This window comes from Mirounga angustirostris, unplaced genomic scaffold (assembly GCF_029215605.1).
Source record: "Mirounga angustirostris isolate CCGP_5_RB_7025 unplaced genomic scaffold, mMirAng1.0.hap1 SCAF_1, whole genome shotgun sequence".
Classification (NCBI taxonomy): domain Eukaryota; kingdom Metazoa; phylum Chordata; class Mammalia; order Carnivora; family Phocidae; genus Mirounga; species Mirounga angustirostris.
Window position 1 is genome coordinate 42,047,667 of NW_026991709.1, and position 72,089 is coordinate 42,119,755.

The window sequence follows — 72,089 nt, forward strand, 5'->3', positions numbered from 1 at the left end:
GTTGGATTTTAAAATTTACCAGTGTCATAGCTGGCTGAAAGTACATTTGCCATCTGTTGTTAAAATCTCCAATCTTCTGGCTGTCCTTTTCAAATCAAGTAGTGTATGCACGTCTCATCCTTAGTGATGTATGCTGTGCTTTCTATGAGCCACCGATCCATCATCAATCCAGCTTCTCTACTAGCTGTTACCCAGCATCAGTGACAGATTTCAAGCAAAACTCTGCAGACTTGGCCTACAACCAATTCATGCTGCCTGACTTTAATTGCTTCTTAATCCTTTCATTAATCTCTTGTTGATCCTCTAACATAGTCTGCACAAGAGCTATTCCAAACCTTCGCTCACTTCCGATTCAGGGGCCCATCCTTCCTTTTCACCTTGAAGTGGACAACTTCCCTTCTCTGTCAAGAAGTTAGAGACTATCCTATGGGAGCATTTTTTAAAAAATTGCCTCTTCTTTTCTTTTCACGTGTCTTTTTTTCTTTTTTTACAGTCTGAGAGTAAGAAGTGTTTTCCTTTAGAGCTAATGCTTCCACTCGAGTCCCAGGTGTCATGCCTTAATCACCTCTCACTCCAGCATCATTAATCTTCTTTTTTCTTACTTCCACCATGTTGAAATATACATTCCTTAACCCTACACTCAGCATCACCCAACTTTCATTGAACGTCTTTCTTTAATTTCCAAAATTGTTCTATTTATTTATATTCAGTATCCCCAAATGTGCACCATCCATCCCCTCCCCACCTCCTTAAAATCTTTATTTCAAAGCTCCCTAGTCTAGTGACGCTACTCTCTCAAAGGCTCCCGTGCCCATTTTTCATTTTCTTATGAAATATAATGACTTTTTTAATAGTTCATCTTTTTGACATCTCTTAAGTACTTGACTTGGTTTTCAATTCTCTTCATCATGATTTTTTCCCCTCATTTTTCAAGACCTTTTCATGACTCTTCTGGCTCTGCCACTGCTCTTTCCAGCCTCTCTACATTCTTCTGTTACATGATGTTTTGTTTTACAATGAGTCACTGAAATACTTGACAACAAACTTGTATCTCTTCTAAGTTTTAATCATAAGGTATTTAGGTATTCTATTAGTTTTAGTGCTCTAAAATAATTTTTATTCCTCCCATAATTTTTTTTTCTTTTCTTCATGTCTGGAATGATAGAAATAGTACTGCCAGTGCCCCCTTTACCCAAGTTTCTCTTCACCTGAATCCAAGCAATTACCACCTAATTGTATTAGTTTTCTATGCTGCAGAATAAATTACCACACATTTAGCAGCTTACCGTAATATACATTTATTATCTTGCATTTTCTCTGGATCAGGATTCTAGGCATGGCTTAGCTGGGTCCTCTGCTGAGGGTCTTATAAGACTACAGTAAAGATCCTGGCTGAGAATGAGGTCTCATCTGAAGTCTCAACTGGGAAATGATCCACTTCTAAGTGCCCACAAACTGTTGGTAGAATTATTTTCCTTTTTTTTTTTTTTTGGTGGGAAGGATGTATATAGCTTTAGAACTAATGGTGTCTTGCTTCTTCAGTGCCATTGTGAGACTAAAATTGATAGGAGATCTATTGCATCTATCTATGTGAAACAAAGTGGTATCCAATCACTCTTACCATGTTTTGTTTTGTTTGGCTAGAGGCAAGTCATAGGTCTTGCCTACACTCAAAGGATACGGATTATACAAGGTAGAACACCAAGGGGCTGTCTTAGAATTTTGCCTACCACGCTGTTCTTTCTACAGGACTCAAGCAAGGGAAAGAAGTGCCTTTTGTCCATGCTATTGGAACAATTTTGTAGCCAAATTGGATAAGCATACAAAATGCACAAAAGACACTTTAGTTTACTACTGAGATTCTAGGGAAGGAATCAAATTGGGTTTAGAAAACAGATAAGAAGAAAGAGTAGGAGGTGAAAATGGGTCAAAGGGGAGCTGCCATTTTCCTCGAATGGTCTAATTTAGTGCTTAAAGTACCTGTAATAATGGGCTAGGATTTTTATTTGTGTGTTTGTTTATAATACATCAAATCTATTACATCCCAAAATTTTTGTAAAAATAAAAAAGATTTATATTACTGAAAAAAATGAAATAAAAAAAGAATAACATACAAAATATGAGCTCAATTTTTTTATCTTAATAAAACAGACATAAAATTACTCTGTTAAATTGCTATATAAGTTTCCAAATGCTTATTTTTAATATCTGTTTTTATCTTAAAGACACATGACAGCTTGAGGACCAGCATTGTCTGAAGTCATACTTTGAGCAGAACTGATTTAATATACTCCCACAGCATAAATTCTCCCAGGTATATATTAATTCCCTTTTCTAGATTCAAGGCTATATCTCTTTTCCAAGATTTTTTGTTTATTTATTCACAAATGAATTATTGAGGACTTATTGTTGGTCAGGTACCATGCAGAACTAGACAACATGCTAGATAAATTGATGGCTTCTCTTTGCACATCTTTTTATTTTTTTATTTTTAAAGATTTTATTTATTTGACAGAGAGAGACACAGCGAGAGAGGGAACACAAGCAGGGGGAGTGGGCGAGGGAGAAGCAGGCTTCCCGCGGAGCAAGGAGTCTGATGTGGGGCTCAATCCCAGGACCCTGGGATCATGACCTGAGCCGAAGGCAGATGCTTAATGACTGAGCCACCCAGGCACCCCTCTCTTTGCACATCTTTACTTTAGGATTCAAATGATCTCAAACACAGGGTGCATGAACTTCAAAGAGTGAACTTACAGTCTTCCTGCTTGCCTGCTATCCCTACTATGTCTTCTCATTTCATGCTTGCCCCTTCCATCCACAAGTTGCAAAAGTCAGAATTTTACTTATCCACTCTCTACTCCCTCATATTTTCTTTCCAAAATATCAAATCTACCTACTTGCATACATCTCCAGTGCTAAACTACATTTGCTCAGGCACCCAGCCTTCCCCATTGGGACTGCTGTAGCTGTTTGCTGAATGTTCTCTTTGATATTATTCTTGCTCCTCTCCATTCAACTGCCACAGTACATTCAAGAGGATCTTCCTAAACTCTAAGCCTCATTATGTCATTGCTTTGCTGAAGACCCCTCAGATGTTCCTCATTGCTTACCAATAAACCTGAACATTTATCAAGGTCTAATTTTTTTTTTTTATGGACTCATTCCTGATTACTTCTTCTCTTGCCTCACTTATTCTCTGAAGCTTTACTCCAACCACACTGAATTATTTGCAATTCCTAGGATTTACCATGCTCTCTCTTTCCTTGGTTCTTTGTGTTTGCTGAATTTCCTCCCTGACACATCTTTCCACTTGATCCTTTAATTGGGTACTTCTTTTGGCCTCAGCATTGGATTACCTTTTTTTCCAGGAAAACTTCTGTACTGCATCTCCAGTCCCTGTCTACCTTTATGGTAGCACTGTCAAATTTGGTTGTAATACAGAAAGGAGATGGCTGGAATATTTCCATCATTAGACTGTGAATACTTGAATTTAGAAATTTTATCACAGTTTCATTGATATTTTGAAATGGATATATGAAAGGATTCTAGACAATAGGTTGTTACACACATTTTGGAGGCAAGCTCAGCCCATTTAATGGGGCCAAAGTGATCTATTCTTCCTCCGTTCTTGCTCTCACCAACCCAGTTTAAGATCTCATCATAGCATATCTGGAGTGTCACTACAGCCTTCTAGTTTCCTGATCTCTACTCACTTTCTTGAAATCCATTTAAATGCCTTTTCTCAGGCTTTAATTCTGAATTCAGAGATAATCAAATAAATATTTGGTTAAATGCATTTAGTTTTTCAACCAAAAATTTTTTTTGAGCACCTACTCTATTCTAGTCACTCTATCAGTGAATAAAATGGAAACAAAACAAAACATAGTCTTGGGAACTTGTGTTTCTTTCATTGCATTTTTGTTGAAATCATTTCATTTATTTTATTTAAATACTGAAATGTATATACAGTTTAAATTATATAGATGTAGTTGCATACTACAAATAGAGAAAACCATGGCTCCTTATGCATTTACAAATGGTATATCCATTACCCTGTATTGGTTATGTAATCCCATAACAATATATTATTACTGTGCAATAAGCCATCTCCATCTCAGTGGCTCAAAAGAAGTGTTTGTATTACTTCTCATGAATCTATGAGTCAGTTTGACAGTTCTGCTGATCTGGATCAGGCTCAGCCAATCTCAGCTAGGTTAGCTCACACATCGGTGGAAATCTGGCAGATGAGCTAGAGGCTGCCTCATCTAAAATAGCCTTACTCATGTGTGCTGGTTGCTGGTTGGGGTGATGGAAGTAACCAGGCCAGATGTCTCACCAGATATGTCTCACTATCTAACCATCTAGCTTGGGCTTGTTCACAGTCTGGTGACAAGGTTCCAGGAGAGAGAGTATAAGAGATCAAGCCTCTTAGAACCTTAGCTCAGAACTGGCACATGGACTCTTCTGGCACCATCTGTTGGCCAAAGCAAGTTATAAGGCTAGTCCAGGTTCAAGGAGTAGGAAAATGGATTCCGCCTTTTGATGGGAGCAGATGGTCACATTGCAAAGGGCATGAAGAAGGGGTGGGGAATTGAGGACATTTTGGCAATCAACCTACCACAGTTTCCTTCTTTGCAGATTGAGTATCTGATGGAATGCTTATACAGAGGTTTTTGCTTGCCAGTCATTGTACCCAATTATCTTATTTCTGTATATGTTTCATAACTTACTGTGATACATAAAACTAAAATGTAAACCGCTAAGTTTTTGTGAGCTTCTTGAGGACAAGGAACATTCCTAATTCATCTTCTCATCTTCCATGGGACATAGCACAGCACATTGCACAGAACAAACTCTCAAAATACTGACTGAATCAATTATTCACTAAATCAATTATATGAATCTGCAATAAAGAGCAGGGGCGTGTCAAAATGAGATGTCCTTTCACATCTACTTGACTTAAAAGGAATGTGAAAACACTAACTTAAAGTGCTTTCCTATTTGATGGGGGAAAGAGCTGAAATCCATTAAATTTGACTCACTAACAGTCATCTGGTGTTTCTAAGAAGAGATAAGGATTGATTTCTTCAGATAGTTAAAATGCTGGCTATAGAACAGCAACAAAACAACCAGGAAGGGAAGCAGAGGGACCAGAGGTCCTGCCGTATGTCACAGTGAAGTTAATGTAGGTAGAGCTAAGGCGTGTGTTCGGGGGAAATAGGAAACTGCGGTAAAAAATATCTATCGGACACTTGCTTTAGTTGAGCCAGGCTGATGAGGTTAATAAAGAGTGAAACAAGCCTTCCAGGGAAAGCATTTAAATTACTCCCAGGAGACCCTAACTATTTGGAGATGAGGTCCAGGTAAAAAGATAAAATACAGGTAAATTGTAAAGGCAAGCTATCTTCATTTATAGAGTTTGAGAGACATGTTACTGCTAGAAAACTCTGATATTAATAACACAGGTTTTTTTTTTCATTTTTCCCCAAGGATGTTTTATATAAATATATGCTGAGAGACGATGGGGGAAAGAAAAAGAGGAAAGTTCCTTAGCTTTAAGAATTTACTTTTTGCATTTGTAAATGTAATTCTATCAACTTTCAAGAGTTGGAAGGAAATGAGGTAGATATATGTTTTAAAAAAATCTGACTTTAGGAAAATTGGAAAGAGGAGTAATTTTTATTCAGGTTTTTGTTTATTAAAGAATATTCTGGGGCGCCTGGGTGGCTCAGTTGGTTAAGCGACTGCCTTCGGCTCAGGTCATGATCCTGGAGTCCTGGGATCGAGTCCCACGTCGGGCTCCCTGCTCGGCAGGGAGTCTGCTTCTCCCTCTGACCCTCCCCCCTCTCATGCTCTCTATCTCAGTCTCTCTCTCAAATAAATAAATAAAATCTTAAAAAAAAAATAAAGAATATTCTGTTGTCTTTAGGATAGACTGTATTTTTCAAATGCTATTTACTTTACAAAAGAAGATTGGAATTGCTTGCATTAAATTTGATTTTTAAGACTTTGTTTTAAATGAAACTAACAATCAAGGTATAGTCAAAAAGGAGAATAGAATCTCTGTTAAGGGTCATATAGTATAACTACTACAGAGTAATAATTTAATCACAATAACCTGTAACATAAATGGAATAAAGTGATAATATTGATGTAAACTGTTACATTAAGAGAAAGTTCATCTTCTTTTTTGACTAACATGGGCCATCAGGTTTAAGTCTTACAATCCCAAGTTTGTATTTTGCTTAAGCAATCCAGATCTTATTACATTAGGCAAACACTATTTGGGAGAACAGTGGATCATGTAAATACCTTTAACATTATTCATGAATTTTATTTCCACAGTAGGTTGGAAATAGGCTACAGATATTCTCTTATGAATGACCTTATTTAACTTCTGATATTGCATTTCTAAATTTTTTCAATTTAAAGAGGCTCTGATTTACCTCCCTGCTACAGATTTAGTGTTCCTTTGTCTCTACATTTTGCTCCAGTTTTTTTTCACTGTTTCTCATCTTTATTTACCTTGCTACTTTTATTTTTCTTCACTCTTACAGGCCTCTTGGCACCAGTTCATATCAACAGTCAGCATTGCAGGTCTAAGTTAATAAGTTTAGCTTTAGACAACACCCAGATGGTGTGTGTGTGTGTGTGTGTGTGTGTGTGAATCAGCCTGGAATTTATGAGCACCTCACAGAGATGAGACTACTGTATACTTGTGCTACAAGGCAGCTTTGATAAGCACGGCTGCTCCCATCACATGATATCTTGTGGGCATATTGTGATCTCAGAAGAATGAAGAATATACAACATTAAAAACTAGACAACTTTTGTACTTCATATATTAGCATATTTCTTAATCTCTATAAATAATTTTTCCACTTTAATAAAAGAATACTGAGTTAAGCTGAGTATCCTTAGGAAATGGGGTCAGGAATAGGGGTAAAGACCAAAAAAAAAAAAAGAAATTTATTTTTTTATTGTGAAATTACCCATAATCACATTAACTCATGCCATTTATTCATTCAGTTATTCAATAAGTATTTATTGAGCAGGTACTGATAGAGCAGTGAACAAAACAAATGTTTTGAACTCTTGGAGTTTGTTTTTAGTTGGGAGAGACAGGAAAGAAATAGATAGAAAGTTGACCGGGTGCTAATAAATGCTAGGACGTAAAGTAAACCAGGAGAAAGGTACCCAGTGACAGGTGTAATTTTAGGTTGATGATGTCAGTTGCATAATCACTGTCAGGTGATTTTTGATCAGAGCCCTACATGAAATAAACAAATGAATAGTGTGAATCTCTGAAGGGAAGAGTGTTTGCTTCAACAATGGTGTGGGCTTGGTGTGTTAAAGACAAGGGGAGGGGACCAGTTTGGCTGCAGAGAATGAGTGAGGGGAAAGTGGGGGATGAGGTCGGGCAAGTGGGTGTGGGGGTTAGCACAGACACTGTAGAGAGTAGTGGGGGTCCAATCATGCTTAGTCCTCTGGGCCAAGGAAAAGGTTCAGGATTTTGCTGAATAACATGTGAAGTCTTGGGAAGATTTTCTGAAGAGAAAAATAAGCTCTACCATGTTTAAAAAAAAATACCACTTCTAAATGTATAGTTCAGTAGTGTTAACTATATTCATATCGTTGTATAACAGATCTCTAGCTGTTTCTCATCTTGCAAAATTGAAACTTTATACCCATTGAACAACAACTCCCCATTTTCTCCTCCCCCCAGCCCTTGGCAACCACTGTTCTTCTATGAGTTTGACTATTTTATTTTATTTTATTTATTTATTTATTTATTTATTTTTAAAGATTTTATTTATTTATTTGAGAGAGAGAATGAGAGACAGAGAGCATGAGAGGAGGGAGGGTCAGAAGGAGAAGCAGACTCCCTGCTGAGCAGGGAGCCCAATGCGGGACTCGATCCAGGGACTCCAGGATCATGACCTGAGCTGAAGGCAGTCGCTTAACCAACTGAGCCACTCAGGTGCCCCTGAGTTTGACTATTTTAGATACCTCATCTAAATGGAATCATCCAGTATTTGTCATTTTGTGACTGACTGATTTCACTTTGACATGACTTTTATATTTTTGACTTATTATGTTATCTTTATGTTATAACTTTTTTTTTTAAAGATTTTTATTTATTTATTTGACAGAGAGATAGCGAGAGCAGGAGCACAAGCAGGGGGAGTGGGAGAGGGAGAAGCAGGGCGAGTGGGAGAGGGAGAAGCAGGCTTCCTACCGAGCAGGGAGCCCGATGCGGGGCTCGATCCCGGGATCCTGGGATCATGACCTGAGCTGAAGGCAGATGCCCAATGACTGAGCCACCCAGGCGCCTCTATGTCACAACTCCTATGTAGAGAAAATATAGACTAAGAGAAGGGCAAAGGAGGAAGCAGAGGTACAAGTTTTGAAGCCATTGCAGTACTATAGGCAAGAGATGTTGTACCTTGCACATGGCTGAAAGAGTGGAGGTAGATAGACTCTGGATATATTTTTAAGGTAATGCTAGTGAGATTTGCTGATATTTTGGACATGTTATGTGATAGAGGAGAAGGATATGAGTTATTGTATAGTGAACAGTCTGAATAATTTAATCATCAGTCCCTTATCCATCACTGAGGGTAATCTTTGTAAAATTTCCTTAAATGCTACTTGTCTTCTATAAAAGTGTGCTGATGCCAGATCAGCCTATTTGATGGCTCAGGGTTATGATTTGAACTTCCGTTTGTATATAGGTGTTTCAAATTCAGATGTGGATGGTATAAAACCTAAGGTGTGTGTATGTCAGGAGAAAAGATATGGGAAATCTGGTTGGGCTGGGCAGCAGCAAACATTTACAGGTAGAGGACAAGAATGTCTGATTTTGACAGTAAGTTGGCTCCATGCCACCAATATTTTGGAACATTATCTAGATGCTATACTGTAAACTGCCATCCTTATGATAAGGTCTACTCAGTGTTATATGAGTGTGGGATGAACAGGTAGCAACTTGAGACCTAGGGAAACTTAAGACCTAGAGAAAATGGGGGAGGCAGAAAGGGAAGAATCATACTTTCTTTTTCATTTTTAGGTTAATATTAGAGACAAAGGGAAAAAGAGAATGCTATAAACAGATTTTTTAAAAGCCAAATATATAGACTAGCCATTGAGGAATATTTCTAAGTGTTTAAAAGTTATTGGTTATCAGCTTAAACTATGCAATGAAAAACCACTTATGGGCAGCTGGAGATTTTTTTAAAAATCTGGTTATTTGTGGCAGGTCACATTTCTTTTTAAAGATTTTATTTATTTATTTATTTGAGAGAGAGGATGAGAGGAGAGAGAGAGCACATGAGAGGGGGGAGGGTCAGAGAGAGAAGCAGACTCCCCACCGAGCAGGGAGCCCGATGCGGGACTCCATCCCGGGACTCCAGGATCGTGACCTGAGCCGAAGGCAGTCGCTTAACCAACTGAGCCACCCAGGCGCCCCGGCAGGTCACATTTCTTATGGGACAATAAAAGAAGTGTAATGAAAGGATGTATGGTCTCCTAGGCTGCGCCTCTCTTCCTAACATTGTGTTCTGTATTTCCTTGATTGACAAGAGGAGATGCTGTGCTGTTGGGGAACTGAATGTTGGCCATGTGTACTTTTTTTGACCATTCTTAAAGCATGTCAGGCAGAATTTTGTAATTAGCTGAAAAGGCACCCAATTCAGTTTCACTTTGCTGAACCCAATCTGTAGGATTGACAGCATGCCTTTAATAGATTCCTTCAGTAGATAATTAGACCAGTTTAACGCAAGCACTGCATGAATTAACATTTGCACTTGGGTATGAATATTCAAGGCTACGGTGCCTTCTGTGGTGTGAGTTGTTTTGCCAGGATTTACAGGAGTGCCTATTAGGTGCTTGTAATGTATTGATTAGTACAAAATAGCCAATTAGAGGGTGTGGATACATCCCTGGAGTCAGAGATGATATGCTTTTTGGTGGTACTTGGGCTTTCTCCTGGTAACTCTAACCCAGACAACAGATTGCCTGCTTTAACTTGTCATGTGCTTCAGTTTTGATATGAATTTTACATTGCTATGCAGTGTTTCCTGGCCTTTCCTGGAATGATGCCATCTGTTTGTTTCTCCACTCTCTATGAGACTTTTCAACTGTAAGATTAACCCGAAAGATCATATGCTCTAGATGTTATAAATAAATAATTGAATAAATAAATAAAAGAATCGTCGGGCCACTGAAACTTGCTTTTTATAGTGATGAAAATTGCTTTGGCACAGCTTGCTAGTTCCTCAAATATTGGTTCAAAACTTTATTTGCATTTATTTGGGAATTCCAAAGAACTTTATGCTATTTACAAAATCATCTCCGAGAAAATAAAAACTTCAATGTGCATACCTTTAGGGTAAACCTAGTCAGGGGACTTGGAGGTGGAGGGAGGGATTGGATAGCTGAGACTAGATCAAGTTAATATCTCTGTATGATGATTTAAAAGGGAAATAAGATTTTCAAAACTTCAAAAATTTTTTTCTGAAAACTGAAAGAGGTTGTATAATGTGGTGGTAAACACAGTGAACTCTGGAGCTAGAATGCCTGGTAGGAATCCAGCTCTACCATTAGTTTACTAGCTGTGTGACCTTGGGTAAATTACCTAAACTTTCAGTTCCCTCACCTATAAATAGTACAGTAACAATAGTCCTCACCTATGTGCTTGCTCTTCATATTTGCTCATTAATATACAGATAGCATAGATACTTTGAAATGGTCTTTTCTAAAGTATATAAAACTGCCGGAGTCCAGCTCCAGCCGGGGTGGGTCTTTCGTAGGAAAGGACGGTGTCGGCGAATGAGGAGACACAGACACAGGATCAGGTTGCAAGCATCTCCTCTTGACAGGCTCGGAGGAACTTTATTTATATGTTAGGATATTTTTGTTTTTCCAAATCTTAGATCATTTTCTGGATTACAGCCATAGCCTTCTTTCATTTTTCCTTTGTAATGATTAACATGACCTTTATTGATTTCTGCTTATTGGCTTTCGCTAAAACTAAAAAACAGTACGCAAAGAGAAAGGTGCTAGACAGAGTGTGACCGTCTTGTTATTTTGTTCTATAGAAACTAATTCTTCGTGGAATTAGTTTCATTATGATTGCTTAGATAGGTGTAACTAAGATGAGTAGTCACTTTATCATGAAACCCCAGAAATATTCCCACAATTATAAAGATTACCATAAACAAAATGAAAGAGAATAGCAGGAGCCCCTGTGGAGTCTCCTGTTTTCAGGATTGTCCCCCATACTTGGACCTTGTCAAGCAGCATGAGTAGCTTGGCTCGCGCCATAAAACATTGAATGTAAACTTTAAAATGTTTCAAATACTTCTTACTTACAAGAGGTGACAACTATTCAGAAAGTGGAGTAAACTTTTCATTGCCTTCCTTTCCTAATCTGCAAGTCCCCAGCCTCCTTCTCTGTTCTTCCCCACCATCCAAGACTTAACATGCATTTTGAAGGTTAATGTCAGGTCTAGATCACAGGTAGTTTTCACAGTCCAGAAAGCAACCAAATGATTTTAAGTATACCCTCTCCGTGATTTTCAGTGTTCCAATCCTACATCTCTGTAGTGCTGCAAAGATGCTTATATAAATTGTATATGAACACCAGGTTCTCCCACACAGGTTGTTAGGGCATTTGGATCATGATGTGGAAAGAATGTAAAGAAGCTTCTGTTTGCTGTAATTGCAAATGCCCCCCGGGACTGAATTTCAGTAGGAGTAGACCCATGCCGCTGTCAATAAAAGTGAAAGAGAAAACAGAGTTCCTCTGTGGAAAAGTAAGTAGATTCTCTACCCAGCAGAAATGAGGAGGCATATCACTTCTGGGGTCATTTAGGAATAGCCTGAAGGCCACCTATGCTTTCTTTATGGGTTTTCTAAGTGTTGAGTAATAAAAGTTGCTTAAATTGAGTTGGGGAGAGACCTCAGCTCTCAGAGTTCTAATGAACACTGTATGCCAATGGGAACACAAGTGTCCTTCCTCTTACCAGTTCTTCTAATGGCAGAATGCTCACTTTTGGAAACATTACTTCTGCGGAGACAAGGACATGAGAGCAGGATGAGGCTATGTTCCCAATACGTCTAAGAAAATTGAAGGATGCTTTCAGACCAATGCAAATGACATCAAACCGAGTTTATTTGCAGCTTCATCAGATACTGTGTAATCATAACTTTTTATATTTTTATAGTGTGGACAACAAACACCAATGTCTTGTATCTGGAGGGAACTCATTGATTCTAGTTACCATACTGAACATTGCTGAATCTCAAACTTCTGATTCTTAGGTAAAAATATTGTCATACTATCCAATTATTTGTTTATTTAGGGAGATTTCTTTCCCAGATTGAAACCATTGATTTTATATAGGAAGTGCTTCAGTTGAGATGTGTGCTGTAGAAGCACAAGGTGAATGCCATGGAGCATCCCAGAAGTTTTCAGTGAGGGAAGCCAGTACTCCGTATATGTGTGTGTGTGGGGGGGGGGGGGCAGGGGGCCCTTTTAGCTTGGTCTCAGATTGAAGATATCCACCCTATGTGCATCAATGTCAGGATTCTGGAGGATGCCTTTTGTCAAAGTGTGGGAAAAACTGATTTCCCGCAGCATAGATAAATAAGAATGAAGATTTGCTTTTCAAATATCAGATTAGAGGAGAATGCCAGCATCACTTCTGCTCCTAAATTTGTCTCTTTAGGCTTATATGTGCAAACAGAAAAAGAAAAAAAAAAATTCTCTCTCCCAAGTGTAAATCAGCTAGGATTTTCCTAGTTTCCTTCCTTTCTGACTTTAGTTTTGCCACTTTGCAAACTGAAATTGTGAAATAAAAAGCAAGATTAGCATTTTATGAATTTCCAGAATTTCCTATAATAATTAGGGTACTGCATATATATGCAAAATATTACGGTCTGCAATGTTGGAGAAGTAGGAAAAACATTATTAAAATAAAGAGAAATATGAGATTTCATAATCAGCTGATTTAAAATTTAGGATTTGTAATTGCCTTACTGTTGGGGGCTAGGAAAAACTTACAGAATCTTTGCTGCTCTGCCTACTTCATTAAAATGCCAGGTTAAGGAGTAACTATTTTTGTAGGAAACTTAACTGAAGTTATACATTTTGGCATAAAACTGCACTGAGTACTTTAAGGTGATAATTTTCTTTTAAAAAAGGATGACCTTATGGTTAAATTTCAACATCAAAAAAATCTGAAAGTGTAGTCGACAAAAGGAATTTAAAAAGTTGGAACAAATGAAGTAACCCATTTGTTTCTAACAAAAAATATGTGCATTCTCCTGCTGCTCCAGTTTCATTAACACTAAATGTGAGAACGGATAGTATAATTGACAGCTAAGTCTATTACTTAAGATGTTGCCTTTCATATGGGCGTGTGGGATGTGAGTTATGCGTTAGAAGTTGTCACTATTGTTCTTAAGTGCATATTCCCCAGTATCCAGCATTGCTTTCTCGGCTCTCATTTTGGCTTTTTGTTTTTCTCTGACATTTATTTCTCAAGGTGCGTACTCATTAGTAAGTTAAAGTTGTTTTTTAAAAGAAATTCAAGGCAAATGTGTGTAGCTGAAAATATTTTCCCAAAACCTATTTGAAAAGTTCTATGTCTGAAACTGAGTTTTACAGAGTATGAATGACCCGAGTTGAAAATTAAGTGAAAATGTTACAAAATAATATACTCACTTCCCGTCGAATTGCTTTATGTGTTTTCCTATAAAACGTGTTTTCCTGTAAATGTTGACGCAGGTATTTCTTCCAGACTTGAGACCAGGAGTGCCTTGCATTAAAGGGAACTCAACAAGGTCATGTGTCACCAACATGATAAAGAGTTGGGAATCTGGTGGAAAACATCAAATCTGAATGACAAAAGAACATGATGTCAGACAAATCTGCCTATGTATCAGTGCTGAAACTTACTGTCTAGGTAACCTTGGTCAAGATGCTTAGCCTTCGTGAACCTTAGTTGCTTTATCTGTAACATGGAGATAATAATATATATGTACCTGGCTTCCTAGGGTTGTTGTGAAAGACTGAATGGAATGCCTTATGTTGAGCATTTTGCAGAGGGACTGGTCCATTATGGGTACTCAACAAATTGCAGTAAGTTCTTTCCTTCCTCCCAAGGAAAGGAATTTGAACAAGGCTATATTGGTGCTTAAACTGAGTTGGTGAGAGTACTACGCTAACTGGTGTTAGTACTTTTGGTTCTCTAGCTTCCATTTTCACGAATTAAAATCTAATTATTTTTCTTTGGTTTTTATGGTGAAATAGGAGAACTATTATAAATGGATGGTAGCTTTACTATGTGGTGGGTAGGAATACAAATGGCTTCAACCTTTTGCATGATGCTCCTGCAACATAATGTAAGGGCCTTAAAATCTACACCCTTTTCATCTTCCTTATAAGGAATTAATCAGAGAAGTGCACGAATGCTTATGTGGCATTATTTATAACGTCAAGGAATTGGAAGCAAACTAAATGTATATTATTAGGGGATTGGCTAACGATTATTTAAGACATGCCCATAATGGAATATATTAAAGCTATTAAAAATAATGTTGCAGAAACACATTTATATGGAAAGATGATCATTCTACATTATAAGAGAAAGAAATATATAACAAAACAGTATTAGCCAAGTTAAAAGTATTTTCACAGTTTAATTTAAATAAATATGTACATGCCAGTTGATATCTCTAGATGATGGTTGCTTTCTATTTTGTATATTTTATTATTGTCTCTATACTGAAGAACAAGCAAGTATTGCTTATGTTTGCTAATTTAGGAAAATGTCATTGTTTTAAAAATTATTTCATTAATATATAAAATTATGAAGATAGCACGGGCTATTTGGAAATTCAAACTGTGCAAAATGTATGAAGTAAGAAATGGGAATTAATTCCACCACCCCTCTGTGTTTAATTTATATGCACTAAAAAACAATACAATTTTTTTTCCATTAAAAAAAATAATCAGACCCTAACTAATCCAAATCGCCATCATGCGAACAAGAAGTAGGAACAGACCATAGTAGAGTGAGTTCACTGCCTAAGTGGTTTGGTTGATGAAGCCAAGATATTCTGAGAACTGCGACTATCATTGTTAACTTTTTCTTTTCTGATAGCACTTACCATTGGAACCTGATTTGAGGCTTTAAATGAATTCAGAATAAAAAAAACCTGTTGCATTAGCAAAGAGCTTTCCTAATATGCAGAACACACATTCCCACCCATTGTGTGAAATTGCACTGACAAGATTCTATTGGAAGCTTGCTGTGCCACAGTTAACTGTAATGTACACCAGTCTACCTGGACTGAACTGAGAGGGGTTGGGTGGAAAGGGTCTGGGGGAGATTTGGCTAAACACAGCCAGGAAATCACACCTATTTAAATATTGGTAATCACAATTAAGGTCAGTTTCTCTTACTTGACACAGAATCTCCTGAAAGGTATCTATCACATAATCTTCCTGGAGAGCACATGCATTAAAGCACATGTGGTAGGGAGCAATGTTCATTTTTGTTCTTAGATTGCATTCAGCATAAATGGATCTCAAGGGATTTTAATCATGTCAGAACAGAAAATTACCCTTTTTAGCAGCTTTGGGAAGAAAGGCAGCAGTCAGATAAGTCATCACTAGTTTATCTGGGCAGGATGTTATCACCGTCAGTAAACCGGATTTTGCCACATTGTATCCTGTTAATTAAGTTTCCCCCTCTCTGAGCCATCTTTCATTTGAGGAACATGAGATATCTGCAGTCTTCAGAGGAAGCTGCCTACCGGGGCAGTGTCGTGCTAGGGGCCCTCCATGCCTTAACCGTGGGTGAGGGTGAGGGCCAGGGCCCCGCTGCAGTCACCAGGCTTGAGATTTGCCCTTCCACCTTGCACAGGGCCCTCCGCCTCTCTGAATCTTAGCTTCCACATCTGTGGAATGTTGAGAATTTATTTGTAGAGACCAGGAACTCCACTAATGTAAGAAAGCTAATTCAACAATATGGTCTATATTCTTAAGACCTGACTGAATCAGAAGGCAGCCATGAGGCAGGGAGTATGAGGATCATGAGTATAATTCCTTTGTTCATTATTCTGGGTTGTGGTGAATGGGAAGGACTCAAGTACTTCCAACATCAGTACTACAGACTTTTCTTATCCTCTTTCTATGGAAGCTGTAAAGTAACCAACAATGTAAGACAGCATGCTCTAAGTGTTCCATTGTTTCAAACAGAAAGGCTTCTCATGAAATTTTTTTAAGATTTTATTTATTTATTTATTTTAGAGATAGAGAGAGAGCAGGGGGGGCAGGAGCAGAGGGAGAGGGACAAGCAGACTCCGCACTGTGGGCGGAACCGGATGTGGAGCTTGATCCCAGGACCCTGAGATCATGACCTGAGCTGAAATCAAGAGTCGGTCGCTTAACCGACTGAGCCACCCAGGTGCCCCAAGGCTTCTCATGAATTTTATGATGCATGTGCGTGGCTTGAGCTTGTAGCAGACATCTCAAGAAAAGAGTTGTTCAGAAAATTAACTGCCCATAATCTCGTAAGTAGTTAGTAACATGCTATCCATTTTCTCATTGCAAAAATGTTATCTGTTGTATAGGTGAAGGTAAAAAATATCAAACATAGGAATGAAAAAAAAATCCAGTTACTTATCTAGAAGGCCTCCCTAATATATATTTTCTATAATTAAACATATAACATCTAGATTTTTCGTGAATCTTTACATTTTTATTTTTTCATTTTTTTTTAGTCTGAACATTGCTTGTCATCTTTTTTTTTAGTATGTTATGTTAATCACCATACATTACATCATTAGTTTTTGATGTAGTGTTCCATGATTCATTATTTGCATATAACACCCAGTGCTCCATGCAGTACGTGCTCTCCTTAATATCCATCACCAGGCTAACACATCCCCCCACCCCCCTCCCCTCTAGAACCCTCAGTTTGTTTCTCAGAGTCCATAGTCTCCCATGGTTCGTCTCCCCCTCCAATCCCCCCCCTTCATTTTTCCCTTCCTACTATTTTCTTCTTCTTCTTCTTTTTTTTTTTTTTTAACATATAATGTGTTATTTGTTTCAGAGGTACAGGTCTGTGATTCAACAGTCTTACACAATTCACAGTGCTCACCATAGCACATACCCTCCCCAATGTCTATCACCCAGGAACCCCATGCCTCCCACCCCCCACCAATCCGCAAACCTCAGTTTGTTTGTTGAGATTAAGAATTCCTCATATCAGTGAGATCATATGATACCTGTCTTTCTCTGATTGACTTATTTTGCTCAGCATAATACCCTCCAGTTCCATCCATGCTGTTGCAAATGGCAAGATTTCATTCCTTTTGATGGCTGCATAATATTCCATTGTATATAAATACCACATCTTCTTTATCCATTCATCTGTTGATGGACATCTTGGCTTTTTCCATAGTTTGGCTATTGTGGACATTGCTGCTATAAACATCCGGGTGCACATACCCCTTTGGATCCCTACATTTGTATCTTTGGGGTAAATACCCAGTAGTGCAATTGCTGGGTCATATGGTAGCTCTATTTTCAACTTTTTGAGGAACCTCCATACTGTTTTCCAGAGTGGCCGCACCAGCTTGTATTCCCACCAACAGTGTAGGAGGGTTCCCCTTTCTCCATATCCCCGCCAACATCTGTTGTTTCCTGACTTGTTAATTTTAGCCATTCTGACTGGTGTGAGGTGGTATCTCATTGAGGTTTTGATTTGGATATCCCTGATGCCGAGAGATGTTGAGCACTTTTTCATGTGTCTGTTGGCCATTTGGATGTCTTCTTTGGAAAAATGTCTGTTCATGTCTTCTGCCCATTTCTTGATTGGATTATTTGTTCTTTGGGTGTTGAGTTTGATGAGTTCTTTACAGATTTTGGATACTAGCCCTTTATCTGATATGTCATTTGCAAATATCTTCTCCCATTCTGTCGGTTGTCTTCTGGTTTTGTTGACTGTTTCCTTTGCTGTGCAAAAGCTTTTTATCTTGATGAAGTCTCAATTGTTCATTTTTGCCCTTGCTTCCCTTGCCTTTGGTGATGTTTCTAGGAAGAAGTTGCTGCGGCTGAGGTCGAAGAGATTACTGCCTGTGTTCTCCCTTAGGATTTTGATGGACTCCTGTCTCACATTTAGGTCTTTCAAACATTTTGAGTCTATTTTTGTGTGTGGTGTAAGGAAATGGTCCAGTTTCATTCTTCTGCATGTGGCTGTCCAATTTTCTCAACACCATTTGTTGAAGAGACTGTCTTTTTTCCATTGGACATTCTTTCCTGCTTTGTCGAAGATTAGTTGACCATAGAGTTGAGGGTCCATTTCTGGGCTCTCTATTCTGTTCCATTGATCTATGTGTCTGTTTTTGTGCCAGTACCATACTGTCTTGATGATTACAGCTTTGTAATAGAGTGTGAAGTCCAGAACTGTGATGCCACCAGCTTTGCTTTTCTTTTTCAATATTCCTCTTGCTATTCAGGGTCTTTTCTGGTTCCATACAAATTTTAGGATTATTTGTTCCATTTATTTGAAAAAGTTGATGGTATTTTGATAGGGATTGCATTAAATGTGTAGATTGCTCTAGGTAGCATTGACATCTTCACAATATTTGTTCTTCCAATGCATGAACATGGAACGTTTTTCCATTTCTTTGTGTCTTCCTCAGTTTCTTTCATGAGTTTTTTATAGTTTTCTGAGTACAGATTCTTTGCCTCTTTGGTTAGATTTATTCCTAGGTATCTTATGGTTTTGGGTGCAATTGTAAATAGGATCAACTCCTTAATTTCTCTTTCTTCTGTCTTGTTGTTGGTGTATAAGAATGCCACTGATTTCTGTGCATTGATTTTTATCCTGCCACTTCACTGAATTCCTACTATGAAGGGATAGAATATGACTCTAAAAATGAAAAATAAAAAAGATTTTTAAAACAAGGATTGATAAGATGTTGTTTGAAAAAGGCAAAAAGAAAAATTCAAAATAAAAAAGAAAAGAAAAAGAAAAAAAAGAAAATTAAAAAAATTAACTTTGAAAGACTAAAGAATCATTGGGAAAAAACCCATGAATTCTTTTTTTTTTTAAAGATTTTATTTATTTATTTATTAGAGAGCGAGCAAGAGAGAAACAGCATGAGAGAGGAGAGGGTCAGAGGGAGAAGCAGGCTCCCCACTGAGCTGGGAGCCCAATGTGGGACTCGATCCCAGGACCCTGGGATCATGACCTGAGCTGAAGGCAGTTGCTTAACCAACTGAGCCACCCAGGCACCCAAAACCCATGATTTCTATGTGCAGTATTCCCCTAGCGCTGGAGTTCTGCCGTTCTCATTGATCGGTATACTTGGTCTTGGCTGGCTGTTCTCTCTGATCTTCTGGGGGAGGGGCCTGTTGCCGTGGTTCCCAAATGTCTTTGCCGGAGGCGGAATTGCCCCGCCCTTGCCTAGTCCAGGCTAAGTAATCTGGTCGGGTTTGCTCTCAGGAGCTTTTGTTCCCTGCAAGCTTTCCGTACAGCTTTGGAGGCGGAGAGTGAAAATGGCGGCCTCCCAATCTCTGCCCCGGAGGAGCCGAGAACTCGGGGCCCCGCTCCTCAGTGAGCCCCCAGAGAAAAGCCGCCAGTCACTCCCGTCTCCCCGGTCTCCGGCTGCACTCCGTGCTCACCCGGCCTGTGACCGCGCGTTTCTATCTCTGGCACCCGACCCCGTGTGGAGTCTCCAAACCCAGCAGATCCCTGCGGTGCACTCCCGCGCGGCTCCTCCCGGGGGAGGAAGGTGAGTCTCCCCGGATCTGCCGCTTGTTGGGTCCCTGCTGGAGGAGCAGGGGCCCGACTGTGCCGCGGATCACGGTTTATGGCCACCCCGAGCTGAGAGCCCGCGCCTGGGCTCCGCCTCTGCAGCCGGCTTCCCTGCTCCATTACCTGGGAGCTCTGCCGCACTCAGGCACCCCCGGTCTTTCTGTGACCCCGAGGGTCCTGAGACCACACTGTCCCGGAGGGTTCCACCCCCGCTTAGCCACTGAAGCGACGCCCCTCAGCGGAGCAGACTTCTAAAAGTTCCGATTTTGTGCTCTGCTGCTCTATCACTTGCCGGTAGTAGCTGATGGAGGCTCCCGCCCCACGCCGTCTATCTTCCCGAATATCGCCTCGGATTCACTTCTCTGCACATCCTACCTTCCAGAAAGTGGTCACTTTTCTGTTCAGAGAGTTGCTGCTATTCTTTTCTTCGATCTCCTGTTGAGTTCGTAGGTATTCAGAATGGTTTGATACCTATCTAGCTGATTTCCTGGGACCAGACGAAATTTAGGTCTCCTACTCCTATGCCATCTTGCTCCTCCCCCCGAATCTTTACATTTTTAATCTGGATGTCTGGAGATGGCATTAGCTGCTACTTGGGAGTGATTTATACTACCAATGCAAGAGCCCAGTTACGTGAGAGCCAATTTTTTTTTTAATTAGTTTATTTTAGAGAGAGAGAGAGAACAGCAGGACGGGCAGAGGGAAAGAGAATGTAAAGCAGACTTCGTGCTGAGGGTGGAGCCCCACACAGGGCTTGATCTCATGACCCCAAGATCATAACCTGAGCCAAAACTAAAAGTCCGACATTTAACCAACTGCGCCACCCAGGCACCCCAGTGAGAGCCAAATTTTTAAGGAGTAAATAGTTGACTAGTTTAGGATTTCTTTCTTTAGCCCTAGAATGGAAATCTGATAAAAATGATAGTGACTTCTGAGTACTTGAAACGTAACAACAAAACCTAAAATATAATTTAAATGAGATTGTGCAAAACCTCCAGGATGTAGAAGACCAGATATCCTTCCGTCTTGGGCCTCACTCTGTAGGGAGTTGGGAAGGGGTGTCTGTGCAGTTTGGAACAGTAGCATTTGAGGTCAGTGTTGCTTTTCCACCTTTTCAGTCCAGCACAAGAATGCAGGATGCTTTTCCAGCCTTGGAATATCTGTAAACCAGTCTGTGAGGAATGAATAAAAGCATAAGAAAGGAAGGAGTAGGGAAGCTAATCAAAGGTTTTTTGAGTTTTTCACAAACACATTTCTCTTTGGAATATAACTGGCTTTTTCTTTTCCCTAGTGGTGATTCAGTTCTGGGATCATCATGTGGTGACTCTGTTCTGTCATTGCCACTTCTGCAGAAAACTTCCACCTTCAAGCACAAGGTACAAAATTACTGCATATTAAGTTAGGCTCTCACTTAGGTATGATTTTTAACCTCTCATTTCAGGATGAAAGGCTAGCCTTTTGTTTACTAAAATGGCATACACTTTCAGATGGCATCTCTGTATAATTTTGCCTTTCACTTTCTGAGTGAAATTTCCTCTACTAACTAGTTGGAGTAAGAGAACCAAATAAAATATTGTGTTGGCATACTCGGTTTCTGTCAGGCATCATCTCTTACTGAATAATGAAAGATGATGCCTGAGGCATGCTTTCATTTTCATGGTGGTTTGGGGCTTTCATGGCCATTTATTTTTCTGACCAATTTATGTCCTGATTTTATTTATTTTTAATTTATTTTTTTAAAAAGATTTTATTTATATATTTGAGACAGGGACAGAGAGAAAGAGAGCATGAGCGGGGTGGGGAGTGGCAGAGGGAGAGGGAGAAGCAGACTCCACGCTGAGCAGGGAACCTGATGCTGATGCCAGGCTCGATCCCAGGACTCTGGGACTATGACCTGAGCCAAAGGCAGATGCTTAACCATCTGAGCCACCCAGGTGCCCCTATGTCCTGATTTTAGTTCATACTTTCATTTACTTTGGTTAAAATCAGATTATTATAAAATTTCCCCTATCCCAACTGGGAAATTCAGGAACGGTGTCCCACCAATGCTGGGATAGGTGGTAATGAGCAGAGAGAAAATAGACTTTTTAATTACTTGATTTTATCACATTTCCCCATAATTAAGACATATTTCAAGCACATAGAACATTTCAAAAAATGTTATAGAAAATGCAACCCTTTTGTTTTACTTGCTTTAAATAAAAAAAAAAATAACATAAAACTATATAGATAAAGTTGAGACTACCCTGGGTACATTTCCCCAGTCTAACTTTCCCTCCCTCTCCTGAGATAAGCCCAAGTTAGTATGGATCGTCTCAAATTTTTATACAATAACTAAAACAGCATGTATCTATAAACAATACATAGCACTGTTCTGCATATTTGCTAGATTTAAATAAATACTATTATATTATACATATCATTCAATACTTACTTTTTTCATTTAATTCTGGTTTTGAAATCAGTCCATGATGATACATGTGATTCTAGTTCATTCCTTTTAACGTTGTATAGTGCTTCATTGAATAAATATATCACAATTTATCATTTCCTTCTGGTAGACATTTAGGTTAAACAAAGTTGTAATAAACCTTTCATGTACATACTTTTTTGTTTCCATGGGAAAAAGTATCTCTAGGTATAGCTGAATATTTTCATCTTAACTTTATAAGGTATTGCTAAATTGTTCTGTAAAGTGGATATGCCAATTTATCTTCCCATCACTGGATAGAAGTTTTGTATTTCTCCACTTCCACACCAAATATTAGGCTTTTGAAATTTTTTTTTTTAGGTTTTTTTTTTTTTTATTCTTATGTTAATCCCCATTGGCTTTTGAAATTTTTTACTGAATTGATGATTGTGAAATGATATCTCATTGAGGTTTTTAGCTTGTGTTTTCTCAATTACTAGTGAGGATATAACCTGTTTTATTTCTGTTCGTCATTTCGGTTCCCTCCTTTGTGAATTTTTATTCATTTCTCTGCTGTTTTCTATTGAATAATTTGTATTTTTCTCTACATGTGTTCTGGACATGCATGAATTACAAATATCTTCTTGCAGATTGTAGCTTTTTTTAAAAAAATTTGTTTATGATGTTTTCTATTTTAGCATTTAGCATATAAAATAGAAGTTTCTATTTTAATGTAATCAGATGCATCAGTCTTTTCATTTGTGGTTGGCACTTTTTGTATTTTGCTTAAGAAGAATTTCTATACAATATCATATTTGCCCATTTTTATTTTTTAAAATTTAAAATTAATAAACTTTACTTTTTAGATCAGTTTTAAGGTTCACAGCAAAATTGAGTGGGAAGTACCAGAATTCTCCAGATATACCCCTTGTCCTCACCCATGTACAACCTCCCCAACTATTGACATCCTACACTAGAGTGATGCATTTATTCCAATCAATTAACCTATATTAACACATTGTTATCACCCAAAGTCCTTACTTTACATTAGGGTTCACTCTTTTTCTTTTCATTAGTTTTCACTTGGTGTTGTACATTTTATGGATGACAAATACATAATAACATGTATTCATCAATGTACTATTATACAGAATGGTTTCACTGCCTTAAAAATCCTCTGTGCTCTGCCTATTCACCCCTCCCTCCACTTTAATCCTGGCAAACAGTGATCTTTTTACTGTCTCAATAGTTTTATCTTTTCTAGAAGGTTACATAGTTAGAATCATTCAGTATGTAGCTTTTTCAGATTGGTTTCTTTCACTTAGTTATATGCATTTAAGTTTTTTCTGTGTCTTTTCATGACCGGATAGATCATTTCTTTTTAGCACTGATTAATATTCCATTGCCTGGATGTACCACAGTTTATCCATTCACTTACTGAAGGACACCTTAGTTGCTTCCAAGTTTTAGCAATGATGAATAAATATGGATAGAGTTATTTTCATGTGAATACAAGTTTTCAATTCACTTAGGCAAATACTATGGAGTGTGATTGCAGGATTATATAGTAAGAGGATGTTTACTTTTATCAGAAACCACCAAAATGTCTTCCAAAGTGGCTGTACCATTTTGCATTCCCACCAGCAGTGAATGTTGCTCCATGTCCTCACAACCAGTTGGTATTGTCAATGTTTGTATTTGACCATTCTAATAGGTGTGTATGGTATGTTATTGTTGTTTCAATTTGTAATTGCCTAGTGACATATGACATTGAATATCTTTTCATATGGTTACTTTCCCTCTGCATATCTTTGATGAGGTACCTTTTCAGGTCTTTTGACCATTTTTTAACTGGGTTGTTTTCTTATTGTTGAGTTTTAAGTGTTCTTTGTATATTTTGAGTAGCACTCTTTTAGTAAATGTGTCTTTTGCAAATATTTTATAAAATCCCCCCAAAATAATTATAAAATCGCTATTAGAGAGAGAACAATGACTATAGCAAGAGAATGTAAACAATCAAGAACACTCATGTTGGAGAGAGTTCAGGTAAATCAGTGTTTCCCAAAATGCAGAACATACACCACAAGTATGGTCATTGTAACCTTCAGATGACTCCAGCCAGTGTCATTGTCTGAACTTAGCCACATGGAAGACTCTGAGTGAGAACCACCCAGTCTAGTCCAATCAACCCCTACAATCATGACACATAATAATAATAGTATTATTGTATCAATGTTCATTTTTAGGCTCATTGATTTTATTATGGTTATATAAGAAATTAACATTAGGAGAAGTTTGGTGAAAGGTATATAAAAGCTCTCTGTGCTATTTTTGCAACTTTAGCAAGCATAAGGTGATTTCATATTAATACCCCTAAAAATGAGACACAATAATAAATGTTGTTTTATGTCAAGATTGGAGTGGTTTATTTCACAGCAAAAGACAACCACAACACGAAGTCAAGTATTGTCACCTGAAGCTCATGGGCATGGAGATGGAGATGGACTTATTTTAAATTTATTTTTAATTTGAAATCATCTTACGCTTACTAAAAGTTGCAAAAAGAGAGAGCTTTTATATACTATTAACCCAGCTTCCCCTAACGTTAGCATCTTGCATAATCACAATAAAATTAATGACAGCAAAAAAAATAGACATTTGTATAATAATATCATTAACTAATCTAGAGACTTTGAATTTTCCCAGTTGGACCACTAGTGCCACTTTTCTAGTCCAAGATTTCATCCAGGGTCCCACTTTGCCTTCAGTTGTTATATTTTGTTAGCCTTCTCAAATGTATTATAATGCTTCTTTATCTTTTATGACCTTGACATTTTGAAGAGCAGGAACCAGTTATTTTGTAGAATGTCACTTGATTTGGGTTTATCTGATGTTTCCTCATGATTAAATTCAAGTTATGCATTTTTTGGCAAGAATATCACAGAAGCAATGTTGAAATCTCTTCAGTATATCGTATCAGGAGGTGTAGTATTAAGACATCACTTAATTCATGAGATCTTATGCAATTCCAATTTTCATCGCTTGTTTAAGATAGGATCTGCCATGTTTCTTCACTGTAAGGCTATTTTTTTCATTTGTAATTAATAAGTGTCTTGTGAAGAGATATTTTGAAATGATGCAAATATCCTGTTTCTTATTGTATTTTTATCTACTAATGTTAGCATCCATCTGTGACTCTTGCCTGCAATAACTATTACTGTGGTGTTTGCCTAAGGGTGTTCTTCTATTTCCTTCATTCCGTCTACATCTATCAATTAGAATTTGACTGTAATAAAAGCCATCACTTCTCATTTATATGTTTATTCAATTATTTGTTTATATCACTATGAACTGTAGATTATAACCCAATATATCAGTTATGTCATTGTTGAAATTGACCCAGATTTGGCCACCAAAATTCTTCAAGTTGTTCTTTAATGGATTCTCATCATTTTCTTTTTTTTTTTTTTTAAAGATTTTATTTATTTATTTGACAGAGAGAGACACAGCGAGAGAGGGAACACAAGCAGGGGGAATGGGAGAGGGAGAAACAGGCTTCCCGTGGAACAGGGAGCCCGATGCAGGGCTCGATCCCAGGACTCTGGGATCATGACCTGAGCCGAAGGCAGACGCTTAATGACTGAGCCACCCAGGCGCCCCAAGATTCTCATCATTTTCTAGCATTTCCTTTCCTCTTGGTATCACAAGATATTCCAGAATTATCTCATATTTTTCCTACGTTGGCCCTGGAATCCACTCTTCGTCCAAGAGTTCTAGGTATTTTTCACTGGACAAAAGTGTTTAGAAACTAAGATTTGGGAGCTAGATATTCTCATTACTACTGGACTAGTATTGCTACTTAGGTTTTCTCAGTGGATATACCTGGGCAATATATGTATGTAAACTAACCTATACATATAGACATACCTGTACTTATTCCTATGTCTATTCGTTTTTTATATTAAAAACTGATACGATACCTTTGATTTTAATCTACCACCATAGATTTCACTCTAGCCTTCTTTCATTACTTGTAACTCATTCTTCTAACAGAAAACTCAATCTCATTTCCACAATACCTTTATATACAAAAATTGACTTTAAAAAATTTTTTAATTTAATTTTTTTTTGTTTTTGTGGTTTTTTTTTTTGAGAGAGAGAGAGAGAGTACATGTGAATGGGGGGGTAGGGGGAGAGGGAGAATCTTAAGCAGACTCCACACAGTGAGAGATCATGACCTGAGCCAAAATCTAGAGTCGGACACCCAACCAACTGAGCCACCCAGTGCCCCCCAAATTGACTTTCATAGCCCCCCTCTCCCTACTTCTAACTTCAACTACTTTCTTGGCATTTCAGATCTTATAAAGGTAAGTTTGTCAATAGAGAAAAATGGAGATTACCAGTTCTGTAGAGTTATGCAGTTAAATAGTGCACAGGGGTTCAGGGTTGATAAGCAAACACAGACATTTAATTAATGTTTTTAAGTAACTCCATTTTACTAGGCTAATTTCAGATTGGTTTAAGAAAATCAATCATTTAATGGATTTTGTTGAGTGCAATGCTAACACCCTTCATCAGGATTTATAATAAAAATAGCAAACTGAGACTGAATATATCTGGTAATATATGTCAGACATGTCCCAGAAACTGAAAACAAACAAAATTAATATTATCCGTTATTTTAATTTTGTAAAGGATGTTGGAATACTCTTTCTGTGAATGATGCCATACAAAACTAGTTTGCACTGTTCTGGTTATATAGTGACAAGAATAAATGAATATCAATTAGACATTTGTTTTTCAGTTATTTTAAGCTTAAAATGTTAGCTCTATCATTTGAATAATGTATGTACCTATTTTAACTAATAGTCTTATTTTTTTCAGCTACTTAGTTTAGAAATGATAATTTTAGCTTTAAAGCATGTTTTGATTTGCAAATTTGTTACCCAATCTTTCTTAAAAATAGATTTCTAAATATCCATAACTTTAGAAATAAAGTACTTGTATTATGTTCATGAAAGTCCTCATCAGTGAGTTGGATATCCTGCATGATTTGTTTTTTTAAATATAGAAACAACAGTTGCCATGGCAAGTGTGAATTTTAGACTCAATATTCACATGAAGATAGTCTTATGAACTGTCATCAAACACATAAAGGGTAAATGTTGAACAAATTGTACCAGGTTTTTGCTGACTATCAAAGTATGCACAAGAGAACCTGAGACTTAGATTAAGGAATTTAAATTTAATTCTGAGGAGTGATTTTCTTATAGTGAGAACTGTTAAACTCTCAGATATTCTCTTGAAGGTGGGGATTTAGAATTTATTCTCTCAAGGTCTGTATAAGCTAATAAATTTATATTTCCAAGATAATGTTATCTCACCTTAATGTAGAGACACAGACTTAAAAGAGTCTCCCAAAGGTTGCATTCTAGCCTTAAGATTCCAAGAATGCCATTTGCACGTAGAATTTGCATTGGAATGGGACCAAGGAGGCTTTCTGGTTCTACCTGTCCACAGAGAAGTGACATCTAGAGAAAGGATGTGAGAGAGCTCAGGTGTGCATACCTATGCATTAGTAGGTTTGTACCGGAGCTCCCTCTGGTCGGTGTAATAGCAGGAAGAGCTTTTGTGTAGTATGCTACATTCAGTGTTTTTGTGTGTGTGTGTGTATATTTTATTATTATAACAACACTGTGAAGCAAAGAATATACTATTTCTTTTTTTTCTTTTTCTTTTCAATATATATATTTTTAAGATTTTATTTATTTATTTATTTGACAGAGAGCGAGACAGTGAGAGAGGGAACACAAGCAGGGGGAGTGGGAGAGGGAGAAGCAGACTCCCCACTGAGCAGGGAGCCTGATGCGGGGCTTGATCCCAGGACCGTGGGACCATGACCCCAGTCGAAGGCAGATGCTTAACGACTGAGCCACCCAGGGGCCCCAAGAATATACTATTTCTTCGATACCTTCAGGGAAACTGAGGAACAGAGATTTTAGAGTACTTGCCTAAGGTCAAGAAGCAGAGTTAGCTTATTGTGTGATGTGGCCATTGTTCTTTCCATTAACCTGGTGCCTTTTGTTTGCAAATATTTGGAATCAAATGTAAAAACCAGACAGAAACGAAGATTCCGTGTGTGTGGAGGCAGACAAAGACATACATGTTGGGGGAAAGAGGCCCAAAGTTTCCGTGGCTGACCAGCACTTCTCTAAGTGTCCTCTGAGAGGTGTTACACTGTATTAGTTAGGGCTTGATTCGGCCTGGTGTAAGGGAAAAAAAACAAAACAAAACAACAGCCTGTATACCAAATCAAAGATATTTCTCTCTCACTTAAAGGAGTTGGAAGTTAGGCACTCTGTGGCTCATGCAGTGCTCCACAATGATCAAGGAGCCAGGTTTTTGCTGTCTTGCAGCTTTCTGGTCTTTAGTGAACATTCTAGAGATTCAACTACTACAGCTGAAACCATCACTGTGCATTCTGATCAGCCAAAAGGAGGAAGGGAGTGGCACAAAGAAAGGTATGCTCCTTACCTTTCAGGCTATTTCTAGGTTGTCACACGTATCATTTCCACTTACATCTCCTTGGTTAGAACTTAGCTGTGTGGCCAAGACCCACAGCAAGGGGAGCTGGAAATCTAATCTCTTGGCTAAGTAGCAGTGTGCCCAGCTAAGGCTGGATTGGGCTAATGAGGGAGAAGGGATGGATGGATATGAGAATTGGCTGTATTGATGACTGCTACATAGACCCGTTAAAGTGGACTCAGCTTTAAAAAAAAAAATAAATAAATAAAGGAATTTTGTGGTCAAATAAGCCTCAGAAGTGCAAGATTAAGTAAGTTAAGCAGATCTCTTTAACACCAGGGGTAAGCAGAGATGCTGATGAACATTGTAACAATCTAAGTTGAGATATAGCATGTAGAGTTCTCATACTTATTTGACCTTAGAACTCTTGACTCATGGAACATCTGCTGGGATGAATGGTCCACAGAGTATACTGTGAGGAAATGCTGCTCTTAACTGTTGAATCCACGATGAGTAATTCCTCTCTGTTCACTGCTGCCAAGTACTGACTGAACAAAGCATTGTGCCTCCTCTGATTTACTTAACTTGATTTTATTCTATGTGTAAGTCAGGGATATGGTGAAGCATACACAATAAGCATGACTAGGGGACAATTTGCAAATATAAAGGATTATAGAAATGCCAAGAAATTGGACATTAAAGAGGAAATTTTTAAATTTCTGCCTAAAAAATATGTCAAACAATTTTCAGATAGTTAATTCAGTGTTCTCTAATACCTCTATTAAGGGAGAGGGTGCTTTTGAGTAACACAATAATAATAGCTACCACTTGCTCAACACACAGGGAACCTGGGGTGCAGTGACTGGACTGTGGACCACCCCAGACTGTGGACACACCCATGGCTCTGAACCAGGCACACCAAGTACCTGATAATCATGCTGTCTTTGCCTAGTTCATTCACTCTTCCACTTTCTCCCTCCTCTAACTTCCAGCTTCTTCTCCCTTATCCTCACTTTCTCCATATGACCTGTTTCCTACCTCACTGTGTACTTATAAGCACTCAGAGGAACTTCTGCAGACTCCCCTGATCTACTTGCCCAACAGCCTTTGTATCTGTATACTTTATTTTCTTATCTGTTACACAGAAGAACTACACACATCTTATTCTAATGTCAGTCTCTCCCCTTGGGCACTAGATTTTATCCCTTTTGCATGGTCAAGGGCATTATCCCCATAGTTTTTACCTCTATCTCCTATATTACCAGTATTTTTTTCCTTTCTACTAGGCTGTTCCCACAGAAGACCTACCCCCGTTTTTAAAAAAGGAAAACCATATAATTGTCTTTTTCTTATTGGCTTATTTAGCTTAGCATGATACCTTCCAATTCTATCAACATTGATGTAAATGGTAAGATTTCATCCTTTTTGATGGCTGAGTAATATTCCATTGTGTGTGTGTGTGTGTGTGTGTGTATACATACCACTTTTTTTTTTTTAAAGATTTTTTATTTATTTATTTGACAGAGAGAGAGACAGCAAGAGAGGGAACACAAGCAGGGGGAGTGGGAGAGGGAGAAGCAGGCTTCCCACGGAGCAGGGAGCCCGATGCGGGGCTCGTTCTCAGGACCCTGGGATCATGACCTGAGCCGAAGGCAGTCGCTTAACCGACTGAGCCACCCAGGCGCCCCACACCACTTCTTCTTTATCCATTCATCTGTCGATGGACATCTGGGCTCTTTCCATAATTTGGCTATTATGGACATTGCTGCCATAATCATTGGAGTGCAGGTGCCCCTTTGGATCACGTTTGTATCTTTTGGGTAAATACCTAGTAGTGCAATTGCTGGGTGTATAGAGTAGCTCTATTTTTAACTCTTTGAGGAACCTCCATACTGTTTTCCAGAGTAGCTGTAATAGCTTGCATTCCCACCAACAGTGTAAGAGGGTTCCCTTTTATCCACATCCTTGCCACCATTTGTCCTGACTTGTTAATTTTAGCCATTCTAACTGGTGTGAGGTGGTATCTCATTGTGGTTTTGATTTATATTTCCCTGATGCTGAGTGATGTTGAGTGTTTTTTCACGTGTTGGCCACTGTATGTCTTCTTTGGAGAAATATCTGCTCATGTCTTCTGCCCATTTATTTATTTATTTATTTTTAAAGATTTTATTTATATATTTGATAGAGAGAGTGAGAGAGCACAAGCAGGGGGAACAGTAGAGGGAGAGGGAGAAGCAGACTCCCCGCCAAGCAGGGAGCCCGATGCGGGACTCGATCCCGGGACTCCAGGATCATGACCTGAGCCGAAGGCAGTCGCTTAACCAAATGAGCCACCAGGCGCCCGCTTCTGCCCATTTCTTGACTGAATTATTTGTTTTTTGGGTGTTGCGTTTGATAAGTTCTTTATGGATCTTGGATACTAGCCCTTTATCTGATATGTGGAATTTAAGAAACAAAACAGAGGATCATAGAGGAAGGGAGGGAAAAATAAAGTAAGACAAAATCAGAGAGGGAGGCAAACTAAAAGAGATTCTTAACTATAAGAAAAAAACTGAGGGTTGCTTGAGGGGAGTTGTGGGGGGGATCGGGAAACTGGGTGATGGGTATTGAAGAGGGCACTTGATGTAATGAGCACTGGGTGTTATATGCAACCAATGAATTACTGAACTCTACATCTGAAACTAACGATACACTGTATGTTAACTAATTGAATTTAAATAAAATAAGTAAAAAGAAATAAAAAAGAGAGAAAAAGATTTTCTTTTATTTCATTTTTCAATGCTTCAATTTGTAATGAACTGCTTGCTGCTTTCAAGTTTTCTCTTTTCTTCATGTTTAGCCTCTCCAGTCAGGCTTTTGGTTCTATCCCGAAACTGCTCTTGTCTAGGTCCCCAGTGATCGTCATATTGCTAAAGCCAATGGCCAATTCTCAGGCTTCATCCTTCTTGCTTGGCAGCATTTGGTGAGGTAGATTGCCCTCCCTCATACACTTTCTTCATTTGGCTCCTAGGACATTACTTTCTTCTGGTTTCCTTCCTATACCACTGGGTATTTTTCTGATCGAAAAATGTAGTGCATTAGTCATTCAGCATACCAAAACGGAGTCTCAGTCTAGTCTTTGGGAATCCCTAGGAGGTTTCAAAAGCAAAAACAGGGTGACTTAAAGTAGGCTGCTTATGTTCTTGAATTGGTTTCATCAGGTATAATGTAGAAGGGTTTGGACTGCATGGTCTTGAAGTTATCTGGCACTGCCCCCATTCTTAGAAAATACTATATGATCTAAAGTTAACCAGATAAAGAGACAAAAAAACAAAACAAAACAAAAAAAAAACAACCCAGTATTCTATTATATAATCCATTCTAACCACGTTGGGGCCTTAGGTTAATCTCATAGCTCTTTTGAGCCTTAGTCATCTCATCTGTTACATGGGGAATAATATCTTTCCTGCCCTTCTAAAAAATGGTTATAAATATCAAAACAAATGATATTTTGTAGATGAATTTACTTCAAGAATGCTGTAACACTATGTGATAAGGAGGGGGATGTGTACATTGTCTTAAAAGCACAGCGGAGTATTTTGATATAGAAATTTTACGATGTGACATTCATTCCCTGTGATAGTCTTTTCCATTACAGAAAATGTGAACTTCATTTTCAGTTGCTCAGGCCAACCCAATCTTGGGATGATGCATTTCTTTTTTGTTCCTCTTAGAGTCAACCATATTAGAAAATACTTGAATTTCTACTTTCAAAATCTGCCTGACAGTCCAATCACTTCCTACCACATTCCGCCAACTTGTCACCATCTTTCTGATACATACTACCATTGTCTTTCACCAGGATTGTTGCAAGAGCTCCCTGGACTCTGGCTTTTGTACTTAGCCCAGGTAGTCTGTTCTCTACACATCTGCCACGGTGGGCTTGCTATAGCATTTAGATATTATGTTACCTCTCACTCAAGACCCTGCATAGGTTTTCAGTTTCACTCAAAATAAAAGACAGTTTACTCATAATGACCTACCAGAGCACACTCCACTCTCCTTACCTCTCTGAATGCATCTCCTGCTGACTTTACACAGTCTGTTTCTTCTGCCTTGAACTCTTATTTCTCAAATTTCTACATGATTAATTCCCTTCCCTCCAAAATTTGTGCTCAGAGGTCATCTTCTTGATACCTTGGCTTCCCTATTTAAAATCGCAGTCCATTCCACCATTGTGACTCTTCTAATCCCCCTCCATAATTTTTATTTTTCTATATCATCATCATCCTCTAACATACCATACCATACACATATTTATTATATTTATTATTTATTGTCTCCCTTTCCCAGCTGAATAATGCAGGGTTTTTTGTCTTTTTCTTTTTCCACTAATGTATTCCAGGCACTCAAGAGAGTACCTGGTATGTAGTTGGCATTCGATACTTCTTAAGTGTCACATGATTAAGTTCTGAAGGCATTACTGCTAAGTGGGTATTATATCTGTTTTGTAGCTACATAAATGGATATGTGGAGAAGCCAAATAACTTCTCCAACACCACACAGTGGGGAAACTGCATGGCCTGGATTTAGGCCACAGGTTTTGCATCGTACCACTATTGTGTCTTATTTTGTATGGTGATTCTGATTGCTATGTCCAGAGCCAGAGGATGAGAATGCTTCAAAGGAGGGGCTTGTCAGTGGGCTCAACAGCTTTCCGAAATGCCAGAAAGAAGGAAGATTAAGACAAAAGGCTACGGTTCTTTGTAACTAGATGATAGTGATCTTTGTAAAAGCTGGTTCAGTAGCATTGGAGCCAAAATCAAAGAGCAGTGGATGAGAGAGTGAATGGAAAGTAAGTAAAAGGAGAGAGGGAATAAGTACGACTCTTCAAAAATTCTGGGGATGAGAAGGAGAAAGATTGGAGTTGCAGGGAAACAAAAGATTTCTTTTTTTAGAATGAGTAAGACTTGAGCATATTCATAGGAAGAGGGAAAGGAGGTTAAAGATGGGGAAAAATGTGGGTATAAGTATAGAGGTAAATAGAAGGGACTGCTTTCTAGGAAGAGCCAACTTAGTGGGTAAGGTGACACGTGGACATTCACGGAATTTCCTGGCCAGGTTGTTGTGGCTATGCTGTGAGGCATGGGGTCTGTGGTAAAGCAGGTATTAAATCTTCCCTCCACTTCACTTGTCCTTGTCCCTTGAAAGAAACTGGTCCCATTTTCCTGAGAAGTTTTTCCTACAAGTTAGTACTTTTGTCAGTCCTCCTACCTCAGTTCCAAATACCACTGTCTTTTCGCTCTGAAGCAGATGACATTATCTTTGAGGGAAGAGAGTAGCCAGCAGGCACAAGTTCTTTCAACTCATCTCCTCACTTCTGATCTTGCATCATCACTGACCTTTACCTCCTTTCCTCCCATCTCGATGGAAAGGCATCCTGTTTTTCCCCAAGGTTAAAATGTAAGTCTAGAATCATCATCTGTCCTTAAAGGTATTTTTTATAAATTTTTTTTTCATTCTGAAACTATTCATCAAGTTCTTTTTTTCAAAAGATTTTTATTTTTTTAAGTGATCTCCACCCAATAAGGGGCTTGAACTCAAAACCCTGAGATCAAGAGTCTGCTCCACCGACTGAGCCCAGTCAGGCGCCGCATCAAGTTCTTCATCTGTACTGATAAACAAGATCTCCTGTATATAGAATATTCCCTCTAGATACCACTTTTCCGAATTTTCCACCAAAATGTAATGATTTCCTTTATTAAAACAACATGTGTTTAACTGACTATTATTAAACCAACATGTATTTAAGTGACCACACTGGACATTATATTTGGCATTGGAAAAACCTAAGATAAGTATCTTCAGGCATATAGACTGAGGAAGATAGAAACATAAACAGATTATAATACCATGTATTAAGTATAATAGTGCCTATTTTCACAGTAAAATGGACATCTTTTCCCATGGGATGTTCTTCCTATAATTTCTTTTTGAGTGACACAGATTTTCTTTGTTCTCCTAAGCTCATTTGAATTGAGTTTCTGTGGCTTGGAGAAAAAGAATATTGATTAATAGACTCAAGTCATCTAACTCAGTAATTGTCAGAGGAGACTTCCAGGAAAGCTTTGTGGAAGAAGTAATGAGTAAAGTGAGTAATTATTAAATGAATAAGAATCAGGCTCTAGTCAGAGTAAGTAAGGGGCAAAGGTGGGTATGAGGAGGCAGTCAGGGTAGAAGAAATAGCACCAATAGAAGTTCTGAGGGGAGACACAGCTTAGTGTGTGTAGGAAAATGTCAGTTGGTTTCTCTGGAGAGGGAAGTACATGGCAGGAAACAGCAGGTGAAGAGACTGGAGAAATGGCCAGGTATCAGAACACAGAGTATCTCAATAGGTCATGTGAGTGACTTTGGACATTGTCTTTAGGTATGGGGAGCCAAGCAGGGGAGTCATATGACCAAGTTTGGCTCCTGGTAGGATGGATATAAAGAGGACAAGTCTTAAAACATATCATCTTCAATCTTGAACCCATTTTCTGATTGCCAACTCCCCCTACACTTCCCGTTGCTTCATTTTTTTTTTTTTTTTTTTAAGTAAGAGAGCATTTGTGGCTCGCTGCCACTTAAAGATGTTGACCTTCCCTGCTTAGCATCTCACATCAGTATTTTAAATCATATTCATGGACATCTTTGTTTTGCAGTTGGGAGAGGAGAACAAAACTCAGGATGAGAGGAAGGGTTGAACAGCAGAAAAGTGAAACAGGAGAGAGGGCATTTGTGCCCAACAGTTCCTTTGAACTAAGTTTGATCCTCATTTTGAGAGTGAATGACTTAACCACACTGATGGACTCTGGCAGAAGGCGTTTTATTCAAGATGATTGGGATCAGTAGTTGTTTAATGAAAAAGTTTTATAAAATATGGAATAATAATCTTTTTTAAAAGATTGGTTTCAGAGGTAGAATTTAGTGATCCATTAGTTGCATATAACACCCAGTGCTCATCACATCAAGTGCCATCCTTAATGCCCATTACCCAGTTACCCCATCCCCCCACCTACCTGCCCTCCAGCAACCCTCAGTTTGTTTCCTGGAGTCCAGGGTCTCTTATGGTTTGCCTCCCTCTCAATTTTCATCTCATTTTATTTTTGCTTCCCTTTCCCTACGTTCATCTGCTTTGTTTCTTAAATTCCACATATGAGTGAAATCATATGATATTTGTCTTTCTCTGACTGACTTATTTCACTTAGCATAATACACTCTAGTTCCATCCATGTTGTTGCAAATGGCAGGATTTCATGGAATAATAATCTTAACAGAAGTGTATATATCTTTAATTCTATTTTAACCTAAAAAAATATACTATAAGTAAAAATGATTTGCCAGTCTTTTGATTTAGGGCCAAAACTAATTAGCTGCACTGATTAGAAATCTTTGTTTTTCTTTAAACCACAGCCTCAATTTGTCACATTTAAGTTTCTTTAAACTGATGTAAAAATTAAATTATGAAACAATTTAATATAGAATTCTTCTAGATTTTCTCCAGTCTTTGACAGTTGCTTCTTATAGGCCTCATTTGATAGCAATATTTGTAGCAACTTTCCTTTGGAGGGATTGTGTGACACTATAAAAGGGCAACATGAGGAATCTTTCTGGTGACAGAAATGTTCTGTATTTTGACTGCTTTAATGTCAATATCCTGGTTGTGTTATTGTCTTATAGTTTTTCCAGATGTCACTATTGGGGGAAATTACTAAAGGGTACATTGGATCTCTCTGTATTATATCTTAAAATTGCATGTGAGGCTATAATAACCTTAAGTTTAATTAAAAAAAATATTTATTGAGCCACTGTTATGTGCCAGGTACTATTGTAGATACAGAAGATATTGCAGTAAATGAAACACAAAAATCTCTGCAGTTATAGAGTATACATTCTAATGGAGAGAAATTCTAGTGGGTGAGCCCAAATTTGCCCAGTATTCTGCCTTGGCATGAAACACAGTGCCATTCTGGAGGATGGAAACATGGACGTCATAGGGTCATTTAGAAATAGTGTCCTTGAGATGGTCATTGACAAGGCATGTTCTCATGGCAGATGGAGAAATTGTTCCAAATTACTTTGCAGGCAGCAGATGTGAGTGAGTGGGAGCCCAATCTAGAGAAAAAGGACATGGGAGGTGCAACATAATGATTCCAGTTGACTTACTGGCTTGTGGGTACATTAAAAAAAAAATGAAAGCTTTGTGGAGGACGCTGAGGGTCTGCTGCTATCAGATGGAAGGCTATTGAAAAATTAACATTTGGGCTATATTTTCTGCCTTAGTTAAAAGCATCATCTACTTTGTCCCTCAGGCAGAGAAATATTAATGTCTTACTTGTCTCTTCTCCTTCCTAACACTCTAATCTGTCTACCTGGAATCTCCACCTCCTCACTTTCTCTAAACTTCCAGTATAAGTTTGATTGCTTTAACTCCTCAGTATCTATTCAGTAGTTTCATTTGTTAACCAAAATCTCACCACCATCATAATTCATGATTTACACTGTTTTCCAACTTACCTTTTAAAAATAAAAATCTGATCATGTCACACTTCTGCCTAAGGTTAGCCCCAGGTCCCAAAGCTATAGACCGGCTTACAAAATGCCTCAGTACCTCACCCTATCAGATATTTCAGAACTCTGTTCTAAGCAGTACCTGCAACATGCCCTGTCCTCATCGCTGACTTCCTTATCATCGTCCTTATCATTCCTTGTATTTACATATACTTTCCCTACCATCTGAGTTCCCACCCTGCCATTCTGCCCAAACTCCAACTCAAGATTTAATATCTGTCCTATCATAACCTCTTTTCTGGAACTTTCCCTAAAATCCTCACATCTCAAAGTCAAGGAAAGGATTCTTTTACCACCATAGCAGTTTCTATACAGCTGTCTTATAGCATTTGTCACATTGACTTGCAGTTATCTCTTGCTGAGTCTGTCTCCACTACAAGTCCTGCCACTAAGTAATACAGGAAGGATTGGGAAATCTTTCCAAAAGTAGATGCCTTCCTGTAATTGTTTTGGGGAGGAATTTTTCTCCTTGCTCATTTCTCCGTTTGTGCTTTTGCATTCTCAATCCTGGAGTGTTTGGATGTTCAGTTTTCTCTCGGAGGCAAAAAAGATCAAACCCAGCAGCACCCCGCCTTCCCCTCGCTCCCCAACCCACTGAGCTCTTTGCCAGTGTCCAGAATATGCCTTTATGTCACCTAGAAATGATTTACTTGAAAAAATAATCACCATTTGTCTTCCTCATTTGTTCCTTCTATTGACCTTGTGCTAAGGACAGCAGCTATTATCCCAACCATGTTCATACTTGAACCTTTGATTCAGGGAGATTTGTATTAATTCAGGTATTACTGTACTATGAACCCTGTCTCAGAGATCATCAGTTTTTTAAAGACTACTCATACAAAGGACACTATGTATTACTGAGCTTGAGATCTCTGTCTGTAAATTTGGTTGTCATCTATGTAGTGCCTGAGGTTCTTTAACATCAAAGAAATATATAATGCTCTAATTTATCCACATCCTTACTATATCTACCAAGGAGATGCTATGTTGTCATGCTGATGTACTCAGAACATTTCAGAGCCACACAGACCTTTACACTACTGTGGAAAATAATTATCAGAGCTTCTTGCGTTTGCCAGTGCTTTTGTAATGATACACGGATAGCAGTGGATATCAAGGTCCAAAGAAGGACGGTTAGAGTGCCCTGAGACATACTCTGTGTTTTTATTAACACCTTAACTCACCCGCCCTACATTTTTTTCCGGTCTCATGCTATATTATTATTACTATGGTCATGCACCATAATCACATACACACACACATACACAGAATGATGGATTATATATTTCTATTGTTCTCTTGAAGACCCTTAGTATTATGCATGTGATTTCACACTTAAAACATTTAACAACACTAAATTGAAAGCAGAAGAAGCAGGGGAGGGAACAGAAGGTGACAAATGAAGAGGGGGAGGGAGAGTGGGAAGGCAATGTGTAGCAGGAAGAGGCAAGGCATATGGGAAAACAGGGATGTGTCAAATTCATAGAAAATAGCAAGCCAATATCTGATTGATGGCATGCATTTATCGTGTGTCTCACGGTGCTTCAACCTAAGGGGTGCTGTCAATGAGAAAGGTAACTGTGTCACAGTGGCAGAGATCCCTATGTCTGCAGTAGCCGTGGGTATAAAATTACTGACCTAGAAGTTGTTCTCCAAAGACTGGAGCATAGTGTTGCCTTCTTTTACTTATTTTATTCTTTCCATTCACATTTAGGAGGAAATCCCATCTTTTTGTTGTTGTTGTTCCAGAATCCCTGGAGGGCAGATTTATTCACCTACAGTTTCCAGAAGCGATCTGATTATAATCACCATGGGTAAGTACAAAATCCCTACACTCACCTAGCAGGAAAAGCAGTTCAGAGAGCAAATAGCCCAGCTCACTGAGCTGCTCCCTTCTCTGGCACTCTCCGTGGGCTTTGTGCTTCTTCAGTGCCAGACAAGCAGAAGTGCACGGTGGAGGGGCGCCTGGGTGGCTCAGTCGTTAAGCATCTGTTTTTGCTTGGGTCATGGTCCCAGGGTCCTGGGATGGAGCCCCGCATCGAGCCCCACAACGGGCTCCCTGCTTGCTCCCTGCTCTGCGGGATGCCTGCTTCTCCGTCTCCCACTCCCCCTGCTTGGGTTCCCTCTCTCGCTGTGTCTCTCTCTGTCAAATAAATAAATAAAATCTTCAAAAAAAAGGAGGGGGCACCTGGGTGGCTCAGTCGGTTAAGCGTCTGCCTTTGGCTCAGGTCATGATCCCAGGGTCCTGGGATCGGGCCCCCATATCGGGCTCCCTACTCAGCGGGGAGCCTGCTTCTCCCTCTCCCTCTGCCTGCCACTCCCCCCTGCTTGTGCTCTCTCTCTGTCAAATAAATAAATGAATAAAACCTTTTAAAAACAAACAAACCAAAAACAAACAAACAAACAAAAGTGCACAGGGGAAAGAAGGGCTTTGAAGTGGCACAGACCTGAATTGCAATTCTAGCTCTGAAATAATATGACCTTGGGAAAATTACCTAACTTTTTCAAGTCTCTATGTCCTCAACAAGATTATTATAAGGACTAACTGTACCAGCATTAATACCTGGCATACCAAGTCCTATAAATGGAAGTTTCTTTCTTCTTTATATCTACCTTAGCTGTTCACTCTTTGGGAATCTCAACTTGGACAGAAATGACCTCCCTAAGATTCTGACTTCTCGAGACATGCGTGCTAACTCTGGAAGTCTCTGCCAGCCACAATCAGTAGGGCTGCTATCTTGGGCAGGAAGCTGTCCCTGTGGATGTGGTGGCTTCATTGATAGGATAACTTCCAGAGTCGCTATCACAAAGAGTTACAGCAGGGCAGGGAGAAAACCAAAGGGTTATTGTTGAAGGAACTGTGTTGATAACCAAACACGCGGGCAAGGGCGTAGCTGGAGGAAAGTCTAAAGCCAATCTGGAGATAAGTGTCAGGACAGAACAACTAAACTGTTTAATGACCTTATTAATGCCTGGGTTTAGCCGAGTCTAAAACAAGCCAGGAGACTCCTCCTGCATGACAGGTTTACTGGCCTTGGTCACTTTTGCCCTACCTCCTGCCTTACTCTGGCATGATTTCATGCAGATTGCTAATGACTTAACACTAACAGTCTGAAAGATTACACAAAGATTTGCAAATCTCCTTTTGATTCCCTAATCCAGCAAGTAAGCTGAAACCTTGGTCAGAAAATATTTCCTAGATATCTGTACTTTCTGTTATTGTGTGGCTAGTTTCTTTAGGGAATCACTAAGGTTTTAGAGCAAAAAATTCTGAATATGATCCCAGGAAGACACATCTGAATTTTGTCTGAAAAATGCAATCATGAGAGAGTAGGCCCTGAAGGATGGACAAAATTTGAGTGAGTCAAGAAAAATGAGCAGGCCATTCTTAGTTGAGAAATGAATAAATTCATGGCAGTGGGGATGATCCTGGCTTAGTCAAAGTTTAAATACCAGGTAGAGAGGTTTCAACTAGAAATGGAGGAGGCAGGAGGAATCTCTGTGAGAAGATGTTAGCACCCACAAACTTTCAAGCCCCTCATACCTGACACAATTAGACAATATGTGGGTTTAAAAAAAAAATTTAAGATTTAATTAAAAAAAAAAGATTTCATTTTTAAGTAATGTCTACACCCAACATGGGACTCCAATTTACAACCCCAAGATCAAGAGTTGCATGCTCTACTGACTGAGCCAGCCAGGGGCCCAGCAATATGCATTTTTGAGCACTAAGCAACTTACTTTATAACTGGCAAGAAATCAGAAAACATTTAAGTGTTCAGACTATTTCCTGTCAAGGCTTTAACAGTCACCCCTCATGTGAGAAGCACAAAGACCCTACATGACACTGTGGAAAGTTTCACTGTTAATAACGGGGTCCGTGAGTTCCTGAGAACCCCTGTCAGGTGGTGATACTATGTCTCAGAGTGCTAAGGTTTGAAAAAGAGGACTTGATAGATTTCTTTCATCTAAGAGTTATTTATTTATTTTTTGTACTTGACACTGCTTTGAAGGTATTGAGGAAGAGCAAAAACAGCACCTTGCAAGGACAGTGAGATATCATTTACTTTTAATTACTCCCCAGCTCTCATCCTTAATTACCTACTATGTTAGCTGGGATTTATTGCAGAGCAATAATAGTGATGCTTTGCATTTACATAGTCCCTTTCTCCAAGGAGTTCAATGTACTCATAGTTATGACTTCACTATTAATCTAAAAATTAAAAATGTTAAAAAAAAATTACAGGGCGCCTGGGTGGCTCAGTCGTTAAGCGGCTGCCTTCGGCTCAGGTCATGATCCCAGAGTCCTGGGATCGAGCTCCGCATCGGGCTCCCTGCTCCGCAGGAAGCCTGCTTCTCCCTCTCCCACTCCCCCTGCTTGTATCTCCTCTCTCTCTGTCAAATAAATAAATAAAATCTTAAAAAAAAAAAATTCCACGGATAAGGAAGTTATAAAGGAACTATCTTCCCATTTTTCAGGTGGGACATATCCTAGAGATAGTTCACAGTAACAGCCAAACTTGAGGGACCCCGATAATCACCTTTCCCCTCTATATTTTACATGTTTTGTTTATTATACATGGCTCTTATGTTTGCTGATTAAAAAATATTTTCCAAGATGTATAAAATGAAAATATCACAAAAGATTAAATAGTAATAATCCTATCAGGAGTGCAATACTTTATCCACTCCAAGATTCAAATAATGGATCCCAACTTTTTTTTTTTTTTTAGTATGAAAATTCTTGCACAGTAGCAAAATATTATGAATATGCCAAAAAGATAGAATTTGCATCTTTAGGTCCGTTGATTAGAAAATATGTAATTAGAAAATTTACTGTGAATTATGCCGGAATATTTTTTATTCCATCCATTATCCTAAAAAAAAAAATCCTGTGAGATAAGTGAGGGTAGCTCTAATTAACATCATTCTGTAAATGCAGAATGTTACTGACTCCAGTCTACATTCGATGAGCTTATACCCTTATTGCTTCAGACCTTGTAACCCCATTGCTTCTCAGAGGTCTGCCTCCCAGTGTTGAGAACAATTGGTTTAAGTTTTAAAACCATTGTTTTCAGGAACAACTGCTCATATACAGAATAATTATGTTGAACTTAAAACAAAGAACTGAAGAACATCATTCAGCATTCAAGAGCTCCTCGGTAGTTGGTGAGCTACCCTGTAGGGTTAAAACTACTTAGACATTAAAACAATGGAATTTACATGCTTCAGAGGGTTTCTTTCCCCTTATCTTGTCTGTTAGAATTAATAAGTTAGAAGCATTCTGCTCAGAATGGAGGCTTGATTGCTTGCCTTTTGCTAAGGATCTGAGACGTGAGGAGACTGCAGTTTGAGATACTTACAGAGTAAGCACCTTTTGGACCCGAAACTGCCTTGCATAGTTTCTGTCTTTATATCTTATTGTTTGTATTTAAACACACTCTCCTGCTAATAAACATATACTAGAAATTACAAGGTTTTTATGCCCAGGCTAGAGATCGTAAGGGAAACCAAGTGCTTTTATTTTTTTCCCCCTAATATTTTTCCCCCTATTTGAGTAGTAAATTATGGCACACAAGATCAAGAAGTATTATGATCATCTTCTTCTAGAATTTTGTTTAGTAGTCTTCCCCTATGGTTGTTATAGATAATCTTAGAAAACAAGTGAAGTTTGGAAAAAGGCAATGGGATTTTGATTAGAAGGCATTTATTCCTAATTCTTGTTCAGATTTTACCTTATATTGCTTTGAGATTCAATTAGAATTACCCTACACAACAAAACTAAATTTATGTTGCATCTTTCTTTTAAAGGAAAAGAAGAGTTTGGAAGCAACATTTTGTTTATTGGGTAGGATATTGAAAGGAATTTGCAAATCAGCAATTGCCTCTGAATCAGTTTCTTGATTATATTAATTATCTGTTATGCCTTAGTTCTCCATTTACAGAACGAGGTTAATTATAGCTACCCTCACTTATCCCATAGGACTTTTTAGGAGAATGGATGGAATAATAAATATACCAGTATGTCTAAAGAGATATTAAAAATACAAATTATAACACTGTAACACTGTTTTAGTATAGGAATTAACTACAGAAAGGATTTTTTTTTTTAAGTGAGAATATTTACTATAAAAGAAAGATCCTCAGAATTGGGGAGGGAAAGTGTGAGAAAGGATAACAGGGAAGGGAGGGGAGAAGATTATTTCAGCAATAAAAAGATTTTAAGTTCTCTGCTGTATCATTTCATGGGAGAGAATTCCAGTGTTGGGTTTGGGGTTTGAGAATGACAGGGCCCAGTAGATGGTGAGGGGGCCCTAGATCTCTGTGGCCTGTGAAATTCTGAAGGGTAGGGGGTAAAGCTGACACTGCTGGGATCTAAAGTGGGTATATTTAGAGCTGAAGTTATTGGCTGACCCCATAAACCAGCTTCGGCTCCATTATATCTCCTCAATTGTTCAGTGAGATGGTAATTTAACTCTGAGCCCAGAACTGAAAGTTTTAGCCACTGTCCTCTTTTCTCTTTCCTCATCTTCCATATCCAAGAAGTCTTAAGATGCCATCAAAAATTTTTCCCCGTGGGGTGCCTGGGTGGCTCAGTGGGTTGAGAGTCAGACTCTTGGTTTCAGCTCAGGTCATAATCTCCAGGTTGTGAGATCGAATCCCACGTCGGGATCCATGCTCAGCGAGGAGTCCGCTTGGGATTCTTTCCCTCTCCCTCTGCCCCTCCCCTCCATTTTCTCTCTCTCCCTCTCAAATAAAATAAAATAAATAAATACAATCTTCAAGATTTTTCTCCCTGCCGTATCACTTCCAGTTCTGTCTGCCTCTTCACTCAGTGCTGCCACTGAAGCCCTGCTGCTTTCATTTTGTATGGGTTCTCCGGGTCTTGGACTGCAACAGACCCAGGACTGGTCTTAAATGATTACTCTCAGGAGGTCAGCTGTCTCTTCATGAATCTTTGTTGACTCCTCATCTGCACCTGAATGAAGTTCAGACCCTGTTGTCTACTCTGCTTGAAATTGCCAAAAGCTTACCCAAACTCACCAAATCAGACTGACCTCCCACCAATGCCCTTAATACTCTGTGCTTCCTCCTCACTCAGAGACTATATTGCAGCTGTTCCCCTCGACTTGGAACTTCTTCTACTCTCCAACATCTTTTCTAATTCAGGCAGTCAAGGTACTCCTCAAATTCCAACATTGGTGTGCTGGAAACTCTATCAAGTGTGCGTATCTCTTCTCAACTCTGTGTCCAGTGACATCATTCCAGTAGTTTGGAATCAGCTGTGGTGGGAATATTTGCACAATAGCAATTGGTGAACAGTAAAAATCAGGATTCCCTACCCCACCAGAACCCGTTTTTAAACCGGTATACCACTGCTACCACCTCTAAATCTTTGACTGTTCACACTGACTTACTTTTTGTATCACTCATTTGTACACTTGTTTATGTACTAACTACTTTTATTTTATTTATTTTTATTTTTTTTTAAGATTTTATTTATTTATTTGACAGAGAGAGAGAGAGCACAAGTAGGCAGAGCGGCAGGCAGACGGAGAGGGAGAAACAGGCTCTCGGCTGAGCAAGGAGCCGGATGTGGGGCTTGATCCCAAGACCCCAGGATCATGACCTGAGCCGAAGGCAGCCACTTAACGGACTGAGCCACCCAGGCGCCCCTATTTTATTTATTTTTTAAAAGATTTTATTTATTTATTTGATAGAGCGAGAGAGAGCACGAGCTGGGGCTGGAGAGCAGAGGGAGGGGGAGAAGCAGACTCCCCTCTGAGCAAGGAGTGATGTGAGGCTCGATCCCAGGACCCTGGGGTCATGACCTGAACTAAAGTCAGATGCTTAACCGACTGAGCCACCCAGGTACCCCTCTAAAAATAGTTCTTTATGGAGGCTTTATTTTGTGCCTTAGTGCTCTTCCAGATGGTCTGGGAATTAAAAGGTGGTTAGAGAGAGAGATGATAACTTTCCTCAAAGTTCTGATAAGCTAGTTGAGAAATGGCAGCTAACACACATGGACAAATCAGAAATGATGAGGTGGTAATCTCTGTGGTACTAACTAACTGATATAATTTAAAGATTAGGAGGTATCACTAAAGGCAAAAAAACATAACCACTTCAAAAGAGTGGGAGTGGAAAATTGAAGGTTGTTTTTGGAGAGGGGCAGTTTAGAGGATATAGTAAAGAAGAGAAAATAAGTGAATGTGCTAGACAGAAAATGAACATGATCTATTTGGAGACCCAAAATCACTGAGGCTCTGAAATCACTAAATATGTGGAGTTTTAATCCCATCAACTCTAAACATTGTTTATATAATTCATAGTACTTCAAGGTCATGACTTATTTTATCTAGAAGAAACAATTGCCTTGCTGACAAGGGAAGTCAATTTTTCTTTGAATTTCAATTTTGTTAGTTAACATATAGTGCAATACTGGTTTCTGGAGTAGAATTCAGTGATTCATCAATTACATACAACACCCAGTGCTCATCAGAACAAGTGCCCTCCTTAATACCCATCACCCATTCAGCCCATTCCCCCCACCCACCTCCCTCCATCAACCCTCAGTTTGTTCTCTATCATTAAGAGTTACTTATGGCTTGTTTCCCTCTCTCCTTTTTTTCCTTTCTCTCTTCCCATATGTTCATCAGTTTTCTTTCTTAAATTCCACGTATGGGTGAGATCATATGGTATTTGTCTTTCTCTGACTTACTTTGCTTAGCATGATACATTCTAGCTCCATCCACATTGTTGCAAATAGCAAGATTTCATTCTTTTTGATGGGTGAATAATATTCCATTGTATATATATACCACATCTTCTTTATCCATTCATCAGTCAGTGGACATTTGGGCTTTCTCCATAGTTTGGCTATTGTTGAAAATGCTACTATAAACATCGGGGTGCGTGTACCCCTTCAAATCTGTATTTTTTGTATCTTTGGGTAAATACCTAGTAGTGCAATTGCTGGATCATAGGGTAGTTCTATTTTTAACTTTTTGAGGGACCTCCAAACTGTTCTCCAGAGTGGCTGCCTCAGTTTGCATTCCCACCAACGGTATAAGAGGATTCCCCTCTTTCCGCATCTTTGACAATACCTATTGTTTCTTGTGTTGTTAATTTTAGCCATTCTGACAGGTGTGAGGTGATATCTCATTGTAGTTTTGATTTGTATTTCCCTTATGATGAGTGATGCTGAGCATCTTTTCATGTATCTGTTGGCCATTTGGATGTCTTCTTTGGAAAAGTGTCCATTCATGTCTTCTGCCCATTTCTTAACTGGATTATTTGCTTTTTGGGTGTTGAATTTGGTCGGTTCTTTATAGATTTTGGATACTAGCCCTTTATCAAGTATGTCATTTGCAAATATCTTCTCCCATTGCATAGTCTGCCTTTTAGTTTTGTTGATTGTTTCCTTGGCTGTGCAGAAGATTTTTATCTTGATGAAGTCCCAATAGTTCATTTTTGCTTTTGTTTCCCTTGCCTCTAGAGATGTGTCTACTAAGAAGTTGTTGCAACTGAGGTCAAAGAGGTTTCTGCCTGTGTTGTCCTCTAGGGTTTTGATGGTTTCCTGTCTCACATTTAGGTCTTTCATCCATTTTGAATTTTTTGTGTGTGTATCGTATAAGAAAGTGGTCCAGTTTCATTTTTCTGCATGTTGCTATCCAGTTTTCCCAACACCATTTATTGAAAAGATTGTTTTTCCATCAGATATTCTTTCCTGCTTTGTGGAAGATTAGTTGATTATATAGTTGTGGATCTATTTCTGGTTCCTCTATTCTGTTTTATTGGTCCGTGTGTCTGTTTTTGTGCCAGTACCATACTGTCTTGATGATTACAGCTTTGTAATACAGCTTGAAGTCCAGAATTGTGATGCCTCCAGTTTTGTTTTTCTTTTTCAGGATTGCTTTGGCTATTCATGGTCCTGTGTGGTTCCATACACATTTTAGGATTGTTTGTTCTAGCTCTTTGAAAAACGCTGGTAATATTTTGATAGGGTTTGCATTAAATGTGTAGATTGCTTTGGGTAGTATAGACATTTTAACAATATTTGTTCTTCCAGTCCATGAGCATGGAATGCTCTTCCATTTCTTTGTGTCCTCTTCAATTTCTTTCATAAGTGAAAAACTGTAGTTTTCACAGTATAGGTCTTTTACTTCTTTAGTTGGACTTACTCCTAAGTATCTTATTGTTTTTGGTGTAATTGCAGATGGGATAGATTCCTTGATTTCTTTTTCTGCTGCTTCCTTATTGGTGTATAAAAATGCAACAGATTTCTGCACATTGATTTTATATCCTGCAACTGTGCTGAATTCATATATGAGTTCTAGCAATTTTTTTGGTGGAGTCTTTTGGGTTTTCTACATAGAGTATCGTCTCATCTGCAAATACTGAATGTTTGACTTCTTCTTTGCCAATTTGGATGCATTTTATTTCTTTTTGTTGTCTGATTGAAGAGGCTAAGATTTCCAGTACTATGTTAAGTAGTAATGGTGAGAGTGGAAATCTTTTTGTTCCTGACCATAGGGAAAGGCTCTCAGTTTTTCCCCAGTGAGGATAATAGTAGCTATGAGTCTTTCAAATATGGCCTTTATGATGTTGAGATATGTTCCATCTATCCCTGTTTTGTTGAGGGTTTTTATTAGGAAAGGGTGCTGCGTTTTGTCAAATTCTTTTTCTGCATCTATTGAGAGGATCATATAGTTTTTATCCTTTTTTTTTTATTAATGTGGTGTATAACATTGATTGATTTGCTAATACTGAACCACCCCTGCAGCCCAGGAATAAATCCCACTTGATTGTGGTGAATGATTCTTTTAATGTACTGTTGAATTCGATTTGCTGGTATTTTACTGAGAATTTTGGCATCCATGTTCTTCAGAGATATTGGACTATAATTCCCTTTCTATTGGGGTCTTTGTCTGGTTTTGGAATCAAGATAATGCTAGCCTTATAGAATGAATTTGGAAGTTTTCCTTCCATTTCTACTTTTTTGGGACAGTTTGAGAAGAATAGGTTTTAACTCTTTTTTTTTTTTTTTTTTTAAAGAGTTTATTTATTTATTTGAGAGAGAGACAGAGTGCACAAGCAGGGGGAAGGGCAGAGAGAGAGGGAGAAGCAGACTCCCCAGTGAGCAGAGAACCAGACGTGGGGCCTGAGCCGAAGGCAGACCCTTAACGACTGAGCCACCCAGGGGCCCCAGTTTTAACTCTTCTTTAAATGTCTGGTAGAATTGTCCAGGGAAGCCATCCAGCCTAAGACTTTTATTTGCTGGGAGATTTTTGATTACTGATTCAATTTCTTTGCTGGTTATGAGTCTATTCAAATTTTCTATTTCTTCCTGTTTCAGTTTTGGTAGTTTGTAAGTTTCTAGGAATTTGTCCATTTCTTCCTGGTTGCCCAGTTTGTTGGCATATAATTTTTCATAGTATTCTCTTATAATTGTATTTCTGTGGTGTTGGTTGTGATCTCTCCTCTTTCATTTATGATTTTATCTATTTGGGTCTTTTCTCTTTGCTTTTTGATAAGTCTGGCTAGGGGTTTATCAATTTTATTCTTTCGAAGAACCAGTTCTTAGTTTCATTAATCTGTTCTACTGGTTTTCTTTGTTTTTATAGCCTTTATTTCTGCTTTAATCTTTATTATTTCCCTTCTTCTGCTTGCTTTAGGCTTTATTTGCTGTTCCTTTTCTAACTCCTTTAAGTGTAAGGTTAGGTTTTGCATTTGATACTTTTCATGCTTCTTGAGGTAGGCCTTTACTGCAATATACTTCTCTCTTAGGACTGCCTTTGCTGCTTCCCAAAGGTTTTGGGCTGTCATGCTTTCATTTTCTTTTGCTTCCATGTACTTTTTAAAAATTATTCTTTAATTTCCTGGTTAACCCATTCATTCTTTAGTAAGATGTTCTTTAACCTCCACTTGAGGTCTTTCCAAATTTTTTCTTGTGGTTTACTTCATTTCATAGCATTGTGGTCTGAAAACATGCACGGTATGATTTTGATCTTTTTGTACTTGTTGAGGGCTGATTTGTGACCCAATATGTGATCTGTTCTGACGAATGTTCCATGTGCACTTGAGAAGAATTTGTATTTTGCTGTTTTAGGATGAAATGCTCTGTATATATCTGTTAAGTCCATCCAGTCCAGTGTGTCATTCAAACCTATTGTTTCCTTGTTGATTTTCTGCTTAGATGATCTGTCCGTTGCTGTAAGTGGGGTGTTAAAGTCTTCTACTATTATTGTACTATTATCAGTGAGTTTCTTTGTGCTTATTATTAATTGATATATATATTTGGGTGCTCCCAAGTTGGGAACATAAATATTTATCATTGTTAGATATTCTTGGTGGATAGACCCCTTAATTATCATATAATGCCCTTCTTCCTCTTTTGTTACAGTCTTTGTTTTAAAATCTATTGTGTCTGATATAAGTATGGCTACTCTGGCTTTCTTTTGACCTCCATTAGCATGCTAGATGGTTCTCCATCACCTCAATTTCAATCTGCAGGTGTCTTTAGGTCTAGTCTCTTATAGGCAGCATAATCAATGGGTCTTTTTTTTTTTTTTAATCCTTTCTGATACCCTATGTCTTTTGATTGGCCCATTTAGTCCATTTACATTCAGAGTGATTATTGAAAGGTATGAATTTAGTGTCATTGTGTTACCTGTAGATTTGGTGTCTCTGGTGATGTTCTCTGGTCCTTTCTAATCTTTATTGCTTTTGGTTTTTTTTCCCTCCACTCAAAGAGTCCCCCTTAAAATCTCTTGCAGGGCTGGTTTAGTTGTCACAAACTCCTTTAGTTTTTGTTTGTGTGGAAAACTCTTTATCTCTCCTTCTATTCTGAATGACAGCCTTGCTGGATAAAGATTTCTTGGCCGCATATTTTTCCCATTCAGTACGTTGAGTATTTCCTTCCCCTCCTTTCTGGCCTGCCAACTCTCTGTGGGCAGATCCACTGTGCATCAGATCTGTCTTCCCTTGTAGGTTAAGGACATTTTATCCCTTGCTGCTTTCAGGATTCTTTCCTTGTCTGTGTATTTTGTGAATTTTAGGATGATATGCCTTTGCAATGGTCAGCTTTTGTTGAATTTAATGGGAGTTCTTGTGCTTCCTGGATTTTAAGGCCTGTGTCCTTCCCCAGATTAGGGAATTTTTCTGCTAAAATTTGTTCAAATAAACCTTCTGCCCTTTTATCTCTCTCTTCATCTTCTGGGACTCCTGTGATACAAATGTTATTACGTTTTAATAAGTAGTTGAGTTCCGGGGTGCCTAGGTGGCTCAGATGGTTAAGCGTCTGCCTTTGGCTCAGGTCATGATCCCAGGGTCCTGGGATCGAGTCCCACATCGGGCTCCCTACTCCTTGGCAGCCTGCTTCTCCCTCTGCTTCTCTCTCTCTCTCTCTCTCTGTCTCTCATGAATAAATAAATAAAATCTTTAAAAAAAAAAATAAGTAGTTGAGTTCCCTAAGTCTACTTTTGTGGTCCATTACCTTTCTTAAGGAAAGTCAAATTAAATGCAATGTTCACATTTTAATTTTGTATGCTCGTAGGCACCCAGCTACTCACAGCATCCATTTCCCTCTCTTTGCTTCTTGATCTTTTGATGGTGTCTGGCAAATGAAAGCACTGAAGCCTTTGACTGGGAGACTGTTAAAGAGGCTTGAGAACTATTATTTTTGAATCTTTGAGGGGGGTTGCTGGGGCCACTCAGTTTATTACCTTGAAGTCCATGATCTCACGCTAGGGAGACTGTCATTGTCTCTGCAGTGTCTTTAGTCATTTCCCACGTGATTCAGCAAATGCCTCACTGCTCTTTTGCTCTTCTCTTATTTGTCTTGTTTTGCTCTTAGATGGGATTCCCAGGTTCACAATTGGATTTGGTTAAATGTAGTAAGTGCTGTTCTATCTGGCCTATGCAGTCCTTTCTCTGCTTTTGGCACATTGTTGGGTAAACAAATGTCCTAATCTAATTTATATTGATAGGCTTTTGTAAAAGTGTTCTTCTCTGGAGCCACCATAGGAACATAGAATTCGCTTTCTTGTCTAGATACTACCCAAATGACTTGCTTATTCAAAGGCATCCTGCCTCTTTCCTTCTTGATCTTCCTGCTTGCAATCTTTTCAGATCAGTGGGTTGCCTTTCTTATTAACTCTGTGAGAAACGGGGAGGCGAGTACAATAATAATCTTCTGTCATCTTCATTCATGAGCATTTCTCTTTCTTTTCTGCGCATTTTAATTCCTCTAGTAACCCAGCCATAACCATAGCCAATACTCTTTCCTAGATGTCTGTGTTCCTCTCTATCATCTTTTCCTTAGGTGATAACTGCTTATCACATTCTTGCTGGATTTTCTTTCAAGCTCTCAATACTGAATCTGGCTCTATAATAAATCTGAGTAGGTATCTTCTTAAAGAAATTCCATCATAAGTGATAAGTTCATTCAACTCAACACTCTTTTAAGATTCTTCAGGGGTCTTAAGAATAGGTTTCACCTATATGCTAGCTGTAACAGGTTCTTTTTGTTCCAAATGGGGCTCACCAGTTCTAAGCTCATTGCAGCTAGATGTTGGGATGCATTTCCTTAGATATGAAACCTGAATCACCCCTCCAAGGCTCATGGCAAAATAGGCTGTTGCTGGCTTACTCACCCCTCAGCAACTCTTCCCCAGACAACCATTTGCAAAATCTCTGAGAAATTGATTATAGGAGAGTTCCAACTTTGGAAAGACCCATGATCTCCATTTCTGTGTGTCACAGAGACAAATACAAGGGGACATACAGGGATTGGCAGAAAGAGGTGTTTGGACAACCAATTTTGTTGTCCTCAGCAACTCAATTGAAAACACTTCTGAAAACTCTTTAGAGACCATGCTTGGTAATTATACTAGAATTCCTCTTCCTTGGATATAGCCTAGCAGTGAGCTGGTCTTGCCAAAGTTTATGCTGAGCTTCACCCTTTATTGACTTCTTTTCTTATATTTAAGTGTGAGCTGTCAGAAGTGTGTGCTATCTCTGCTTTCATTATTTCTAAACCAACATGAAAAAATAAGCAGGAACAGAGGGACCTCTTGACTATAAAAATATATTTGTGTGGGTAGGGTGTAGTTAGAGTTGATGGCATTAAAGGGGGTGCTGGTGTTTTAAGATGTACCTGAGATTTGTTTTAATCAGGTAGACTAAGACACATAGACAAAGAGATGGCTTTCATGATGAAAGACGTTTTTATACTCACCGGGTGCCTGGGTGGCTCAGTCGGTTAAGCGACTGCCTTCAGCTCAGGTCATGATCCTGGAGTCCCGGGATCAAGTCCCGCATCGGGCTCCTTGCTCGGCAGGGAGTCTGCTTCTCCCTCTGACCCTCCTCCCTCTCATGCTCTCTGTCTCTCATTCTCTCTCTGTCAAATAAATAAATTAAAAAAAAAAAAAAAAGAAGTTTTTATACTCACCAATTTCTAGAAACAGGAAGCATGGAATGCCATGCTGGGCCACACAGGGAAACGCCAGGGCTGGTCAAAGGCAGAGGGAGCAGGAGGCAATGTGGGCAAAATTCATTCCTCCAAGAGCCCTGGTTCCTTTTATTGGAGGAATGTTAGAAACTAAAATCTGAAAGCTATTCTTTTTCTTTCTGAAATTGTCTTGCATTGACTTACATGTTTTATATTGACTAAGATTTCTAGAAGACTGATAGGGAATAAGTGAGGTAGGGGAAGCAGGTTTAGGATTGGCTAGTTTGAATAATTTTGGTGGGTTCTGGGAAATAAGGGCTTTCTCTAGTTGTCTGGTACCTGGCCCTGGGGTAGATGGATAAAGGCCCTGAATACAAGAGCTAGTTAGATAAAGAGGGTAGTTGTGGGGTTGAGCTTTGGATTTGTTGGTTTGCATATGAAAAGCATGCTCCCAGGCAAGTTGTTTGCTCTCTCTAGGAAATTGGCTAACCTTGGAAAGGACAGTCTCTTCTATTGTCATGCAAGATGTCAAAGCATCAGAGAAAAAGACATGTTCAATACAGTTGGTAATGTTTAAAAAACAACACCAACAAAACACAACCTGATTTGTAGCACTTGCCAAATTCCATAGGTTCTTGTGCAAGGCTATTACTTAATGTAATCTATTTTTAAGGACAGCTTCTCTGACAGACATGGCTATGCAGGAGTGCTTTGATAAGGGAGAAATTAGAGCTAAAATGATACAGTAGGGGGTCATGATGGCACCTGAGGCTCACCTTGGTGCTGGGAAAGGATTTCAGTCATGATCAATTTAGTATTTTCCTCCCTGTGCTCACTTTTATCCCTTGTGCAAACAATTAGTGCATTTACAGTAATGTTGCCTAAAATGGATTAGGGAACTGAGCGTGGAATTAGAAATTTTCTTAAGAATTTGAGGAAATAAAGAAGAGTTTGTGGAGAATTTTATTTCACCAGCTTTAAGTAAGAAAATAAAATAAAAGAGGATGCCTGGGTGGCTTAGCTGGTTAAGTGTCTGCCTTCAGCTCAGGTCATATCTCAGGGTCCTGGGATCTAGTTCTGTGTCTGGCTCCCGACTCAGCGGGGAGTCTGCTTCTTCCTCTCCCTCTCCTTCTACCATTCCCTCCCGCTCTGTCTCTCTCTCTCTCTCTCTCAAAAAAAAAAAAAAAACTCTTAAAAAAAAAGAAAACAAAACAAAAATTCTCTTCTGAACTATCCTTAAGCCATGAAATTTAGAATTTAAAAAAAAATTAAAAACTTACCTTTAATAATTCATGTTTTAAAATATATGTGTAACTGGCAACTTTAATATTTTCACAAATTCATGTTTCAGAAACTAATGTTTCTTTAAAAAAATTAATGTAGAATAAAAATAGGAAGGTTAATTTTCTCATAAAGTAATCTATTCCTAATGTTCGGAGGTAATTTTCCATGGCTTTCTTACATTTCTGTGCATCTTTTGAGCAGAGCTACTAACTGCCTTTCTTCTCTCTTTTCCAGAATATTTGTGCAGAAAATAGACTTGGAAGATAGAGATAGTGTCCCTACTGGAACAACATTTGGCCAGACTTACTGTCCATTAAAAAAAATTCGAGTTCCCTGAGCTTAGGGTTCCTCTTCTGTAGTGCAGCCCACTGTTTACAGGCATTGGTCTGGTCCTCTTTGTGTCATCTTGTGGGAATTAAGGCTCAGGGAATTGGTGCAAATGCTGACTCTCTGCTTATTACTATTCCTGTGAGAAACTGTCCTTCGCCTCTGATCCAGGAGTCTCATGTCTGCTACCAGTCTTCATGAAACTGGCAGATTGACTTGTTAGCTTACAAGCAGGGTATGAGTTCAGACCCTCCGTAGTTTTTGACACCTAGAGAAACTTGTGCACATTTGTGCCAGGGTACCTTATAAGAATATTCAGAATAGAATTGCTTGTGATATCCAAAAACTGGAGGTAAACCAAATGTGTACCAATATTGGAATAGATAAATACATTTTATACATTTATATGATGACATCGTACACAGTGTATACATAAGTGAACAAACTACAACTCTATGTAGCAATGTGGATTAATTATGTAAGTGTAATGTTGAAAAAAAGAGCCAATCACAAGATAATACATACATCCTGATCAAAACAGACACAAGTAAACTGTATTTTTAGATATAAATACATTGGTGGTAATGGTATAAAGAAAATGAAGAGATATTATAGTAAAAGTCATGATAGTTATCTCAGATGGGGAGAGAGGAGTATATTAAAGAAGAAACTCATGGGCGGTATCTGTAGGGCTGTCAGCACTTACTCTATGTCTGACCCAAGTGGTAGATGCATGGGTGTTTGCTTTATATTTATTCACCATCCTGTGTATTTGTGTTTAATGTACTTTTTGTGGGTATGGTATTTCATAAGCAAAGTGGTTAGAATTACTTTAGAAACAATTCCTTCATCTATTATTCTTTGGATGATATAACCCAATGTATCTGTTCACTGTAAAGAATGTAAACAGAGGGGCGCCTGGGTGGCTCAGTTGGTTAAGCAACTGCCTTCGGCTCAGGTCATGATCCTGGAGTCCCGGGATCGAGTCCCGCATTGGGCTCCCTGCTCGGCGAGGAGCCTGCTTCTCCCTCTGACCCTGCCCCCTCTCATGTACTCTCTCTCATTCTCGCTCTCTCAAATGAATAAATAAAAAAAAAAAATCTTTAAAAAAAAAAAGAATGTAAACAGAGAAAAAAGTGAACTTTATAATAAAGATTAATTAAGCCTGTATAGTCAATAACCACCAAGTTTTTAATACTTTGTTGAATAAGTTTCCTTGAAAATGTTACTTTTACAAATATGCCAGCCTATTAAAATGGGAATCAAAGTTTGTTTTGAGATTGATTCTTATGTGCTTCACTTTTGAGAGTCAGTACTGTGAACACATACATAAGGAATACATCTCTTTGAAGTACTGTACAGAAGGTGATAGGGTGATATTACTTATTTTCAAGAATATACCGTTAACAAAATAAGTACTTGGAATTATTGATGCTATGTGTTATGCTTTTGAAAGAACATAAAGTATATGGTCATTTGATGTAATACATACATTTTCTGGTTAAGAAAAATTTTTTCTACTCCTTTATGTTCATTTCAATGTATTAAATATTAATCTTTCTTTGATCTGCCAACATATGCATGTCTAGGCATCCTCTTTGCTGATCAAAGTATTCCTATTTATTAAAAGAAAATACAGGAAATGTGCTGTTCCCAATCTTAACTATTTTTGAAGATTTTATTTATTTATTTATTTTAGAGAAAGCAAGAGGGGGAGAGCGGGAGAGAGAGAGAGAGCCAGGGAAGGGGCAGAGAGAATCTCAAGCAGATTCCCTGCTGAGCGGGGAGCCCGACATAGGGCCTGATCCCAGGACCCTGACATCACGACCTGAACCAAAATCAAGATCAAATGCTTAACCGACTGAGCTACCCAGGCACCCCTTAGATATTTTTAAAGGAATAAAAAAAGTTTTAAGGTTTTCCTGATTTGTCAATAAGGTTTAAAAAAGAATAATAGAAATAATAATTATGAGACTGATTTAGCTGTATAGTATGTTGAGTGGCTGAAACATTAGCGCTTTCTTCATATTTTAAACAGTTTGAAATTCTTTCATAGCTGCCAACAATTATATTACAGTTTCAGAGATCAATTGTAAAAGATGCTCTAGGGATGAGGAAATGAATGCCAAGCAAAAGAAGGGACTAAGACAAGGCCACAGAATGAACAGTAAGATTCAACACCAAGAAGTCAAGATTCAAGCCCAAGTTTGAAGCTCTTTTCTCAGTTGAATCACAAGCCCCCACCCCCAAACCAAAGCCAGCAATACTTTAGGAAATTCTTCCATGACACCTGCTCCCTTCTTCCTCAAGCCCTAGCTTGTCTCCTTACACTTTTCCACTCAAGTTGAATTCACAACTCTCTAATTTTAGGCTCAATCCCTTTTCCTAGATAGGATGCATATGAGGGAGAGAGAAGAATGAAAGATTTCTGCAGCCCTTTGGGTTGATTTTTCATTAGCGTAAATATAAGCAACCAGGACAACAGAAGACTCAGCAGCAGATGGCTAATAAGATCCCCTCTTGTTCAGTATATTCAGAAATGGAATTAATTTTTAATACCACATATTAGCTATCTTCTAATACATAGGTAGTCCCTTCCAGTAAGCACAGATGCTGCTGATGGAATAAATGGAAGTCAGCCTGATCTAATAGAAAGTGTTTTTCCACCTTTTCGTGGGATAGCCATTTTAGTCTGAATTGTACTGGCAATATACTTATGAGACACTCAATAACTGTTAGCTCTACTAGGGTATGGCTGAGTGAATGGATCATGGCATAGTAGGGAAAGCACTGGACTGGAAGTTAGAGAAATTGAAATCAGGTTTTTTACTTTTTTTGGAGCAGATGGTGGAGTAAAAACAAATCATTGACTGTTTTGGTTTCAGTTTATTCATTTGTGTAAACAAGCAAATCAATGAATCTGATGATTTCTAAGATACCGTTAGCTAGCTCTGTGTTTCTCAGACACTGTGAATGGTAAATACCACTCGTTATCTTCAACTATTCCAAGTAAAAAGAGAATAACTGTATTTTTAATTTAATGACTTAAAGTATATTCTTCAATCTCCAAAGGCCAGTTACCCGACATTTTTATTCCATAGAATAAAATAGGTACAATGTAGAGAACCCTTAGTATGTTTCAGGTACTATATTAATTACTTAACAAATGCTATCTCATTTAATCCTTTATGAATTTGTTATTATTATCATGATTTTTTTTAGATGATGGGACTCAGGCTTTGGGAATTTGAGTAACTTGACCGAGGCCCAGAAGCTGCTCCTGATTGGTAAGACATGACATCAGCTCATTTCTATATTGCTTCAGAGTCTGTGCTCATAATCACTGTACGTGAATGGAACATGGCAATACAGGATCATCAAGGGGAATCACTGGGTTAAGATGGAAGGGTGTAAATTGTTTTATTTCAGAGGTAATATATAGTTATATTTGATAGGCAAAATTAAAACAGCACATGGCAAATGTGAAATTTCCTCCTTACTTACCCTTTCATTCCCACTCTCCTCCCCAACAGCATAATTGCTCTCTATAGTGTAGTGTATGGAGACATGCTATTTTACTGACTGAAAGGAAACACAAGGAGGTGGGAGGGGCTCTGAGGTAATATAATGTGCTTAGTTACCCAGATGTATTCATTTTGTGAAAACATATCAGGCCTTTATGACTTGTATACTTTTCTGTAGGCATGTGGTATTTCAGTTAAAAGCATGTCTGAGCTTCTTTCACAGTGTGTAAGGAACAGGGGTGGGACTCCCCCTCATTGGCCAGGTCCTCTTCAGGGACCCAGAGGTGATCCTCCTGGATCAGCCTTTGGGGAAGAATTCCTCCATGCCCTCATCCATGCGGGCACTGAGCCCATTCTGTATGCATGTAGTACTTCAGTTAAAGCATGTCAAGGAAAATACCGTGATACTGAACTGCTATTTGTCCCAGAACCTCCCTTTTGGGAAATTATGGAAAAAACCTTGTAAAAATTGAGTTGCAAAAACAACTTTCTCTCTTTGTTCCTTGAGGATTAATGATTCTACATTGTAATTTCTGGAATCCACTTTGGTTATACCATTTGTTGGGAGCCTCCTACATAATTGGCATGCTCTACTTAATGTATTTCTCCATGTGAGGCTGCCCACATTCTTAGAAGAACGCCTAACTCAAATTGTGCTTAATTTTTAATCCCAATTGAGCTCAAACCTCAAATTTTCACAGTTGGTCTTCGAAGGGGGAATACCTCTTCCCTATTTATCTGGTTTCCATGAGAAAAATATCTCCTAAAGAAATCTTATCCATCTCCATGAAATTCTGAGTTGGCAACTTTTGGTACGTGGGACCTAGCACCTTCCACGTCCCTGTCTCTTAGGAGGCCAGCATGCCTGTGGAGAGCACCTGTCCACAGTTGCTCTTGGCCATGCAAATAGCTTTTGCTTACTAACATCCATTCTTCTTCTCTGGGCTAAATTTCCTGGTAGGGCCATTTTATTTTATTTTATTTTATTTTATTTATTTTATTTTTTTTTAAAGATTTTATTTATTTATTTGAGAGAGAGAATGAGATAGAGCATGAGAGGGGGGAGGGTCAGAGGGAGAAGCAGACTCCCTGCTGAGCAGGGAGCCCGATGCGGGACTCGATCCCGGGACTCCAGGATCATGACCTGAGCCGAAGGCAGTCGCTTAACCGACTGAGCCACCCAGGCGCCCCAACCTAGGCTCTTCTAAACTGTAGCCAGGACTTAAACTTAGTGACTGAGGCTCTGCCTGCAGGCATGAGCAAGTCATTCAGTACTGCCTGTATCTGGAAGGGCAAACCTAATTCCCAGGTTTGGCCTTCAGAAATTCCCTTCATTTAAAGGCTATATTCTTCAATACCAATGTAATAAGTCTCTCATTTATCTTGTTCTTTTGCCTAAGCGATTGGTTTAGAACTTGTATAGGGAAGAGAAACATTATTTGCTGGACCTCCGTCTTCATAATTCCATCAGGTTAGTGACGGGGGCCCAATGACCTAGAAGGAAACTGAAGAGGGAAGTAAGGATGAGGTCATACATAGCCCAAAGGGGAATGTTAAAGATTTTGTCTTTAATGTAAAGTCCAGTAGGAAGTCACAGAAGGTTTTAACCAGACCTGTGACAAGATAGGATTTGCAGTTTCCAAGGAACAGCCTGATTGGCATGTAGAGAATGCATCAGAGGGGCATGGAAACACACATAGGAAGACCAGGTAAGAAAGTCCTCACTAAAAATAATGGTTGCTCAAATGAAGGAAATTATGTGATGGTTAAAATCATGAAATACACGTTCCTTTCCTCTTATGGTCTGGCTGATCTGGGAATATATTTTAGAATATTTAGAGGAATGGAAGTATGGCATAGCCTTCAGGCAAATCTCCAGGAATAGTATAGTAGTAGTATTCTTTCTGTCTCACTATCTCTCTGTCTCTCTGTGTCTCTTCCCTCTCTCCCTCCCTCCCTCCCTCCCTCTCTCTCTCTCAGTTCCCCTCACATACATACAGACATAAATACATACATACATAAACACACATACTCACACACTTTTGGATAAGAAATAAAAGAGAGTTTGGATTATATTTCCTGGTAATAATTTTAAGTGCACAAATTCTGTATATACTTCAAAGTCAACTGATATGTCCTGTGTCATTTAAGCATTAATGAGGACCACATCACCTCTATTCTTCTGAGAGTGTCTGGGCTCACCCTATGTCACCTCTGGCCCAAATCCCTCGTGGTAACAAGTTATGTCTGTCCAGAGTCCTGCTGTGTTACAAAGTACCCTAACCACAACCTTCCCTGTATTACAAGGAACTCCTATACCACAAGGATTCCCCTGTCACAAGAAGCCGATGACCACAGAAGAAGAAAAACAAACAAAAACAGTTAGAAGAAAAGGGGACCCCTAACCACAGAGGAAGCCAGTTTTCATAAAGGGATCCCTGACTGCTTATTCAAGCTGGGAATTAGGTCTATAAATGCCAACTAAAAGGAACCAAATGGCTTGTGGAGGTGAGGTACTGCTGGGTGCCCCTCTCATTTCTGCTCGCTGCATAAAGATTAGCAGTAAGGGGAGAATCTTCTCTTCCAACAGCACATGTATCTGATTCAAAGGCCATATGATCTTCCATGGATATGTGCCTGATGAGATTTTGTGCAAAAGGCCAAGATCTTCCTAGCAAGGCAATTTGCGTTTACTCCAACACTCAGATGGGCAATTGATGCACTGAAGTTCTACATCATAGAAGATAGGCACAGTGATTTTCGACTGGAAAAATTTCAAAGGGTAGCTTACTGATCTTCCATTGTGGCAATTAAAAGCAATTCTCAATAAGATATTTCCAAAGCATTTACTTTGAGCCATGTAAATTCCTGGGGATTTCTAATATTAACTATTTCCTAATCTAAAATTAGGAGAAGTTATAAATAATCTCATCTGATACTACAGTCTGAGTTCATAAAGGGTGAATTTGGTTTGGGGGTAGGTTTTTAAATAACAATAAAATAGGGGAAACCATTATATATTGAAGCTGCTCCTACTATAAAAGAGAGAGAAGAGAGGGGGGAAAAAAAAAGACACCCAGTGCATCTATATAATGATTTTCTTCTCTAAGACAAGCATATGGCTCACTCTGAAGTGTTACCAAATTATTAAATTTCACATTAAAATGAAGGGAGTGTGAACTCTTCCCTGCTTTGCCTCTTCACAGTTATCTGTTGACCCATAGATGGTGCTCTGATCTTGATTCTGGTGGAGATTTAATGATGAGCAGATGACAGACTGTAGATCTTTATTGAGTTAAAGGGAGTTTGCCATGACTCATTCATTCATTCATTCTGCCAGTAATTATTAAGCACCCACCATGTGCTAGGACTGTATTAGGTTTCTTTTCACAGTGTAAAGATCACTGTATTTCTTCTCGAGATGATAATATTTCAGTTTATATTGCTGTATAACAAATTCCTTTAAAGCTTAATGACTTACAATAACAACAATTTATTACTTCTCACCATTTGGTCTGTTGGCTGGGTGGTTCCTCTGCTGATTTCTTCCGGGCTCTCTCACTCAGAGTTGCATTCAGCCTGGGCTAGAAGGTCTGAGACATCTAACTCACATGTCTGGCTGTTGGTGCTGGCTGTCCCCCAGGGTGCCTGCGTTGGCTCCCCATAGACCAGACCTGCTTTCTTATTACATGGCAGCCTCAGAACAGGGCTCCGAGTGGGTGAAGCCAGAGCCATAAAGCCTATTAAGGCCTATGTAGTCTTGTAAGTTGCATTATGTCACTTTGCCACCTTCTATTGGTCAAAGTGAGTTCAAGACCAGCCTAGATTCAAGAGGTAGAGGAATAGACTAACTCTTGATAGAAGAATTAATAAATCACATTGCAAAGGGGCATGCTTCCTGGGATGGGAGGACTTTGTGGTCATATTTTTTGATCTACAAAAAAACAAGTCGAGAAAGGAATAATAGTAGAATAGAAATGCTTAGATCCTGTAGTCTCCTGGTAGAAACATGACTGGAGAGGCCTGGACTTGCAGTTTTTAAAAAGGAAAGTGGTATGTCTTTAAGACAAGCTTCTATTGGGTTAATGAGGCCATTTCTTCCGTGGAGAGTAAAGGGTTATATGGATGTGGATCGTATATCACACACGCTGTGTGGATTTCTTTATTATTCATCTTCTCCATTATTCCTAGATACTTAGTTTTCTTCAGCAGTTGACTAGCCTTGGGAGAGTGTGTTAACTCCTAATTGGTACTTCTCCAGAGGGTAGGACGGAGATAATGAAACAAGATAGAACGAAGTAGTTTAGTTGCCCTGGCAAGGCAGTGTGATGTAGTTTGGTATTTGATGACATTGTACGTGATCAGATAATTAACCTTTCAACAACTGTGTTCAGTAAGCACACAAATATATTGTAGAAGTTAGAGCTTCTTTGGGGGTTATCATTTATTAAATCCCTACTGTGTGTCAAGATTTTTACATATGTTATCTTTAAATGTTTTAACAATCATGAAAAGTGTCAGTTTCTGTTTTACAAATGAGAAAACTGAGGCCTAGGGAAGATGGGTGAATTTCACATAGCCAAATATTAAGTACAGGACAGAATTTAGACTTCCGGGTACCTACTCCATATCCATTCTCCTCCTCTCTTTGTGCAATGGAACCTCAGTTTCGCTGGAGGTTGCAATATGCCCAGCCAAAACTACATTTCACAAGCTTCTTTGCATAGCCAATGGAAACTGGCTGATGAAGGGTAGCTGGAAGTTGTTTTGTAGGGCTTTTGGGAAAGCCCTTAAAAAGGAGGCCGATTTGGTTGATATGCACATTTCTGCCATTATTCCTTCCTGCTGCTTGGAACAGGACACGATGCCTAGAGGCCCGGCATCCATAATATAAACATAAGCACAAGCATCCAGACTATTAGGATGGTGGAGCAGAGACCTGGAAGAAGCATGGGCCCCTGAAGAAATTATGGACCTGCTTTATCAACTCTTACATGAGACAAAAATAAAACTCCTATCTTGCTTAAGCCAGGGTTATTTCCTATACAGGCAGCTATACTCAATCCTAACAGTTAAAGACACCAAAACACACAGCCCACATTGCTTTATCTCAATTCTTTATTTAAAAACAAAATTTAGAAAATTAGTGTCATGAAAGTAATAAAATAATAATGCAGATGCAAGAATGTCTGCAATCACAAGCCTCTACTTCTGCAGAAAATTAGGAAGAACCTTATTTATGTTGAGCTCAGCCCTTGCAAACTGTATCTTCAAGGCTTGCTTCCTTATTCTCCAGTTTTAGTGACTCTGTGGCTTCCGAAGGAACCTGATCCTGCTTCTGTGTCTGAGAATGAGGGTCCCTTGACTTTGCTTGGAGTCTGTGGCACTATGACTTCTATAGTGATCTGACCTTTGTATCCCACATCCTAAAGCAATGCATCTTTAAATTTCAGCTGCATGAAAATCACAGGGCATATTGGTAAATTAAAAAAAAAAAATCAGATTTTCAGATCTACCATAGAGATTTTGAATCAGTTGTTCTGTGGCAGGGCCCAGGAATTTGCATTTTTAGCAAATACCCCACACAGTTCTTAGGTATGTGATTCACAAGTTCCCTTTTGAGAAACCCTGCTGAGCCTTCATCCTAACCAGTGCCTCACACTATTATCTGATCCAAACTTGCAATTTTTGGTGTGGAGGTGGGTGAGAGTGTATTTTGATGTCTTTAATAGTTAGAGATGGAGTGAAGATGTATATATAAGAAAAAAAACCTGGGTTAAACAAGATAGGGTTTATATTTTCCACTCACATAAATCCTGCTATGGTATGAATATCAAAGATGATTTCTAAAATTTAGTAATCCAGGTCAGGGTAATATGGCTTTTTTTTTTTTTTTTTTTTTTTTTTTTACTTACAGGAATTTTCTTTTCTTTTCTTTCTTTCTTTCTTTCTTTCTTTCTTTTTTTAATTTTTTTTTTAAAGATTTTATTTATTTATTTGACAGAGAGAGACACAGCGAGAGAGGGAACACAAGCAGGGGGAGTGGGAGAGGGAGAAGCAGGCTTCCGCAGAGCAGGGAGCCCGATGCGGGACTCGATCCCAGAACCCTGGGATCATGACCTGAGCCGAAGGCAGTCGCTTAACCAACTGAGCCACCCAGGCGCCCAGAAATTTTCTTTTAAGTATTAAATCTGTACTAATTGCCATGGCTGGCACAAATTGTACCAGATGGATAGGTAAGTCTCCTACTTTTGCAGAGTTCCAAGTTGCCTTTCTTGTTCTTAATTATTAAAGATTAATTTTATTTTGCAGAACATGCACGGAGAATTGCCAATACCTTTCCTCAAAGGACATAATTTAAACTTTAAAACGTCAAAATTTTAATAAAAGTTTAAAATTGTTGCCAATGTTTTTACAGAAGCCACCAAATGATTTCAACTAATGGTGCATATTAAAGGCAACCATTGTGAGAAGGTAAAACCTAGGCCACCCCTGGAAAGAAAATATGTGTGTCTCTCCATAGTGGCCACATAGGCCCTCTTCTGCTTTCAGGGATGGGTTCCTGAAAAGTGCAATGGCATGGAATGTGAAAAATGAAAACAACCTCTATGCTTTAAGGCAGAGCTAGGCATTTTACAGAACCTGCAATTTTACCCGACTACTCAATCATATATGACTAGTATCTCATACATACTCTTATGCTCTTTAATTTATTCTTTTCCTTTAGCCAGGTTTAAGTTAAATTCATTTCTGTTGGGGCGCCTGGGTGGCTCAGTCGGTTAAGCGTCTGCCTTCAGTTCAGGTCATGATCTGGGAGTCCCCGGAAGGAGCCCCACAGCAGGCTCCCTGCTCAGAGGGGGGTCTGCTTTTCCCTCTGCCCACCCCCCCACCCCCCGCCGCTCATGTGCACTCTCTCTCTCTGTCTCCCTCTCAAATAAATAAAATCTCTAAAAAAATTCATTTCTTTTGTAATCCTAGCACTGCTCCTGCTGCTATTACTACTTTTACTGCATCTCCAACTTTGCCTGCCACTCCTGAAATACTCCCTCGCTGTCAGGCCAGTATTCCAGGTATGCTGTGAATGTCATCTGTTTAATAACACGTCTCTCTGCTCCTGTGGAGATTGGTTGAAATCTAGGCCTGATGCCGGAACTGTCTTGAAATTTCTGTTCTCCGTCATTCTGTGGATTTTCTTTATTTTTCTCTCAGATTGGATCCTGTCCTCCTAGCTCTCCATTACTCCTTTCCTCAGTTCGTTCCTTGTTTTGGTGGAACACAACTTCTAGTAGCATCCTGAAAGAAGGTTTCATGACAGGTAAACTTTTGGAGGCCTTGCCTGTGTGACACCATCTTTATTATCATGGCATCTCTCTCAGTTGCCTGTTTGGCTGGGTGCAGAATTCGAGGCTGAGTGCTTCTCTGTAACTGCTCCCCTCTCTTCCAGCTGCCATTTTACTATTGAGAAGTCCAGTGCCACTCTAATTTTTGATCATTGTGGGAACTATGATTTTTTTTTTTTTGCTCTTAAAACATTTCAAATCTTTTTGTTGTCCCCGTGATCTGAAACATCTTGGCGTGAGTCTATTTTATCTCTTATGTCAGTCCTTTGATAAAATTTTTCAATCTGTTGATTCATTTTTCACAGTTCTGTGAATTTGTCCTGAATTGTTTATTTGGCTATTATTTCCCCCCCTCTTTTCCCTATATTTTCCTTTATGGAATACCTTTTGATATTAGATTCTATGGGTTGACTTTTTTTTTTTAATGTTTCTGTCCTATTTTCCATCCTTTTCCCCTTTTGCGATGCTTTCTGCCAGGTTTTCTCAAAAAAATTTTTTTTCGTATTTTCTCAATTGTATCTTCCAACTCTTACAATGTATATTTAATAACTGCTGTTACACTTTTACTTTCCAAGAGCTATTTTTTTTTTTGGTTTTATTTTCTGAATGGTTTCTTTTCTCCCTCTTCCCCCAGTAGTGTGGTGCAGGCAGTCAGCTATCCAATATAGACTTGTATTCATCCCTTGAAATAAAGTTGCTGATAGGAAGTGACTGCGCAGTCAGGGACTGCATTTCTGATCTCCCCTTACATCATGCTATTGGAAAGTGAACAACAATAGCATATATTCTTCTAAGACAAAGAGTTAGGAACGAAGTATGTTTCCTTTGCCATTTCTTTCATCATTTGTCACATGAGTAGATAGAACTCTAAGGACAAAAGGGATGGAGAAGTCACAAATGGGGAGGGAGCCAGGAGCCTGGAGTAATTATGTGGAAAAGAGCCCTTCCCCTATATCATTACTAATTGGACTCTATATAAGTGAGAAATAAATATCTATGATGTTAAGCTATTGAGATGCCAAGGTGTTGTCTCTATTATAGCAGTTAGTATTACCTTAATTAAGGTTTCACTCTTTTTTTGATTGGTTGATGTAATAACTTTTTTTCCTCTGAGAAAATTAATGCTATTTTAAATTTTATTATTCTTTCTCCAGCGTAGTCTTGTTTTTCCTCAGGTTGCTTTTATGGGTGTTTGGTTTGACCACTTTCTGTCATTTGGATGCTTGCCTCAAATATCTTTATTGGCCATTCATATTTAAGAAGAAGGCAACAAAAAAATCCTCTTTGGAAACTGTGTGCTTGTGTGGGGGTGCATGGACTGTACATTTCAGAGTAGAGTAAATTGACCAGAATGTTTCTTTGGGAAATCCTTTGGGAGAGTATTTTCAAGGCTTTCTCTTGGACTTGCAAGATTGCCCAGAAAAGGTGCTTTTGACCTCCTGCCTGGAGGTGTAGTCTTTACACCTGGCATTCTGAGAGCTAGATTCAGGGGGAGATTGTGGGACCGGAGAATGCTGACATCTCAACATTCAGTTTGGGAACTTGCATTTAAGTCCCCTGTTTTTATTATGGTACCTCTTCCTGCAACTCTACCTGGTGGGCCTTTAGTAGAGACGACCTCAGTTTCACTCTCTGCAGAGTAACTTCGAGTTTGCCAGGGAGAGCAAGGAATGGCTGTCCAGCTTGACAAGTCTGGTGAGGGTCCAAGAGGTCTGTATGTTTTTCAGAAATGACTTTCAAATGATCCTGCAGTTTTTATCATCACTTTTACCCCTGGGTCTTCCAGAGGTACTTGGTCCACTAAATCTTGGATCTTTGGGGGATTCTGTAGCATATATTGGGTCGTTTCTCAGCTTTTCCTACTGCTGGCTTAGAATTCAGCTTTCTCAGATTTGCCAAGTAATTTACCACTCATCCAATTGCTTTCTAGCTTCCAAAATTGTGTGGTCTTTGTCTTCTTTCCAAAAACTCTTTGCCCATGCATCTTTATGCCTTTATTAAAAAAAAATACAGTACATTGGGCTTTTAGAAGACAGCAAGGCTCTATAAATGCATTAATTCACCATGTTTATCTGGAAACTTAAAAAAAATTTAAATTAAAACCAGTTCAATTTCATAATTTCCAAAATAGCAAGATGTCTAGAACTTTTCTTCCCCTCTCTTCTGAATTGTTCCGTGACTCTAGAAGATTACTCAGAGGGGCAGATCTTGCTTATAATTGCTTCACCAAGAGGAAATTGGAAAATTGGCTGATTCACTAGTGGGACTCATTTGTCTGCTTCCATTTGTTCTGTAGCCGGTGGACAGCGTTTCTCTCATCAATTGGTTTGGCAGAGCTCACTGCTGTGCTTATGCTTTGTTGGTCCAGTTCCTTGCACGGGTTCTCTGATGGAGCTTAACCTCACTCCTTCAGCCAGGGGTGCTCCGTATTGTCTCTTACAGTTGCATCTTTCTGGTTCATAGTCACATGCTCAGCTATTGTTTCCAGACTGTGGCCCGAATTGGCTAAAATGAACAGCCAACCTCAGCTACACGTTGTGCCAGAACGAAGCCTCCCTGAATAAGCCTGGGTCACCAATTCAGATTCCTTTTCCCTAACAATAAGTGTTTCTTAGAGGACCCTAGAGTCTTTTTCTGCCAAAGTCCTTCTAGTGACTGTAAGTCTGGACACTGCCTGAGAACTTGCAGCCCCTCACAGGTAAAGCACAGATTTTTCTGATCAGCCACATTTGTATGAGATTTGGAGGTGAGAGAGAACCAGAAAGCCATTATGACTCCTCTTGGCAATCATGGTCAGATATGCAGGCTTCAGCTGATGTGAGGTCAGGGGCCTCTAATATTACCCTGTGACTGACTCACTTCAGTGCTGGAGGCAGCTCTGATCACTAGCAGCACTCGCAGGTACTGTACACTTTCAAGTCCTGAGAGGTAGTGAATGCTAGTGGCCGAATTTCCTGACCTCTCTCTTCCTCTGGCGTGTCTGACAGTTTGGAAAGCACCTAACCTCTTGTATTAATCCTCTTTCTGCTTGAAATACTAGAATGACAAGATCATGACAGCTCTTGTACCCATCTTCTCCTGTTTCACATTTTTCTCAGGGTTTTAAGTGCCTCTTGTCTATACTGAGAGGAACATGGTAGCTATCAGATGGAAGCTCCTCTGTGGGGTGTGGTTCATGGGCTGGAAGTCAAACTCCACTGAACCAAGCGTGTTGTTCCACACAGACGTGTGAGGGAAATTCAGGAGTCAAATCTAAATTATCTGAGGACTGCCTTTACTTTTCAAAGGGGAATGGTTAGAGAAAAAATTAACCTCTTTGAGTAAATAATTAAATGAAAACTTTTCTATTTATCCAGAAATCAAACTCACACTGGTAGGCGATATATAAATAGTATAGTATCCAGAGCTATAATTCAATGGATCCCCGCCTATCTAATTTAAATCTATTATTGACCATGCTGTCATCCTATGGAAAAACTAGAAAACATTTATTGGCCTCTTTTCCCCTAAAGGGCCTGAATTATTGGCCTTTTTTATGTTGTTATGGAAAAATCCTCTTTTACATTAAGTATACTAACAATTATCTTAGTGACTGAACCATTATTTTCAATTCTGTTTATTTCTGTCTCACTGGAAGTGCAGATCAAAAATCTCTGAAAAAAGGTAATATATAATTCTAGGAGTATAACTTTATCACATCAGATATCTTTAAAATACATATAAATTTTTAAATTCGCTATGTACTGGAAGATATCCGTCAAGGTCAGATAATAGAACTTCTCAGAATAGTCTTTTCAAAGTAGTTTGACGTATAGAGTATTACTTATTTACAATTATTTTAATGGGACCTGTTTGTAGATTATAAAAGGATCCTCTGACCGACCACAATATATTCTGATCTCAAGTCACGAAAATGTTGTAGTATATAGGTCAGTTGTTGTTCGGTACTTGTAACACATTTTCCCATAGACATATCATTCATTGCTTTTATGTAATATTTATACCCTGCCTACTCCAGAAAATGATTGGAAGAAACATATGTAACTAAGTGTAATGTAAAATAAGAAAAGTTTAAAATTGAAAGGAGCAGAGAAATACACATCTCTTGGTACCCGAGATTTTTTTAAAAGGGGGCAGATTGGTATAGATAAAAGATAAATTAATATCACATAGATCCATGTCCTCATCTTTGTGCTTGTGTGAATTTGATCAAGCTTCTGAATCTCAGTATCCACATCTATTAAATGGATTTAAACTGTAACCTGGCCAGTGACTGTTACATGACAAAGCCTTAATGAAAGCCTCCTTTTGATCTCCTTGGCATTTCCTCTAGCATCCCTGGCTCAGGATGAGCAAGGACAATTCTGAGAAGTTCTGCCTCCAGAGCAGCAACCTCTCTACTCCTGTTGTTGCTGGACCAGCTGGGCCAGCTTTAACCTCTGCCTGTGCTCGCGCTGAGATCCTCTGATGTGCCCCCCCTCCATGCCACTCACAGAACCTGTTTGTGCTGCTGTCCGTCTCCTTTACCCCACTGACTTACTAATTTCTTTTCCACTAGCCAGGAAATCACCTTACCTTGCTATTTTCAACTCTAAAGCTCTTACATCCCAGGTGATGCTGACTTCTTCTAATATTGCACCTTTCTATTTCCCAGAGGACGGAACTTTCGGCAGGCCAGGTCAAGGGACGATGAAGCCTGGTCAGACCTTCCCCTGGAACTACTGGTTCTTCTAAAAATCTCTACCTGCTGCACCATCTGGACCATTCTCAACTTGGTGCACTTTTCCCTGGTTTAAAGAGTTCTCTCCTGTCTAATACAATTTTACAGAAACTTCCAGGCTTTCATACAAGATCTCATTCCAATTGGAATGTTCACCTTGTTTCCCCTGGATCATTGGACCTCAACCAAATGCAGGAATGCAGCCTTACATTCCTGTCAGGGTCTGCTAATGAGGTTGGGCTTTCCCGAGGACAAAGTAAACCACGAGGGGGCAGTGTTACCTAATCTTGCACTGCTGCCTAGTACTCTTGGGGAATGCAGCCCCAAATCTTTTGTTGAATTCAAGTTTAGATAAATTGAGAAGCCTAAATAAGATAATATAATAGTTGCGACTACTGCTTTTTAAATGCCTTCTAAGTGCCAAGTATTTTATATATTATTTCATTTAATTCTCATGTAGTCCAGATAACATGTAGGTTTCTCTGCCCAGTGAGATTTAGAAGGCATTATTTCAAACGTTAGTAATTCCATGACTCTAATCCACAAATTCTGTCAATTTCTCTGTGTTAAATGCCCATGGTTCCCTTTGCCTATGGCTTCTGAAATTGTCCATGCTGCCTCTATTTGCCCCGATCGGTTTAGTTTTTCTATTAAGTTTCCATAGGACATCCATTCTGTTCACACTGAGTCTTTTAGGGTCTACACGAAGGGGTCAGTTTATTGTCTCCCCCCCACCCCCAGACTCTTTATTCCCTTCCCCCAAATCCCCAAAGGACCAGTCAAATGCCTCCTTCCTTCTTATAATAACTGAATGAATGTGTTCATTGCTTGAGGTTTTCTCTCATCCAAGTTACTTATTCTTAGACAATGGGAGAGGGAAATCTGAAAGTGAAATCTTGGTGACATAGTTTGTATGTGTGAACTCTCTGTCAATGGAATGTTTATAATTTAGGAACTTTGAGCATATGCAAAAAGGCTCTTCTACTAATCAGAATTTCATAGGGTTGTTCTTCAGCAGTTACATGTGGAGTGGGTTAATTATGAACCAGTGGCAAAAAAAGTTTAGCACACTGAGAAGATATCAGAAATATCTCAAATGAATATTAATGTTTTGAAATGTCCATGTAATTGAAATCAATTTAAATGTAAAAATAATTTGAAGAATGCTAATGCAGTGGCAGAGTCTCCTGCAGATAAATATGTCAAAACACATTAGAATTTCTTTGAGGCTATGGATGAAAACTGTATTGTGAGTGAGCTACAGGATAGGCAGATCTGACTTCTTTTTTGCTCTGTTAAGCCTATTTCTTTTTGGTTTCCATATTTGCATCTTTAGTCAGAAGATTTTTGCTTTGGCCATGTGGATTTTTCTTGGAAATAACACCTCTGTTTTAATTTTAACTTTGTTTAAAGTTGACTGGCTTACCTAAATGTCCAGGTTTGGGTTTGGGACTCATAAACTTCAATTTTAAAGTGATTTATAATTTAAAAAATATGTTATTGGGAAAAATATCACATGAGTCCATTTATATGAAGTATCTAAAATAATCAAACTTTTAGAAGTGGAGAGTAGCACGGGGTGGGGGTTGCCTGGGACGGAGGGGCAAGGGAAAGTGGCAAGTTGGATGTATGTAAAGTTTTGGTTTTGTGAAATGACTAAGTTCTAGAGATCTGCTGTCCAACATTGTGGCTATAGTTAACAATTCTGTACTGCACACTTTAAAAAATTGTTAAGAGGGTAGATTTCATGTTAAGTGTTCTTACCACAAAACAAAATAAAACCCCCAGAAAACAACAACAACAAAAGGAGCATGAGAAAATTTTCAAGATGATAACGTTTATTATCTTGACTGCGGTGATGGGTTGTGGGTGTTTATGTCCAAAGTCATCAATTTGTTTACATTAATTACATCTAGTCTTTTTTTACATACTAGTTATATCTCAATTTAAAGCTGTTTAAGAAAGAAATATGTATGGTGAGGAAAATATGCTGACACCCTTTTTTTTTTAAGTTGAGATATGGTTGATAGATAACATTATATTAGTTTCAGATGTGTCCATTGCCAAATGATCACTAC

General features: G+C 38.8%; 1 long non-coding RNA gene across 1 annotated transcript; it reads left to right on the forward strand.

Moving 5' to 3' along the window:
• The first annotated feature begins 20,694 nt into the window (after positions 1–20,694).
• On the forward strand, positions 20,695–57,791 carry LOC135362119 (uncharacterized). The gene is made up of 3 exons (XR_010406554.1): positions 20,695–21,214; positions 39,112–39,176; positions 57,650–57,791. It is a non-coding gene; the product is annotated as an uncharacterized LOC135362119 (long non-coding RNA).
• The last annotated feature ends 14,298 nt before the right edge of the window (positions 57,792–72,089 follow it).